The 53230-nt window shown below is 31.1% G+C and overlaps 1 protein-coding gene across 1 annotated transcript; it reads left to right on the top strand.

The window, feature by feature from the left end:
* Window positions 1-8565: 8565 nt before the first annotated feature.
* LOC127729311 (uncharacterized) lies at window positions 8566-29557 on the top strand. Its single transcript, XM_052237048.1, has 17 exons — window positions 8566-8831; window positions 12129-12455; window positions 16422-16472; window positions 17242-17300; window positions 17798-17895; window positions 20252-20320; window positions 22683-22743; window positions 23236-23332; window positions 24024-24067; window positions 24621-24808; window positions 25173-25407; window positions 25839-26009; window positions 26609-26752; window positions 27335-27442; window positions 27874-28012; window positions 28489-28800; window positions 29334-29557. Exons 1-16 carry the CDS (start codon window positions 8813-8815, stop codon window positions 28674-28676), a joined length of 1998 nt encoding a protein of 665 aa, XP_052093008.1. The 5' UTR covers window positions 8566-8812; the 3' UTR covers window positions 28677-28800; window positions 29334-29557.
* The last annotated feature ends 23673 nt before the right edge of the window (window positions 29558-53230 follow it).

The following is a 53230-nucleotide window of genomic DNA, read 5'->3' as shown; positions in this document are numbered from 1 at the left end:
TCCGGGCGGATCCAGGATTTTTAAAGGGGCGTAAATCCTTGGAACCAAATATATAAAACAATTTTGGACAATCTTATGATAAAAAATCATATAAATGGAGAGAAACATGAGATATTTATTTTTTTGCGATGAATTTCATTGCAAATAAATTATCCACTGTTTGGTTACGTATAGGTTAAATGGTTATTGGATTAAAACGAGAAAGATGTTGATGGATGTTGGTAGCGTTTAGATTAGTTGCTATGTTGTAACTAGTTAGTTTTAACTAGTGCGTTTCAAATATTAGTCAATTAAGATCGGTTGGTTTCGGAGGAAACCGGAGTACCAATGGAGTATAAAGTTGCAATGGGACCTATTCATATTTTTAAAAACTCCAGACATGGTTAATAAATAATTTTATATTTACAAAACTATTTTCATTTACATTTAAAATGAAGTAATATTATCTATAGTTTATGTATTATAAAAGAAAATAAACGTTAATAAATAACAAATATCTATATAATCGATTTTTTACGTTTAAACACAAAAAGTGTTGGAAAAGACTTTTTAAGGGAAACAACTCTACTCAAATAAATTCAACGGAAAAAAGTTTGACTTGCCTCCCTTTGTTTAAAATTGTGTACAATAAAAATAATGTACTGAAAAGAAACGACTTTTAATCTCTAATATCTTTTTCATTTATAATTACAAATCATAATTAAAACAAATGGAAATGATCAAATCGTAATGGGTCTTACAGTCGATGCCATACCTTTAATAATTTGAGAAACTCATATTCAAGATTATTCTTATAGGTTTTTATAGGAAATTCGAGTCTCATCAAGTTACATTAGTGTAGGAAGGGCAAAACTTAGTCCAGATGATCACGATGTCTGTCGAGGGTATTTTTATATTTCTATCTTTTTTGTATTCCTCATCAGAAAGCCGCCAAAGCAAACATTTTTTTTAAAAATCCAAGACTCGTAATCATTTTGACGTGGCTGAACAAGACGCTTACAGGTACCGACTTAACCAATGAGCACACCACTGATGATATACACCATTGTAAACTATAAGAATGTTGGACAGAATGTCACGAAACAAGTGTCGCATGGACAAAAAGTCACAATTTAGTTTTAAAACATGATTTAAATAAAATTAAAAAAGACGCGGGAGGGAAATGAAAAGTAATTCAAAACATCAGACCAGCAGCCTGGCGTATAATAAGCTTATAACATAACACTTAAAACTATTATGGCAGTCGGCAGTTATTGACAACCACTTTCTGTTTCGTATATTGGCCGCCAGATGTCTTTATACGATTTAAGTGTCGTTTGGTTGCTGTCAAATACATTTTTTCTATTCATAAGAAAAAAACACAGTTACAGACATAAACATCTATGTAATACAAGATAGAATAATTTTCGCAGTAAATGAAGTCCTTTATCTATTGATAAACATCATATCATCTTGCATTAAAAAATAGACTGCTGAATCTCCAAGAAAATTTGTAATACACAATCTTGGACAAGCCTTCAAGTTATATAAATTGCAATATAGGGAAGGAATACATGACACGTTTTAAACAAGTGTGGACAAGCCTTTGATAGAAACGGACATAAGAAGCTAAGAAATGTTTATATTTATGATTCCAGTCTGCAATCTCAACATTTCATGCATTGAACGCCAGCCATCTCATGAATATCATTGCAGGCTACCTATTAAATTAATACAAACAAGTCTCAATCTAGTATGCATTTTAGTCGAGTAATAAAACTGTCAAATAAATAAACTAATAGTAAAATCAATTCACCAACCAAAAACCTTTTTATATGTATATGAAAATGTGTATGAAGCAATAAAGGAGGACTGGTACATTTTTTTTAATTGTTTACTTTATTAGTATCATCATCACGAAAAACTCGATATGAAACACGTTTTTTTCTTATTCTGGCAAGAGGAATTTGATTCCTTGAAAAATAGCATTTTAGTATCAGAAATGTCATTAAAACAGGCGCACAAGAACATTCCACTAGAACATTTCTGTGGGAAATTGATAAAAAGGAACAATGCTAATTTTTAAAGTCGAATTTCATGTAAACCAGCATATTATTTGTGTGCATGTATTGTTACATTTGATTTTAGATAAATCAGAGACATATATACATGTGTATATGTCTCTGGTTAAATTCGTATAAATAAAGATAAAAAAAGAGTTCATTCCAGGTTTAATTCAGGAACAATAATTTAGACATACACAATATATTTTACTTCTTTATTCCAACAAAGTGAAATACAAAAAACTCGATCGGTTGATTCTTGTATAAAATAGCATTTCCCGAGTCTACAACCATTTAAGAATAAATCCTAAATAAACTTTGAAAAAGAATATGCCGTACACACCAATTTCCAAATAACAAATGGCATCATATATATATCGACAACCACTGACAAGATTTTTGATAGACAGATGAATATGTTGCCCGGTTTAACAAGTTTTTTAAGTCCCCTACCCAGGCACACAGGCACTTGTCTCTGAAAAAAATCCCTATATACCTTGTTATATTAAGCTATATAGGATTTTTTTTTTCAAAGACAAGTGCCTGTGACCGGGCACCAGCGGGAAGGAGAAGAAAGAGAGCAGTATTTATCCGAAATATAGCATTACCAAAAAAAGAAATATGTCGGTTGCCTATTTTTCAGTTTCCAATACTGATATGAACTTGTGAATATCAAAAGTCACGTTTAGTAATCTTATTTGTTCGAAAGCAAGTAAACCTATAACATAATGATTATACTTACTAACATCTTTCACAAGCACACCCAAATCTTTCATAACAACGAGAACTAGTATTTTAAAAACATATACTGTAATTAAATGAGAGACTCACACAGCATGTGTCGGTAATGTCCCTTTTACTTGTTCCTATCTGTTGATCCTACCCCTAGGTTTGAATGAAAAACTACATTTTCTTTGTAAATGGCATTCAAATATATGTCTTATCCTTCTTATCACAAATATTTATCACATTTTAATGATGATGAAAATATGTTTTACACGCGTCATGCTAAGTCAACCTATTATTACTGACGCATCATTAGCTTTAATTAGGTGTCCGTCATTAACTTAAACTATTTTTCATACTGGTCATTTCAACGATATACAAAGCAGCTGCTATATTTTCATAAAATGCATAAGTCTGTAATGAAAGTTCTATTTTTTAAACTGATCAACCTTCTGCTTGATAAATTAAGACATTATTCCAAAACTAAGATCCCAACTCCCTCGTGCAATGCTGACATTAAATGGTAATGACTATTCTTTTTAGGCCCCTTTTTGTCATATAGCTCCCAACGTGTATACGTATTATAAAACCTGGCTTTCAAATGTTCAGGTTTGAGCGTTCTGTTTCTTAAACTTTCTGTCAACTCTCATGCTGATTGGTCTGTTTGTAATTTGTAGACATGCTACACGTTCCTTTCTTTTTAGTGGGTCTACCAACTACAAATTGAAATTAACAAAAGAGCTCAAACAAATGTCTTTGTGATAGCTGCGCCTATCCTAGCCGTCCAATCAAATGTCTGTGTGATAGCTGCGCCTATCCTAGCCGCGCCTATCCTAGCCGTTCAATCTAGAAAATCAACATTTGTCTCATATGCCTATTCCTTACATGATTTATGGATTTACTATGTTTGATAAAGCGCATGTTATCTGGGACGAATGGTTAATTTTCATATATATTTATTTGTAATTGAGGTAAATTATATGGCCTTCCAAATACCGTTTCGTTTCCTAAATCCTGATATGGTGTACCAATTTTTGCACCTCACGTTTGCGGTATACCATCTTTTCCGCAAGTTTATTGTTTTCTAATAATTAAGATCCATGTTGTTACATCTGGTGATCCGTTTATTTGGTAATCGCCATGGCAGTCAGCAGGGTTTAAGAACATCCGTTGTTCGACCTGCTAGTCAAATGCGTTTTGTTAAAATATACCTTTTCACTTTTTTGGTCTTTTGGAAAATGTTGTTTGTGCTGTAATTAGACCCCTCTACCAAGAATTTTTTTTGCATGCACACGTATAAAAATTGCGGTTTTTATCCAACGCAATCATAGGTTTGAATGTTATTTTCAATTTAGACTTGTTTATATTTTTTCGTTTGGGCTTGTATTATGTTGGCCTTCGGATTAATATAATCTGCAGTAAGCACCAAGAGTCGATGCTTAAAGGGAAGTCCCTACTTGTACTTAATGCAGATGAGTCAAACTCCTAAATTATTAAAAAAAATAATTTTAAATATACTTTTAAGATTATAGATTCTGTGTCTAGCCAGCAAAGATCATCCAGGGACGGTGCCAGAGAATACGAATATAATTTTATCGGTTCGATCATTTTGTTTTGAGATATTATGGTCAATGCGATCATCCGAATATCCTTTCCATGAACGAATATAAAACATTGTCCATAACGATTATGTTGTAAATAATAATAAAAACGTATGCTTTACACTTGTTTCAAGATAAATTATAATGATACGATAAACCATACTCTTTCCCTCAAGATTATAATTACAAATATGCTTTTAATGGTGTAATGTTAACGATTTTATAGCTTTTTTATGTCCATTTAGGTTTTAAACAAGCAATAAAATTAAAATTCTATTATGCCACAGGCAGAACACTAAGCATGCATGCAGATAAAAAGATATCGAGTACAAACATTATGGTAGAGGGTTCCTAAAAGACAAAATTATGGCATCAATTCTAAATAAGAAAATCGGTAGTGATATTTGAAGACGTATCTAGGCAAACATTGCTATGAAAACTTACGTAATTAAAACTTTTTGTAATTTTGAAACCTTTTGATTTGTTTACTGTGTAAATATTTGATAGTTGGTAATTGTGTTTATTTGTTTGTTATTTTTCTTACGTTGTCACGATTGTTTGTAAATGAGAGGATATTACATGTAAACATTGCAGAGAAAGCAAAGTTTGTCCACTAAGATCTGTATACTTTTCTTTTCCGTTATCTTTGAAATAACTAATAAAGAAAGGATTAACACTATATAACAGAAAATCCTTTGTTTTGAATTCACTTTGTTTGTCAACAAATTTTCCGAAAGCAGAATCAACAATGATAAATTCTTGTAATTTGTAATGTTTGAATTCTTCCAAAATGTGGCTTCTGTTTAATTTCACACACACATGCATGTTAAGCTACATTGTTAATAGAAAAACAAAGGATATGGGGTATCCATCTATGACACAAAATCAGTACATGCACAGAAAATAATACACAAAAAGCAAAGGGGCAGAAAATTTAAAATTCAAAAGACAGGGGAGAAAGTAGCGAAATTCCCTTTCAGTGTCAGACTAAGTATGAGTTATAATGGTATTAAGTTTTTACCCATGTGAAAATGTGTCTATCATTCACATCAACTTATTCGAAGGACCACTGACCACAAACTTAATATGATGCCCAAATGTTTTAATATTCATTGATTATGCGATATATGTTGTATAGAACATTGGTCAGTTTGAATGATCAACCTTAGATTTTGGATGATATATCAATTTCGAGTCTTTTGAATTGTGATATCAATCAATCAATTAAATACGGACCAAGAAAGAAAAGGTGAAAGGTCATGTAACAACTCTTAATTTTTGGATAAAATATATAAGACAGTCAGAAGACAGACAGAAGACAGACACTATTGTTTATAAATATTGCCTACTGTTATAATATATTCAATCTATTCAAACTTTCAATGTTTAGCATACGATATTCTGAGAAATATTTCTCGGTAAGCAAGACTGGTCAAATGAGATCACATCTTCACACAATATCGAAGGGTCAATGTAGTTGTCAAACTAGTTGTTTAGGTTAAATTATGAATTGATCATGAAGAAAAATACAAATCCAGAAATTATTTATCAGTTCATCTTGATCTTGTTTCGCGTGTCAGATTTCAACTTTGACACAAAATGGCCTCTAAACTTGTATTGTTCCTGCTCAATACACACTTAGTGATCGGTCAGGTCTTCGGGTCACAAAAAGGACTGGTGCCAGTCAAATAGTTTTATCTTGCACAGGAATGTGTACATATGTTTTATCATACAGTAGCGGATATCAATTTTTGGCATAAAAAAAATGTTTTAAAAATAGTCTCACTACGCTAGGCGAAATTATTAGGTATACACCATGTACTTCAAATCCTTTGACTACGTCTGTTATATATACATTATATGGAATTTATATCACATTATTGCCAATCGTTATTTTTACCATGGTACAAATCCTAGTTAATGATAGGCAACTCCACAAACAACAAGAAAACAGCATTGTTTAATTCATACCAAAAACATAGTATCTTTTTATCACTGTTAGCTTTTATGTGACATTAGGGTCGATCGATCGATTGAGAGAGAGAGAGAGAGAGAGGGGAGCAAACTGTCGGAGGTTTAAAGAATTTTCTTCGTATTATTTTTTTGTAATTTCCAGAAGAAGACCAACAGACTGCTTAAACCACTTAAGTGTCAACTTTAAAACTTTTATTTAAAATGTTGGACAGCATCCGTATGTGTCAAGAAATGTTAATATTTCCATCATATTTTAGTTTCGGGAGTAAAGTTTCCGGTTTTGGTTTCGGTTTATGAAAACAATAGATAACAATACTTATTTACTTTCCACTTTCCATTTGTTTACCTCTTTTCCATACTGTTTGTATTTGGCTGATAATAATTCTAAGTAAAATCTAAGGCGATTGTTTTGGTATTTCTATTAGTGACATTTTGGGCTTAAGGTAGATGATTTGTAATGGCTACCTGGTGATTAACGGAATGACAGCTTAAAAATAATTCTACCAAATAATATAGGTTTCCCAAGATTTGTTTCAATCTGTGCATCCTGTTGTAGAACCCCTTATCGCTTACAAAGTTATAGAAGCTCACTAGCGAGAAATTAAATTTTATAAAAAAACTCCATCTGCGTAAAAAAAAATCGCCTTTTTATACGTAAGTTGTTTTGCATTTTTATGCAGAATTATCAGTGTATATTTATGGGTCTTTGTTTCTTGAAATGGTATTTGTTCTCTGGTGTGAGAATAGCAGTTAAAAAGATGTTTGACACATAAAAAGATTTTGAATTTTTTTTTGTACGATATGAATAAACACTTTTTGTCAACTTAAATCGTTTTAACTTAGCAGTGATTGCTATACATAGCATGTCGGGTTTGGTTTTTAATGGTGGATTCAAGTGTGCACAGCTTGCGCGCACCCCTAAGATCGGAATATATATATCTATTTTGGCATCAAAAATGTACAAAAATACCGATCCGCTTGGTGATATTCTACAGGTTGCGTTACCGCTAACCTATCCGCACTGATCGATTGATGTCTATCCTACATTGATATTGATACAGAATGTCATTGAAATTTCTTAAAATAAAAACTGTGTTTCACCTTGGACTTATATACTGACTATTCTATTGTTTCATATAATTGAATATTTTGCTCAAACAAATTTAAGGTGCAAGAAGTTGTTGGTATTTTTTCTTCTATTTTCTCCTTATCAGATAAAACGATAATCTAAATATACTACTGGTTCTAATTCTGACACCAGTGAGCTCTATTTCAATTAAAATGCATAATATTTAATTTAGATTTGTTTAGATACGTTTGTATTTAATAATCCTTTCTATGTCAAATCATTTAGATAATAAAATGACACAAAATGCCTTAAGTCTTACAAATGACTATGTCCAGTATAGTTTAATAAGCGTGCCAGAGTCGCTCGCTTTCGCTCGTTTGCCTTCGGGGTACACTCGATTTCACCTGCTCGCAATTGACTTTCGATCGATACATGATAATATCTGAAAGCATTGTTAAAACCATTAAAACCTGATTTTTATCGTTAATGGCTTTATGGGATAATTTTATTATCAGTTTTGCAAATCAAAATTATCAAAGAATTTCTAGGAAGTTCATTTGTGAAACTTTTGTTGAGGTGAAAGGACATATTTTCTGCTCAAATGTAAAACGGCTATCAACAAAATTTAATTAAATTCAGCTTCGTATGGGGAATACGGAGTCTGCTGGAAAATAATATAAACAGTATAACTACCTGTTTAGGTAAGCACAATTAAATATGTATTTAAAAAATATATACATTACTGTGGCATTAGTATTGCAATTTATTCTTTAATTCGATTATGTTTTTGTTTCAACTTTATGTTTTTTTAATTTTGAAGAAATTTACTATAAAAAGTCTTCAAATTAACTATATCAATCAATAAACATTAAACCCGTCTCTAAAACTCCCTGGACTTTTGAAAGTATTTAATTCAAATTTCTTTTCAATTTTCCCCATAAAATTTGTCACAATCTAAACTTCTTTATTATTTATTCTGGATATTGAAGAGGTCACTGTTGTATTGATTGCCTCTATGATAGCACATTAAAGGGACGCGAGTATTCACGTGCTCAAAAGAATCATCAATATCGCTGTCAATCCGATAACGGGCAAAATAACGCCCACCGTCAGTTGTAAAATCGGAGTCGTACAGGGATAAACCAGAAACTATTTAGTGACAATTTTCTCACGTGTTTTTGTTTTGCATTAAGTGATTTATATTTAAGCGGATTAGACCATAAACTAACTAAAATAAGATATACAGAAAATAATGGAAACATTTCTGTGTCTCCTTCCGAAACATTGTCTGGATAAACTACAAGTTGTTCGGTGATTTATTCTGAAAGTATTGAGTGAAAATATTTATTTATATTTATTTACTGACTTAAAAGTTTGTGGTAATGACATATTCTTAGAAAATGTTATCAGCGGAGAAAGGTTAGTATTTTTTTTTATCTATTTATTAACATGTTTTACTCCTCAAAGATAGAGTTAAACCCTAGGAACAGTTTCAGTACCTTTTACCAGATTATACACATATATCTGTTCGTTTAAGTCTCTTTTTCTTTTCATTTACTAAACCTTATTATTACCATTTTTATTCATTATAAAAAAGATATGTAAAAAAAATTCAAAAGGTATCAACTTCTCAAAAAGTAAACAACTGTTAGGTTTAATATGAAGTGGTAAACATCAGGTGGAATGAATTACTTAAACATCTGCATAAAACGGTTAGAAAAAAAAGCGAAACTAATCAAACTGCAAAGAAAATTTATAAAGGTTAAAAGGTTGTAACCAAATTAAAAGTTCGCTACACAATTTTGAGAACAGTTTAGTATAAAGGAGTTATAGTTATATTTGATCGATTATATTCGGTAACATGAACACACCGTAACATGTGTTGTATGGTTGAATAAATTTAAAAGCTGATGAAAAATTTACATCATTTGAGTGCAAGACAAAAAGCTAACTTTTGGTCACAGATGTTGTGGAACTTACACAGGGTTTATATTTTAGTTTTGAAAGGATTAATAAATTATAATATTCAGTAAGTTCAGCGTAAATGATTATGGATTTTAATCATAAGTTTTTTGGGGGATAAACTAACAAATTACACACACACACTTTCCCCTAAGGGAGGTTTCTATCGTGTTCGTTGTAGACAGAGTCCAGACACTTCTAGCTGAGAATATCGTTTGTACGTTTACCGATAGCATTGATTTTTATTACCTGAACACTATGAATGGTAATAAAATGACCAGAAGAAACGTTATATCGCTACGGACAATACAGATAGTGTGTGTCCACTAATAATAACATCACATTTTCCACCTGACTTTTGCCTGAAAACCCCAGAAAATCCTAATAAAAACGGCCTATTAATTAAAGATATTATGCATTATTCTCTTTCTTTAATTTTCTTTCTCTTTTGAATCTGTTCTTTTTCTTAAGACTTCCATTTTAAAATGTACGTCGATCCTGAATCAGTTGTCAACAATATAATTTAGAGAAAACATGAACAGAAACTTGGCGAAGATTGAAAATTTAAAACTGTACGTTTGAATTGACACGAAAAAAATTCTTATTTTAAACTTTTGCAAAAAGTGTGCCACTCCTGATCTCATTTAGAATCACAATATCGACAAGAATAATAATAATAAAATATTTGTTTCTTCTTTCCTCCTTTGTTATTAGTTTTCATACATTCATTTGATGATAAAAAGCCTGTCGGATTTTACCCACTATGTTTTAAGATTCGGCGTTTATCAAAGAGTTGTGTTTAGTGTTGTTCTGCATTTTTATTACAAATAGCAAATGAAAGAAATCCATATTAAAGGGTAAACTCAAACGAGATTAAGGATTTGATCTCTCTGAATAATTTACATTTATTCGGGTCAAATTAAGCAAAAGGCGAACACGACCCAAAATGCTTCACGTAAATATTTATTAATCTTAAAAGGGATTTGAATAGCAACGAAAAAATCACGAAGTACCTAGAATTTTACATGTCCATGGATTGCAGTAACAAATCGTGTGTATAAACTGCACTTTATATCTTGGAAGTTTTTTTTCTTTTTCGGAAAGTAATTAGCTATCCGATATCGATTCTAGTATCTATTCATTTCCGCCAGAGGGGTGCACTTGATTGATAAGTGTGAACATTTACACCTTAAATATCCTTTGATCTTTTATAATCAAACAGGAGTAGAACATGCAGTCTTGTTTTAATTGAAAAAAAGGAAGTTATACTCCTAAACTGTATACACAGTGTTGTCATTTTCTTAGTGTCTGTTTATATAAAAGTCGAAATAATGTAATCTTGCACACTGTTGCACACACTAGTATGGGTGGTGTTATAACATAAACGGTACCAACAATATTCCGGCTTGTAAAATGTCACTTTTTATTCCTGAACACAAGCTCATATTTGTTCATTTTCTTATGCATAATGCAATGGTCAATGAACCTTCTGCAATTTCTCACGAAGTCCTCTTAATAAAACCACGGTCTGTATAAAAAAGTATGTGTGTGAAATTTTTGCACCCAAAATGTAATAGTATCATTTTTGATTAGAGAACCTATGCATATTTTTTCCATCAGAATGGTTAAATCAAATGCAGTATGAGTCAAAAATGCATGGCATCCCTAAAGTGGTAAAATGATATTTTTTCAAATGGTTTGGACCACTAGTTCCTGTGAATGAGTATTAATGTACTTGTCTGTCAATGCTTGACCTCGCCTGTATTTCAACCCAATAGGTATACATGTTTTTCTAAATTTTTTCGAGATCAACTATTCCAATTTGTTGCAAAACAATTTATTCAGCCTTCTGAATGAATACCCTTGAAATGTATGTATGTTATTATGAAAGCATTAAAATTAACACCCTTGACCATACACTTCTGTTCACTCCTTAAGACCTCACAGTCACCATTCATATTCTTTAATTATATACTTCAGACACTTATCACAAATTCACCAGATTTCATGCTCAATAATTCTAAATTTATTTCTGATTTGCAGGCAAATGATTGCACTTTGTACTTTATTAAATACCAATATCAATTTCAATTGAAGTTTAAACAGTTGGGCCATTAATTTCATTTCTGACATTTCAACCCAATCCTTTCATTAGTAAATACCATACTTCTTGAAAAATGACCCCATGTAAGTGAACGTTCCTTGAAGTTGAAAGTTCATTAATCAATTTTAGAAATCAAACTAATTATTAGAGTACATGTGCTTAAGGCAAATAAACAAAATGTTTCCTGCTTCATTTTAAAAACTGACAAATCTATCCATAATTTTTATGGTAATAAATGAGCAAACATACTGAAAAAACCCCATTAGAAGTGTACATTTCTTTCAGCAATACTAACATTGACTCTCTTGATACATTTTTAAAATACTAAAGCAGTCTCAGTAACATACATTCCCCATTAAATCTGCTCAGATAAATTAGAATATATTCAATAGGGCTTATTATAGGGTTCTATAAGCAGCCACATCAGGAAATCACTTCTCACTCAGAATCCAAAAAAGGATTACTAAAGTGCATGTACCAATTGTTTTCAATAAAGACAAAATCAAAAATTTTAATTTGCTAGAAAGTGTTTTAGGTTTTGGATAAAAAGCAATTTATATCTGTCTTATGAAACTTGTCCTGGATTTTTTATTTTTACAATTACATTATTTATTACTTATATTTTTTGATGTTTAATTTTCTATTTTTAGATGTGGGTCATATATATAGAACCAGCATACGTAAGAAAATGGATCATGTTTATGAGGAAATTATTGCAGGGTCCTGCAAAAAGATGAAATTTGTTCGCCACACCAAAGACAATGATGAAACCAAGCCAACTCCATGCAAACGTAATAAGAACATGGTGTTTACCCCATGTATGGATGCTTCTAATTGTCATGCAGTTGGTGGAACCACAACACCTAAGATGCCGTTTACATCAACCTCTGTCCTCAATAACAGAATCAGTTTAAGGAATGACGACACATACCTCTGTCCTGCTCCTAGTACCACAGTGAAACATTTGAAAGCTCAGGGTATGAAAAATAAAATATATTTAATCGCTTATTATATTATGTGCCAAAGATTACATTTTACAGAGAAATTTCTAAAAAAAACTCTTGATTATAAATCATGTTATCATGTTCATTGATTAATTTTTTACATAAATCTAAATGAAAAAAAATTATCCTTGAAAAATCAGTTAAAAGTCTAGACTAAAAACAATAAATTGTCTAAACTTCTGGGCATATGGTGACAAGCCTAAACTGAGAATTACACCATGTAGACAATCCCCTGCAGTTTAGATATATGTTATGATGGACATAGCAATAGGAAATGATAGCCTCATCCATGACAATCTCACCTGTGCACCTGACACAGATATGAAGTAGGGTCAATATCAATTTTCTACCTATATGTCAAGACTGATTGATCTTTGTTAAATTTAATTTATGTCCCAATGTTAAATGTGTCATTTGTATGCAAAATTTATTTACAACCAAAACATGTAAACATTTAATTTGACAAGGATAAATGTGTAAACAATGCGATACATGTATAAGGCAGTAAATCAACCTCATTTAATTCAGACTCAGGGTCAACAATATGTTAATATTACAAATTGAACATTTTGTGAGAATCTACTGATATTTAATATTGTGGGATAATTTTAGGTCTCTTAACTTCAGTATTTGTTAACACTTTATCATTTTGAAATGTTAATACTTCATTAGCATGCTGAAATTAATAATATTTTATGAGAGAATTTAGAGGAAGTGGTTTCAATTCAAAATTTGCCTTTAGCATTTTAAGAGAATTGTTCTCAACAATTCTGAAAGGTTTAAAATTCAAGAAACAATGAAAATCTTTTTTGTATCTGGAAGGAATCTCTGTTTTTGTTTCAGGTTTATTATAAAGAGTGAGATTTTTTATCATGTACCTTAAATTTGATAAAATATAGCAATAAATTCAGTACACCATTGTTAATAATTGAAAGAATTGTATGATGTATTATATGTCTTGATTATATTAATGTCATTTTTAGCCGATCTTAATTTAATTGAGGGTAGCTTCAGTTTTAATAATTGAAGTACATGGAACAAGTCATCTTTATATTTTTTCTTATTACTGCACTCAATTTATTATGATTCATATATACCTTATACAATTATGTAATATTATTTTACCACATGATAAATTGTTGAGGTTTTATAACATTTGTAAATCATTTATGATTTTAGAGGCTTTATTGGGAAATAATACAAATACTACTGTGAAAATAAAAGTTTACATAAAAACTTTATTACATAATTGTAGCTCCTGTTGTTAAAATCCATTAAATCATAAAACTCGAAAAATATTTTATATTATAGAACTGCTGTGAGATTCTATAAATGAGGAAATTAAGTTATGTAATAAACTTCAGTAAATAGTAAATTTCTTAAAATCCATTAATTCTAATCACAAATGATAATAAATGGATAATAATTTTATTGGGGGCTATTTGTAAATCCTAATATAGCACAGCAGTATTAACCACCATTTAATATAACCAGCTGAGTAATAGTAGAGTGCTGGCCTGCCATTAGCATATTCCTGGCCTTTTTTATTGGCACAAGACAAATCTCATTTTATACAATTAAAGACTATATGGTTGCCAATTAAATTAAACTGAAATGCAACTGTGAAATCAACATCCTGCTGTTAATTTTATTCTCTCACAAATTGAGACAAATTTAGGATGGGAATCTGCTTAAAATGTTGAAATAGTCATTGAAATCCCCAATGATTATGCAATTAAACAAGGTTCTAACTTGTTTATGAGTATTCTGAGTGGCAGCCATGAAGCTTCTGTGATGTATCACTGAAAGAAGGAATCAATTGTTGGTCTAATTGGTCTGTATTTGCCTTCCTGGTTAGAGATTTCAATAGATCCCCTGTGGTTACTAAATTGTTTGTACATGAAACACTTGGAACCATGATTTCTATCTTGTTAATTTAGTGATTGGCAGGTCTTCGTGTTTCTAGCAATGGTAATTCTTTTACCAGACCACACCACAGACTTGCTATCTGAACTTCTATATTGACTCTGGGATGTTTTATAAAAAAAAACATTTAATCCAGACCAGTTTTTCATTCTTTTATTCCCATATTGAATGCTTAAAGACAAATGTCACAATAATTATACATCTAATTTTGAAGACCATTTTTAGCATGTTTAGTACATTATCATGTCCCTTTAGAACAAAATAATAATTAATATTAGTGTTATAACCTTTGTTCTTCCAATTACAACAACAATGCATTACCAAAATAGACATTATAGAGGTCCTCATACAGACAACAACATAAGTCATTAAATATCAAACCAGAAAAAAAAATATATCGGGACTACATTTAGTCATTCAGGAAATTTAGATTAAAACTATTGATATGGCATTAATTCTCCTTGGAAGCATATCAGTGCCTAGATCAATTTTTATGTCTTCTTCAAAGAAAGGTAACAAAATAGTAAAAGTATTTCAAAATACTGATAAATGTATATATTATACATGAGAGAAGAGGCATCATCTTATTTCAATATAAAAATTACTGTTCCCATTTACTCTCAGTAACATTTTTTATCCAGATTAATTATCAAAACTCAATTTACTTTAACGGTGAATGTCCAAACATAAACTTTTGGAGGTGTAAATTTATAAGAAAATATTTTAAAAGTATTTGTAATAAGAACATTATATTGTTCGTAAAATTTAAGAGTATTATTTCCAAATGTATCAATTATTTACAATATTTTTTATCCCTACTCAATGTAACAAGAAATTACATATTAATGCCAAAGTTGACATTTATTGCAGAAATTATTTCTAGAAACTAAAGCTCAGACAAATGTCTATAGTTTGCAATATACAAGTGCTACCTGAAATTAAATTTAACACCATAAATGTGTCTTTAAATAAACATACTTCAAGTTTTCTCACCTTTTCTATAAAATAGCCTGTCAATTATTTATTAATGAAGAATAAGATTCTATTATTAGTTGTTTATTTGGGAGGAAATTATTGTCAAAACAAAGTGTCAGTATCAAGCTAACTGTAAAGTACTTGATAATTTTAACACCTATGGCTACCTGTTGTATATTTCTTAAGACATGTTTGTATATTCAAGACCCTACACCCACTTCACCTTAATCAGGTAATAATGTGTCAGGTAGATTATCTTTCACATTGACCAATCAGAAGCCTGGATTAATCAGGTAGCACCTAATTGATAAAAATAATATGATGTTGAATTAATTTATTGAATTATTAAGAAAAAAATACTTGCTGCATCAACATCCTTACTTCTGAATATTTACTGTGTTATGTGTTTGGATTTTCATCATGGTTATTAGTTCATCTGTTCCAACTTTCGTTAGAGGTGAGACAAAACATAGTTAAATATGAAGAGATGTTAACAAACCTGTAATTGATTATATTTTTTTATTATCATTTAACAGAAAAATAATATTAATGATGTATTATATGTCTCTGAAGTTATAAAGTGCATTAAAAAGTCTTATTATTGTTAAACTTTTCTTAAATAGTAATTTTTAAACTCTTCTAAGATAGTAATTTTTAAACTCTTCTAAGATAGTAATTTTTGAACTTTTCTAATGCTTCTTTTAAACTTTCTACAAAATATTTTGTAATATTCTTACAGTATTTATTAGGACTATGAACAAACAAAAATCATATCCACTGTTTTTGACATATTTTTGTATTGCATAATCTTATTTTACACTTTTTATTTTGATTCTATTTGCACTTTAGTGATTTAAAATGTTATCAACTTCAAATTTGTGGACAATATTTTTAAGAATCCTTCAATTTTTAAAAATAGACAATGAAGCTAAGAGTTGAATTCAGACTAGGACCCATAGATCATTTATAAGTCCCAGATTCAGATTATTAATTTGTATATAAATTGATTTATATATTTTTATTTTTTTTGATTTTCAGGTCAGCTGAAGTTGTCAGCTTCTATCAGCCAAGGTGTTCTTCAAGTTAATGGTAAGCTTCATATATATAGTTTTTATTTTTTATATCTTCTTGCTTCAATATTGTACACCATTTAATGTAGATATGAGCAGAAATCTCAGGATACCTCCAACTGTTAGGAGACTTAATTAATTAATAATAATTATGATTTGTAAATATTAATTATATTTTGTCACCTTAATTCAATAAATAAAATGAGATCTAAGTGTCAAACAAGTCATGTATATAAGTAATGTTCAGAGAAATGACAACTATAACTTAGTATGAAGAGCATGGAATAGTAAGTCAAATTGTTAGTAATTTCAAATTGTTTCAAGTGTACATTCAGAATATATAAGTACAGTTTAGATTTTTTATTATTGGAAAATTCTTTTCTTAACAAAAGCTCTTTTTCTGAAACCTTTAATCTCACTGTTAGGTTGAAACCATTTGATTGTTTCCTTAACAAAATACTCAAAATATGATATATTAAATTTTCATTTTGAAAAGATATTTCAATGCAATACAAGTTCCTTGCAAATTTGTAATCTAAACCTTCAAGAGAATGGAAATACTCACTTTTCATTCAAACTTTAAAAGCTTGAGTTTGTTTTTTAAAAAATGTAAACAAACTTTCTTTTAAACATTTCAGAAACTTTTTAAATGTAGGAGCAAAACTGCTCAACAATTGATCATTACAGTCTTTTATGCTGCTTTGTAATTTTTTATCAAGGCAGCACAAAGATACATCTTATATTGTTTATCAATGTTTTATCTAATCAATTTTTTTATTAAATTGTAGTTATACAAGGTCGCCAATTGTCTACCAGACAGAAGACAACTTCAATCACCTTTGTAAAGGTATGGTATCTATTTGTTCAAAAACTTTATAATCAGAAAATTCTTTAAATATAAATCCAAGTTAGACAACTCATCATAGAAATTCTTTCAGAGGGAATATGAAACCATATGCAGTTTGATTTCAGTAAACTTTGATTTTCATACATAATCCTTCACTAGACTATTTTCTTGTTCTCTTCCAAAAATTCTAAACATACAAAAGATTAAAGGATATTTTGAAGATTTTTTTAATTGATTGAATGATTGATTGTTGCTTATTTAATGTCCAGTAGCAAATATATTAATTTGAAGATTTCACTCGGCTAATTTAAAGTGATAACTATCAATGAAATTTGTACATGTGAATGACATTAAATGAGACAATATTTAAGTATCTTTTATCCCTGTAGAAAAACCTAGAAAAATTTCAATTCTGTACATATGTTTTAACAGATAGTTTCCCTGATGAAAATAACAAATCAATTGTGCACATATTTAATAAGAGTTTATGATTGTAGGTGTCCATAATTCCAGACGGTGATAGCAGAAGGTGTAGTAGTAAGACATCCATTGTGACCGACTCCAACAACCCTCTCTACGACCAGCAGTTCTCATTGTAAGTAAAATTTCTCATTTTAGTTAGATTAGAATCAAGATTTATAAATATTTATTAAAGAAATGCAAATTTATATCTGAGGGGTTGAAGTTTTGGGAAAAATGAAAACATGTAAATCTTTGCAATCTAATAGAAAGTGTTACTCATCATGATAGAAACAGCAAACTAAACTTTTCAATAGTCCAAATTTTGCTGATTTTGCAATTTTATACATTTAATACCAGCTATTTTTTAAAAGACAATGTATTTCTATCATCCAATGAGACATAACACTGAATTGGTAAAAGTTAAGGTCTTTTCACTGATAAAGATGTAAAAAGGGAAGAGGGCCCAGATTTGACAAACATTTGGGATGGGAAATAAAGGGCTCAAATGTTTAAATATCTCCCACACATTATCCCACTTTAATTATAAACTAAATGAAAATAAAATTAATATCTAATAATAATGACCAATAAATCCTATCAATTATCAGATTATCTGATAGGAGATTTGTTTATTATCTTAAGATAAAGATACCTATCCCAGGGGACTATAATATTTATAGTTATTTCATATAAACATAATCTTGTTTGTTTATTTTAATAATAACTAATTTCATGGGAAAATTTAAAGCTTATGAATTTTGAAAATTAAGGAAATGAATAAAATTAAAGAAGATTAGAAATTGCAATTGTTATCTTTCATCATAAACTATTAGGAATAAAATTTAAAAAGTTGACAAAGAAATTATGTGATTAAGAGCTGTGACATTTAAAGGAGATATTTGAAAATTGTTTTTCTTAAGCATCTATTGAAAGAGGATCATGAAAATTATTAAACGAAAGCTGTTGCCTTCATTTGCATAATCAGATGAGAGAAAATTCATAAAAATTATCAATTATTCATTGAATATGAAATCTCTAATTGGTTATAGTAGCATATTGCAAATTTCATATTTTGGTTCTTTAATCTGTCTCAATAGTGTGAGCAGGTGATTTTGCCAAATTATGACAAAAATTTTGAAGAACATTTTAAATTATAATTATAACAGTTACAAAGTGTCAAAATTGATCTAGTTTATATATTAAAAAATTAGCATTTACAGATTAAAATTTTATCCTGTGCTATAAGTATCAGTTGAGAAATAAGATATTTTGTTATAATGAGTACAATCTGGTTGTATTGGCTGCTAAGTGGGTATCCCTGGTGTTAATTGTACAGAAATTTGACATTTAATTAGACAGGTGAAAGGCTGATAGACAAGAAACATACACCTGAAATTTATGTTCTCACCTGTCTCAACACAAATGGACAACTAACCATAGTGTTCTGACAAAATTTATCCTTCTTTATAGGTATAAAATTGTAAGGATTTTATAATGTATACTCAGAATAGTTTTATTTTTGAAAGTCAAACTGAGAGATAGGTCAAATGGATTCAAAGTGAATTTTAGGTGTTTTATGGTTGAAAAAAAATTAAATAAAAAATAATACTGTCTATTTGCATTCATTTATAGTTTTGTGGTGCCCTTTGTTTATGTAAAAATGTAAAATGAGAATCTAAAATAAAATACTATTTAATAGCTGGATCAATGATTTAAACTTTTAATTTAATTTTTTTTTATTATTCTTGAGTTTGGTAATTTCATATATGCACCAGGGGTCACAACCCTTCACCTGGTACAAGTCTCAAGTTTATAGTTGAAAGCATAATGTAATGTTTGGTTGTCACTTAATTATTATTGATCTAATTATGAACAAATCTCCTAAACAACTCCATTGCTTACAGATATATTTGAATGGAATTGATATAGAAATAGATTGTGTATTATCAAATTTTCTGATAAGAAATTGACACATATCTGAGCTGTACATATCTGAAATGATATAAGACATGCAGTTATCATACAAAGTTATCTAATTATAATCATTAATCCTTAATTATTGATCACAAGCAAGTATTTACACAAGAATGACATGTGCTCAGTAAATGCACTTAGAGGAATATGTCAATTTCATAACAACTAGGTTTGGCATATCTCATGTTGTAACTTCTAAAGTTTGATTCAGTTAGTTTGCTTCTCAGAGATTGTAGGACTTTATCTGTGATAATGTGATATTCTAATATCAATTGAAGCAAAAAGAAATAGTAGGAATATGTCAGCAACTAGTAGATTCAGTGTAATTCCATTTCCTTATCTTTTATATTTTCGACTGCGTAACTACTCTATTTCATTTCACAACAAGAACTTTTAAAGAAAAAGGTAAAAGAAAAATTTGAAAAAGTGCAATTCCAAAATGATGCTCAACTATCTAATCAGATCATAGAATGTAATATGACTTCTTGTTGATAATTTTTCTTTCTATTTTTTAGTGTGATTGCTGAAGAAGATTTGAAGAAGAGGTTGCATATCTCTGTGTTTGACAGTGGTAAAGCATCTAGGTATGTATTAAATTATAGTGTATAAGTGCAGATATTTTTAGAAATATGATACAGTGAGAAAAATATATAAATGTTTGCTTTTTGAGAAATAATAAGTCACTTTATCTACTTCATAGATTTTAAGACTTGATAATGTCAAGTCAATGAAAAGAAGACCTGTTAATTAAATTGTTAGAATGTGAAGTAAGAAATCCTTTAAAGTAAACTCCAATGTCATTGGTCCAGAAATCAAATTAGGGAAAATTTCTTAAATATGGTAAATTTTTATTGTTATTTTTAATGAGGCAAAGACATTGATATAAAAGAAATTTAAATGTGTACTGTGACATAAGAAAAATTGAATAAAAAAAAGCTTCAGGAAACATAATGATGATGTTAAGATTTGATTAAAGTTCAAGAAATTTTAATCTTCTTTACATTTTAATCCGATTCAGAAGAAAATCCCTGAAAGCATATATTTTACTCTGTAATAATAATGTGCTTGAACAAAAAGAGAGTGAACTATATGACTAAAGGTCAGGTAAACAAAAACACAGAGAAAGTCTAGGATGGCTGACTGTCCATAAAAATCTTTTCTTCCCCTGCCAGATGACTAAATACGAGTCTGTTAATTGCTGTGCTTAATGGATTGATAAATTTAAAAGTTTGACATAAAGAGCGTGTATAGGAATTTTTACATTCGAAAATTTAACAATCTAACGACTGAACAAACAAAGGACCAAAAAATATGATTACAAATATTGGTGTTGAGTACTGAGTGTAAAGGTATGCTTGTATTGATCACCTGGCCCCGCTGTAATTTATTTATGTTAGCCAGCTGCCTCTCTTGTTTTGTCACTGAATGGCTGAAAATGAAATGATTACATATAGGTCACAAATTTTCAAATTATGTTGTAAAAATGCTGTAAAATTTTCATGAAAAGGTTGGTCATTTACATTTTTATATTTGAAATTCTTTGTTCAGTTTAACTGTAAATATTATTACAATGTGACACATTTGAAAAAAAGTTATTACTTTGTATAGAACTGTTTTTATTCAAAATTTAAAAACTTTAAACAATGATTTGTATCCTCAAAGTTTCAAATTTTAGAAAAATTAACATATTGAAGAGAAAAGATTTTAATCTAAAAAAAAGATATTTTCAAATGATTTGTATGCTAAAAGTTTCAAATTGTATAAGTGATGTGTACTACACCTTAACATCAGTTAATTTTCACCTTTGAAGATCAAGGTGTGAAAACCTTTGAAGTTGTAATTGGATAATTAAGAGTTTAATACAAGAGCTTGGGGTACACAATGTAATTCTTAAATTAGGTTAAAAAGTTTGTTTAGTTTATGTATCATCTTGCTCTAAATTTTGTAAATCAGTAGCCACCCTCCCAAGCTGAGTTCAAGCTTTGCTACTGATTTGAGAAAATAAATTATGAGTGAGAAATTTGTAAAAACATGGTAATTTTGTTATAAACTTTGTAAGTTTCAAACATGGTCATTTGTTATAAACTTGGTGTAAGTTTCAAGTTAGGATTAAATTTCATATTATCGGATCAAGATTCTTAACAAGGTAGAGAATTAAAAGTTTTATATTTCATCTGATAAGATTTACTGTTATTTTGCACGATTCTGTTTTAAAAGTTTGTTATTTTAACTTACTGTCATATTAAAACTGATACTATTTTGTCATATTTAAATGTACTCAAACAGAACTAGGAATTAGTTCATTGGACATTTTAATTACACTTTTCCATATACAGTAAAATAGTCCCAGTAGACCATGATTTTATCATTGTTTGGTAATTCTTTCAATCTTTTTTTTGGACAAAGAACTTGTTTTGAATACAAAATATTGAATTAAGATATATGATTCTGCTTTGAAATAATAAAAAAAAAATCATAGCCATTTAAGGTGACAAGAGTGTTGCATTTTTCTTATTCTATTGCTTATCCCTAGTGTAAATAAGAAAGTTACACAACAAAGAAGTTTATAAGTAGAAGTTGTCCAGATGACAAATTGAACTGGACTATGTATTACCACTTGATTTATTTGACCTGGACAGGGTAATCATTTCATTTCAACAAATCAATCTATTTGTCTATGGATAACCCTTAAAGATCTGTAATGGTTCAAATTTGGTTGAAAATAAACCTATCAATCAACTCAAGGGTTACACTTCATACAGAAAGTAAAAGTTAGGACCATGACAAATGTGATGAAATAAAAGAAAAAGAACTATTATTACCACATCATTAAAATTTGATTTTATTCACATTTAGCACCTGTGATTATGAAATTTAAAGGTTTATTTCAAAAGAGAAATTTGTAGTCGTTAATGAGAATGTAATGTTAATTATTGTCCTTTGTAGTTTATGTGAGTTCCTTGGCGGTATGTCTTTTGGTATTCAACATCTGCTAAATCCACAGAAGGTAAGCCTCTAGTTTTATATGTTTTTTCATTAAAATTAATTTGTAATAAATATTTGAAAGGGAAATTGAATCAGATGTAGAATTTTGTAGAAATGAGACACCAAATATAAAGTATTTATGGAAGAAAGTATTATTTAAAGTATAAAATGTTTACTTTTGCTATATTAACCTTATCACACTTGTTGACCATTGAAATATTTGACTAGAGAGGACTACAAAGCCCCCTCCCCCCCCCCCCCTTTTTTTTTAAAGAAACCTATACACATACTGAGAATAGAATTGCATTGTTAAGACTTTGTAACTTGTTTCAGGTATTAAATTTGTTCTAGAAAGAAAACCAATATTAAAAAGTTGCAATATTAAACAACCTCAACCAAATATTACCTGATTAAACATATATACATGTACTTATATATTATTATCTTGTTATTTTGAATGAGATGTGGAAGGATTAACTTGTAACAAACTTATAATGTATTATTTGTATTATAGGATGTTATGGGTTGGTATCATCTGCTAACAGAAGAGATTAGTCATCACAAGCACCTTAAAGTTTCTACAGTAGCCAGAATGACCCCATACAAGAAAGGTTAGTTCACCAAATTATATTACAACTAAGTAATACAACTATACTATTGAAATAAGGTGTCATAAACTTCAATAATATTAAGGCTTGTTAGGTATAAATCTTCAACTTATATATTAGCTTTTGTTTAGATTTAAGATATAGATACAGAAATAATATTTGAAAATGGGAAGTAACTCTAAGTAGATAAATGTCCTAATGTAGATAATAAAAGCTTTTGTCATGTAATAATTATATAAGAAAATGGTATGTTTTTGTAAATATTTCAATTGTTTAATAATGAAATAACACAGAAGACCTTTTTGTTTTTGTGCAAGTTTGATATGAGTTATATTACAAAGATAAAAATAAAAATATAAACAATATCAATATATATATATACTGATTAATTTTTGGGAAAGTCTTTCAAAGATCTTCATTTGAACAATCATCAATTGACTGTTTTTACATGACTGTATTTATATACATGTTACAGATGAAGGTGGTGGGCAGAATCAGGGTTCATAGTTCATAACATATTAGTTACTGGTTAAGGTTGTAACATTTAATGACAAATATTTCATGCATATTCAGCATGAATAAATACATGTAAAACAAAAATCAACATTGTGAGAGTGAAATTAATGAAGAATTATGCTTTAAAAGTTAAATGATTATTATATAGAAATTTGACAAACTGTTTATCAACTTGTAGGTAGTCTAACAGACAAGAAAACAGCAGACAATGACATCATTACAGTAAGTTACTTCCCTTTGTAAAACAACAACTCAATATATATATTTTCCATTTTATATTTTTTGGTTTGAATATAAACTAATGCACAGTGTATACATAATTGATTTCTTTGAATATGATAATAGTTCAAATTTTGAAAAATTGAGGATTTCAATATTATAAAGATAAAAAATGTCTTGAGCAATAAGATTTCTGTTAATATAATAATGTAATATAATCATGCTTCTGGTCATTTTATATAATTGCTAATAGATATGGGTAAGCAACAGTGAGCCACCCATCAACATATGATAACATAAAAACTAACTAAAATGTATATAGTTCAGCATACAATAAGGAGGTGTCCATACAAAAAGTTCACTCAGGTTGTGAATCCATTCGAAATAAACTACAAAGATCTGCTATCAACACAAAAGTCTTCAGTTTCAATGACACAGAAAACAGATGAAGACAGATGTATATAAATGAAATCTATATTACGCTGTGCCAGTGATAAAAGTTTTACTGTATTTTGTTTTTTTTTAAAGTAATATAATGTATTTATGTTTATTTCAGGTTACCATCTCTCGTAGTACCAGTGGTTATGGTTTTACAGTTGTTGACTCCTGTCCTGTTAAGATTGGTAAAGTAGACCATGGTTCACCAGCTTCTTTAGCAGGTCTATGCCCAGGGGACCACGTCATCTCTGTCAATGGTCACAACGTGTCAAGGTCACAGTCATCTAGAGTAGCAAAGATTGTCAAGTAAGCACGTAATAAATAAAAAAAATGTGGTATGTTAGCCAATGAGACAACAACCCACCAAACAACCAGAGAATAATAATTTGAACATTTACATGTCGCAATGAGCAAAGATATGATATTCCTATGTTGAGTCAGCATTGTACCCTGAAATGTTAAATGAAAATATAATAATCTGTTATAACGAAATACATATACAATTCAAATGTATGAAGTTTATATTTTTTCCTTTTTGAAATTATCTATTTTTCATATTTATACTATTTCATGTTGTGAAACCAGGAATGGTGAAAAGTTTTCCATTGGACAATTTTTAAAGAATAAAGTTTTTACTTGACATTATCTAATGATGATTTTTGTTTTGTAGGAATGGTGGTCAGTCACTTGTCATCGAGATTCAACGTGCTAGTCAGTTGTCCCTCCTTAACCAGTCGCTATGGCAACCAGAACCCACCCTGCTGTTAGACCCAACAGACATGAGACGCTGCAGCCACGATAAGGGTTACACCTCCGAGTCAGACCTGTCCGACACAGATGAGGGTATCTACTCCTGGCCAAGCAACAACACCAGTACACCTGTAAAGAAAGACAAGAAATCAGAGGTATGTCATTTATGTGGATAGAATAGAGTTGAAATTTATAGGTAATCATAAAATCAAAAGATATTTGATGGAAAAGCATTTCAATTTATTGATATACAAGGGAAATATAAAAGAAAAAATCAATTATTACAAAAAACCTAGTAAATGTCACTGTTTGTCTATAAAACATAAGTATAGAATCACATTTGGTAGAATTCTGCATTAGAAGTGTATAAACAGCTGCACATGTATAGTCTAAAAATAAAAGTAAAAATCTTAGTATATATATACCAATACTCACCCTTGTAAATACATTTTTATTAGGATTGATGTTTTCCAAAAAAGAATTTTGAAAGTAGAATCTTTAAAGTATTACCAAAAATATGAATTACTGTGTAAATGCATCAGATGTGTAATGAATTTTGAGTAATAAATTTCTGTTTGAATTTCAGTCAACAGCAGCTTCAGAGAAGACAATCTCCACACTGATTCACCAACTCCTGACTGCAGAGTCCAACTTCATTGATGTAATGCATGCAGGTATGCAGCTGTACTCACGACCACTACGACACAGCATATTGACTCCACAACAACACTCCTCCCTCTTCCAGAATATTGAAAAGGTATGATCACTATTAATATGGATTCAAATTGTATTGATATAAAAATGTGGTTTGATTGCCAATGAGACGACTCTTCACAAGACATTAAATGAGGTAGTAGTAAGCAACTATATGTCACTGTTCTGTTTTCAACAATGAGCAAAATCCATACCACAAAACAAGCCATAAAAGGCCCTGAAATGACAAATGTAATACTATTCAAACAAAAACCAAGGCCTGATTTATATAAAAACAATTAACAAAAACAAATGTGTATTAAGTCTGTTTAGCTCTTTTTTGATTTGTTGATAATATATTGTGTATTAATTTTACTTTGAAACTAGTTGGTTGACATAAACTTTATTTTATGGGATTAATTTTTCTCTTGAAAGTCATTTCTTTATAATGCAAGCATATATACTAGTATATATAATGAGATTTCAAAATCTGAAGGTTGAATTCTAGTAACTTTCAAATTTAAACAATAAGGAAACATTATTTTTTTTCATCATATTAAAATACTTTAAAATTTCGCTAAAAAAAAGTACTAAAATGAAATATGTATTGATGTTAGTTTCTAAAGTTTGAAATATTTAATAATGAATGTTTTTTTATTTCAGTTGGTTATGATCTCCCAGTTTCAAGTAAAACAGATCCAGAACAACATCCCAGCCTCCGAGTCATCGTCAGACTCAGACTCCAGTACCACATCTTCATCTGCTACAGAGACAGCTCAACACATTGGCAAGATCTATCAGTCGAAGGTAAATATTAATACGAGATTTTGAACTATCAAATAAAGAGGGTGGTAAAGGGTTATTTTAGTGCAACGTGATTTGCCATTTTTATTTCACGTCCAGCCGTGAAAAAGGTTTGTTATTCACCGTGTTTCGTGAAATCGGTAAAAAGATCAACATGCAAGAAATTCTTAATTGTTCGTTCATCATGAAATGGCAATTTTATTTCGCGTTCTTCTGTGCAGATACCTCCCCTTTACGCCCCTCAATAAAGAACTGGAACCATGCTTGAAAAAAGGGTGCAAACATTTTATGTTGGATTTGATAAGACACCATCACATTGAAATACTGAACACTCAAAGATTTTTAAGGATCAAATGCAGTACATGCAGCTTTGTGTAAAACTTAAGAAGGAAGAATTTGTAATTAAATAACTTAAGTTATGATGTATATTTGTACACCCATTTCTAATCAAAATATTTCTTTAAGCGTATATAAAGGTTAGCTTACAATACTCTAGATTCAACTGATTCCTGTATGTGTAATGGCTTGAATAATCTGTTAAAAGGTTGCCTTAATGTTCTAACATGATTTTTGTTATTATTTCAGATTGCTATGTTCTGCCAAGCTTATGATTTTTATGCCAAGGGTATCACCTCAGCCAACAAAGTTTTGTCAGATCTCAGCACTTCAGAAGACTTTATCAAGTTTGTTAGGGTAAGTGCTCATTAATTTGTAGGAATAAGGAATTAGCAAATATATAGGCGACATATACAGGAAAATATCAAAAGGGTATTTGAGTGATATTTTTTTTAAAACATGAAGTGGTCACATTATGGACCTCAACAATGCAAGCATGTACAGACTGGCCTTGGAAAGTACTGACAAAATTTTGAAATATTTATTTTGAACTTATAATTTATATGCTTGGAAAATGTGGAGACAGTTGTTAACTTGCTAGAACTTATGACATATTAATAGAAGTTGTGTTGGACAATTGGACAGTAACCCAACAAAACAACTGATATTAAATTTTGAACTACAAACTAAAAAAAGCAGAGAACTGTTAATATATTTATTTATTGAGACAAACTATGAGTTTTGTATTTTGTAAATCAATATTAATGTAGTAATGTTTTGTTTTACAGAATTCCACCTTAGAGGCTGGTGAACCATCCATCAGTAGTTATATTTACCTCCCAGTACAGCACATCGTCCGAGTGTACAACATTCTACAACAGATATTAGTCTTCATTGATGATGCCGGTCTCTCAGCTACCATGCACAGTAAGTATTTGATGGGTTTCTGTCAAGTGTCTATACATCATTTTAATGTTGCTTTCCACCATCAATGATGCTTATTTGTTGTATATATGAATAAAGTATATTTAGCAGTGAGCAACCTGACAAGTTCTTCAACAATAGAGTGGTATTGTTTTACCATGTATCAATCTTCAAATCAGCACAAATTAAATAAATCCTGAATCATCTCTCGTAATCATGTAACACCCAAAAAATAATGTGTGTCTCACTTTAAAATAATATGATATGAAGTTGAATGGTAAATGTACTGTTACTAGTGGATTGTATAAAGAAAATTATAAACATTTCGTATGGACTTACAGATCACTGTTTAACTGCTTTGATGACAACCCGTCAAACTGTGTCCTCAATATCTAATACATGACAAAAACATGTTAATTTGAATCATCACATGATAAGTATAAAATACAATTCATTAAATATTGACTTCTTTATTACAGCTTTTAGAACCTGTATTGACAACATGACCAGCTATCCTAGTGTTTCACAGATCCTCTGTCTAGCCTCACTTTCACCTATCTCATCAACACCAGCAGCAGATAGCCACACATCAAGGTCATCCACTAGCACAGGAAGTAGGGGGTACTGTGATGGTCAGCTATCTCTGCCAACGTTTCAGGAGTATTGACTTGTTTTTAGCCTTTTATTACTGTGATACTGACTATTTTGTTGGAGTGTTACAACAGAGATTCAGCACCAAGCTCTGAGATTCTTCTAATGGTGTAGACCGTCCTTAGATAATGATACTGCTGGTATGTTTTATTTTATGGCTTATAGTTTGCTAAAAACTAAAAAGAATTGTGGTAGATGTTCATGAGACAATTAAAACATAGAAAACAACAGAATTCTAATATATATACACTTTACAAGATTGTAAATTAAGTATGTTGTCAAGGATTACAAATTGTGAAATGAGAAAATAGCCAACTGTTAATGGTGTCATAAATATCTAGCAAACCCAAAAAATAAATGCATCACAGAATGTCAGTTTATATTTATCTGGAATATTACCAAAGAACAAATTTATGGTGACAAATCAGTCACTTCTTTAACCGTTACTATTAGTTTTGATTCAATCTTGTACCACTTGTGGAAGATAACAAGTCTATTTGGGATTGAGGTGCTCAAAAGATATAAAAAAAAAATACAGCTGTTGTTGATATTGATATTTGTATAGCTTCAAATTTCTATTTTATTGGTATAAGACCTATTGATAATTGGAATGACTTATTTGAATATTTCTAAATCAATCTCAAACTTATGTTCTTTCTTATTTCTTTTCCAGGACAAAGCAGGGAATAACAGGTTCTCAGAATTCACCAAAATCCATTGGACAATGAAGATTGATGTATATGAACTTTTAATTTGTTTATAATGTGTATTAATAGGACCTATATAATAGTTCTGTATCTCACAATAGTGCCAATAAGTGCTAATTTATTTGTATATACTGTTTTATTTTTATTGTTATCAATTTGATGTTTATTAAATTGAAAATATGAAATGATATACTTGTGTTTAGTTATTCTATCAAATGAACCTATTGAGGAGTTGTCAGATTCAAGATTATCTAAATATCAAATATAAAAATAAGAAGATGTGGTACCATTGCCAATGAGACAACTCTCCAAAAGATACCTATTAACACAGAAATTAACAACCATTGATCACCATTTGGCCGTCATCAGTAAACAAAGCCTATACCGCATAAAAGCCCCAAAAATGACAAAAAACAAATATGTTACACAGCAACAAACAACTACTACTGAACTACAGACCATCCAAACCATATATTTTTTAATTCATAATGAAATGCTATTAAATGAGGGTAAATCTACATGAAGAAAAAAAATGCAAAGCAAAGAAACAAAGCTGCAATATTCTGACTCTGATGACGATCCAAAAAAAGAGAAATACTTAGATGATCTTCATGTACACTAACTTAATAGCATTTGGTTATGAATGAGCAGCACCATAATAAGGATATGGTTTCCCGTTTTAAATAATATTTCTACGGGGCAGTGTAACTTTCTTACCAAATCTTTCTATCTATGAAAAAATTTAGTAAAAGTTTGAATTATTTGTAGTAACAAAATCCCTGATTTAATAATCCGAAGTTAGATCCCCCATAAGCAAGTGATTTTCTCCTTTTTGTCTCATCTGAAGTAACAATAATGAAGTATGTAAATAAGTTATCACTTTTTCCTTGAAAGCAACATTTTATAGTGTAATGTGGTCAAACTAGGAGAATATCTTTTGAAAGGTCAGCGATAAATTGTATGTTGGTCAATCTGGTTTCATACATCATCTCATCTTCAGTTTACTCCTGTGGTCAGTGATGTTGAAATGTTATTTATATAAATCTGTCATTGTCTTAATCGTATTTGAATATCTTCTCCAATGAAAATTACTTGCTTGATGTGTGCTGCACTAAGCTGCAATCATCATAAAGGGACATATTTGTGTCAATGCGACAGCAACCCAATAATAAAAAATGCCACTTTAGCCATACTGAGGTCAACATAAGATCTACAACAATAAACAGGTACATGCCTTTACAATATGGCTTGGTCCAAATCTGTTATGATTAAATAACCAGAGACTTACAAAGATCTGCCTCAATACCCAATGTTTTTAAGCATAACAATTCCAGGAAAGGCACCCTTTTGTATTAGGGATTAAACTAGGTTTCATCTCAATCACCTGTTCATTTGGGCCATGTGAATTAATTCCATCACTTTGTGATCTTCATGATCATCTGTCTTAGTCATAAATGTATTTGAATATCTTCTCCAATGATTTCCTGGGATGATATGTGCTGCACTTCGCTACAATCATCAAAAAGGGGTATATTTTGACATTTATGTTGGACAATATGATTTTGAAAAAAAAGATGTGGCGTATACTGCAATGAGACAGCAATCTAAATATAAAAAGAACCTATGAAATCTGGAGAGTTAAATATAGACTTTTACAATACACAGGTGCCCATACTATATGTCAAGCTCTGAATTATATAAGTCTATAAACATTTTAAATGACCAGTATTGACAAGGCTGCTAATTTGGGACATGAACATCAATATTGGCTGGACCAAAGGGCCAAGTGTGCTATTCGTATCACTCGGCGTCTGTCATAGTCTTCTGGGCCAAATAATATAACCAGACTACTAGGCCACAATCCTCATTAGGGTATCTAGTTTTTTAAAAATGTGTCCTATGATCCTGCCTGCCAACCAATAACAATGGGGTAAAATGCAAGTTATGAGAAAATCCGTCGGGGAGAAAAAAAGATCTACATGTACTTACTTTCTATTTAAATCAAAACCATTAGACAACTATTTATAGGAGTTATTACACTTAAATGACGAATTTTACCTTTTCTTTTTTTTAGTTTATGTCTTTAATGTTGAAAACTAAAATAGAAAGAAAGAATCTTTTACAACAAAAATGACAAGATAAGATCTACAATTTACTCAAACATGACCAAAACGTCAGACTGCTCCATATAGGTGTTATTGCCCTTAAAGGGTGATTGCCAATTGTTTCGGCTTTTGCCTATTATCTTGAAAGCTACAACGATAGAGGGAAACTGTCATTATAAATATTCACCAAGACAACATCTACAAATAGGTCAACATAGCCGAAATCGTCAATTAACTCCTTTTAGGAAATATTGTCCATATCCAAGGATTTGTATAGTCTCACTATACAAATCCTTGCCTTATCTGACTATTTTTTACGCTATCTATACTACTAAAATAGCGAGGTCAAATTTGTTAGCCGGCATGACGTAAAAACGACGAATTAAAGAATTCAAATTTATATATAACTAATATAAGACAATGGTGTTGTTTAAAAATTACATCATTCCGTTCTATGTTACACTATAGTACACTATTCAACAAGACTGTTTTTTCCACCTCAATACCACTATCAATTTTGGTTACTATGGTGTGTAGTCAAAAATTAAAAAAAAATCAGTTTATAGTAAGTATATTGTAGCAGAGACCCTTTTGGGCCAGGTGAGCTAAACTGATCAGCAATATGAGATCAACAGAAAGATATTTTAATCATAAATTATAATATAATCTACAATATTGTGAATATGTACTTGTATCTAGGTGAGCCATACAACCTTTTCCTTTTAATATTAGTATAGATCAACGAAACATTCATAAAAGAACAAACAATAAAAACCTGTAAACAAAAAGCAACCGTAGAATATCTGTAAACAATGCAAAATAAAAAACAATTGATACTACATTGAAGAATGCTCGCAGATACTGACAACTATCGCAAAGAACAAAGCTATGCCCGTGTCCGTAGTCGCGTTTTATGTTTCAATGAACGCAGTTTATGTATAACTGGTGAATTATTAAGTCTGGGATTTCGTTACTACAAATAATTCAAACTTTCACTTAATTCTTTCATAGATACAAAGATTTGGTAAAAAGGTTACGCTGTCTCGTAGATTCTTATCAAAAACGGGATACCACAATCTAATTGAAATATAGTTCTCTGTTTCGTTATACTATATATATACGAGTACGCGGGATGATATGGGCCAGAATATTAATCAGATTTGGGTTACCATATCCTAATTATGGGGATGTGGTTTAGAGAGCTTGTAATTTGGATACGATCCATGTAAACTCGTAGATCCGTTAAATAAACTTATTCTTAAAATTTACCATTTTTAAACCATACTTAAATCTTAAAATATTGTCTCTATCGATAGTAGCATTGATTTTGTTTTTGAAAAATTAAAACAACTTAATAATTTTATTTATTGTCCTAAATTTACAGTTCTGAGTAATCGTGGTCCTACAACCTATATCGATACTGTTAACTTATGTTTTGGCATTGCATAAGGTCATGCATTTCTCATTCTGTTTATGACGTCTTTTACACTTAATCCGTTGGATATGTACTTACTGAGGAATATATACTATATTAATTCGTTCCAACTGGCTCTGAACAAACATATAGTATAATTGCGAGAACTCTTATATCGGTGGTTTTTTGTTTTAATGTTAGATATTTTTGTGTGCTTTGTATCGATATATTGAGGTAAGGCATTTGCAACTGATTTTTACAGTTTGTTCTTATGTTGTGCTGTTACGCCACTGTGCTCTGTCAGGGGATGGTTTGGCGCTCACAACCAGTTTTAACCCACCCCAATACATGCATTCTTTATATATATGTGTGTGTGTTTCCCAAGTCAGAATCCTGTAATTCAGTGGTTGTCCTTGATTCATGTCTGACATAATCTGTTTTTCGTAAAATGCATTGTTTTGAATTAAGTTGTTAGTCTTCTCGTTTGAATTGTTTCACATATTTTCATGTCGCGGTCTTTTATGGCTGATTGTACAATATAAGCATTTTTCATTGTTAAAGGCTGTATTGCTCATTTGAGCTCTGGTGGAGACTTGCCTCATTGGATGCAATCATACCGTATCTCCTTATTTTTATATTATAAAAATGAGACGATATGGCATGATTGCCAATGAGACAAGTATGTTTGCGGTATACCATCTTTTCCGCAAGTTTATTGTTTTCTGTTTGGTATTAAATTAATAGTTAAGATCCATTTTGTTACATCTGGTGATCCGTTAATTTGGCAATCGCCGATGGCAGTCAGCAGGGTTTAAGAACATCCGTTGTTCGACCTGCTAGTCAAATGCATTTTGTTAAAACATACTTTTTAACTTTTTTGGTCTTTTGGGAAATGTTGTTTGTGCTGTATTTAGACCCCTCTACCAAGAAATTTGTTTTGCATGCACACGTATGAAAATTGCGGTTTTTTATCCAACGCAATCATAGATTTGAACGTTGTTTTCAATTTAGACTTATTTATATTTTTTCGTTTGGCCTTGTATTATATTTGCCTTCGGGTTTATATATGATCCGTTCATCCTATTTCGACTCTTCAAAATTCAAGAGTCTATCCTAAATTGAGGTATTTTATATAGCCTTCCAAATACCGTTTCGATTCCTACCATCACTGAAGAGACACTAATTGTCGAAATCCGGATATGGTGTACTAATTTTTGCACCTTTTGTTTGCAGTATACCATCTTTTCCGCAAGTTTATTGTTTTCTGTTTGGTATTAAATTATACCGTAGTTAAGATCCATTTTGTTACAGCTGATGATCCGTTTATTTGGCAATCGCCAATGGCAGTCAGCAGGGTTTAAGAACATCCGTTGTTCGACCTGCTAGTCAAATGCGTTTTGTTAAAATATACTTTTTCACTTTTTGGTCTTTTGGAAAATGTTGTTTGTGCTGTATTTATATTTAGACTCCTCTACCAAGAAATTTGTTTGGCATGTTTATCCAACGCAATCATAGGTTTGAAAGTTGTTTTCAATTTAGACTTATGTATATATGGAGACTGCTGTCTTTTGAAAATACCTTAAAATTTAGTATACATTTGTTGAACCTTTCTTATCCCAATATTTTTGGCTGCTTTGTCAGCAAATACAAAAACACAAAAAGCTTTTTGAGAGTATCGAACTACTTTTGAATCTAAACATCGCTAAATATTGCACGAATATTGCATAAGATTATAATTACTTTCGAAAATTTGATAGAATATTCTTCCAAACTGCATACAGTTTGTTAAAGAAAGAAGCCAATAAATGTTTATAGTCGCCTCGATCCTTATATGAGTTATTTCCCTAAAAGCACATTTTGTTTATCATTCTTTGTTTTGATATTTTGCATATCTTGATTTGTTTTTTATAGAAAGAGAGTAAACATAATCAGCAAGATATAAGATCTACAAAAAGCTATCTCAGCCGAAATTGTCAGTCGACTCCTGATAGGAGTTATTGCCCTTTAATGGAGATATTTACTTTATTTGAATTTTTGCAAAACTATAGAAAATAAAGAACAACCGTAAACAACAAAAATGACAAGCAAACCAGATCTATAAAACAGTCAACACAGAAGTAATGGTCAGTTGACTCCTTACATGAGTTATTGTCCTTTCTTAATTTTCGGGCAAAAACTATAGAAGATAAAGTGAAAAATGAAAGAAAATTGGTCTACAAAATGAAATTGCCAATAACCTGTTATAGGAGTTATTGGCCTTGGATGATACTTTAACCGATTTTTGTGTAGGGCACAATATTCATAAGACAGAGAGAAACTGCAAACAGAAAAATGATCTACAATACAAGATCAATAAAAGGGATATTTTAGTCATGCATTATATTCTATAAAATAAGAAGATGTGGTATGATTGCCAATGAGACAACTCTCCATCAGACTGACTAAATGACATAGAAATTAAGAATAATAAGCCATCGCACTGTCCTCAACAACGACCAAAACCCACATCGCACAGTCGGCCACAAAAGGCCCCGAAATGACATAAGCAAAACAATTCAAACGAGAAAACTAACATACATGTAATCACTGAATCACAGGCTCTTGACGCGGGACAGGCACATACAGAATGTGGTGGACCAAACATATTAGCGGGTGCCCAACCCTCCCCTAACCTGGAATAATGATGAAACAGCATAAATTAACATATGAATGAACTATAAAAAATACTTGAAAAGGACTTTACTGATCAGATCGATACCAAGCAGAAAAAAAGTAACATAAACACAGACCGGACGTGACAGGGTATTTATACATCCCCACAACAGAAAAGAAACTAACTAAGAACAGATCTGAGGGTATTTACAGTTAGTTACAGCTAGCTAAAAGCCAGTCATACCTTATCTCCTTATTTTTACAATAACAACTAATAAAAATATCATGTATCTAAGACTAAAACATCAATCAGTACACATCTAACATCCAATGGATTTGTGTAAAGACGTCGTTGACAGTCAGAGGAAAACATGACCTTGTGCAATGCCAAAATACAGGTTTCGGCAGATTGCAGAACTGAAAATGAGCGTAATCTGTGTATTACTAGTAAATCATTGAGTCAGGGATTTCGTTTCCACAAATTACTTAAAACCTTTACTAAATTCTTTTATAAATACAAAGATTTGGTCGGCAAGTTTGGCTGTACCTGTGAAAACTTATTTCAAACGGAATAGCACATCCTAAATTTTACGGTGATGTTGTAAACCGAGCCCGGAAATTTAGATACGATCCGGGTAAACCTATCAATCCTTTAAATAAACTTATTGTGACCTATAATGGTTTACTTTTATATATTTTGACTTGGATGGAGAGTTGTCTCATTGGCACTCATACCACATCTTCTTATATCTATCTATTCTAAAAGGTTACCTATTTAACATTGTAATTAAATCTTTGAATATTGTTTTTATTGGTGAAAATATTGATTTTGCTATCAGTAAATTAAAAATATACTAAATTTTACACATATATACTTTCAGATACTACAATCTGTCGATACTTATAGTTTGGCATTGCACAAGGTCATGTTAATGACGTCTTATACTAAATCCATTTGATGTTGGATTTGTACTGATTGATATTTTAGTCTTAGGTACTTGATTTTTTTTCATTAGTTGTTATTGGCTTTGGAACTACCTGTCAGTAACTGCGAGTTCTCTCAGATCTGTACTTAGTGTCTTTTTTTTGTTTTTGAGATGTATAAATACCCGTCCACGTCCACTTTGTGTTTTTGTTAGATGTATTTCTAATTGTATCCATCTGATGAGTTAAGCCTTTTTCAACTGATTTTTATAGTTTGTTCTTATGTTGTACTGTTACATCACTGTCCCAGGTTAGGGGAGGGTTGAGCGCTCACAAACATGTTTAATCCCGCCACATTCAGTGGTTGTCGTTGGTTCATGTCGGTCATATTTATTTTTCGTAAACTGTTTTGTTATAAATTAGGCCGTTAGTTTTCTCAATTGAATTGTTTCATATTTTTCATGTCGGGGCCTTTTATAGCCGACCATACGGTGCGGGGTTTTCTCATTGTTGAAGGCCGTACGGTTGCCTATAATTGCTTACATCCACTTCATTTGAACTTTGGTGGATAGTTGTGTCATTGGCAATCATACCACATCTCCTTATTTATATTTGTATGTATATGTATACTAGGACTATTATAGTTAGTATAATAGTCCCAGATGTATATAACAATAACGATAGTCTACAATGATGGAAAAGTGGCCGTTGTTGAAGATACACATAGATCAAGGTGCACAACACAGACTCTAAATGTAGATCTGAACTGGGGTCAAAAGTCTGTGTTTCTTATTTCTAAATGCAACGTGCTTTTAGAAGAAACAATTGTGAAATCTTAAGTTTGACCCAGCTATTAATCCAACACAAAGGAAGTGGTTATATGGCGGTTTGTAACAAAATTGTCTGTCTGAACTAGACACGATGCCTTTAGTAAGGGCTACGGTAAGAAAAAACACCAACCCAGACGATGTCGACAGTGATAATTTTTTTCTGAATGTGGTAATCCATCGGAAGACACAACCCCCCTTTTTTTTAAAGGAAGTGTGGTTATTATCAAATACTTAATGCCAAGAGGTTGATATATCAGATAGCTGAATGTAAAGAAGGGTATACTTACGATTGTCCATCCAATTTCTATCCGATTTTTTACCTATAGTGTTGGTTCACCGTGTGAACACTAAAATCGGATGTCGTTTGGTTAATTGAATGGAAAATCTATCGTGCCAACAGTACGTTGCACAATTTTCCTGGGCGACTGTATCAAATCGGATGGAAACTCATACCTTGTTAACACACCTGAAAAGAATGGTATTTTCAGCATGTTGTATATCTTTTTGCAATACCCTTAGCTTTGGATTTTCAAAGTTAACCGATTACAGGATTGTTCGATAGGATCAGTTTCCAGTATCAACCGTTTATTATCAGCCATGTTTGATCTCTAAACTTTGTTGTTGTTTTTTTTTTTTAGTTTTGTGAGTGTCGTTTGGTTGCCAATACATTGACACTCACCCACATATGCTTATCTACTAATGATGGTCACCACCGTCAATCATCCTCTCTTTATTTAACTACTCGCTGTTCAACATTTCAGTTGAAATATTGCTCAGCTGGTGATATTAAATGGTAGTAAATACTGCTGTGCTATATTAAGATTAACAAATAACCCCCAATAAAATTATTATCCATATATTAGCATTTATCATTAGAATTTATGGAATTTTAAGAAATTTACTATTTACTGAAGTTTATTACATAACTTAATTTCCTCATATATGGAAAATCACAGCAGTTCTATAATATAAAATAGTTTCGAGTTTTATGATTAAATGAATTTTAACAACAGGAGCTACAATTCTGTAATAAACGTGTTGCGTAATCTTTTATTTTGATAGTAGACTTTTTAATAATTTTCTACTTCAGCTTCTTAAAAATCATAAAAGTTTTAAAACCTCAACAATTTAGAATCTGGTTAAATAATATAACACAATTTGTTGTATCTGACTCAAAATGAATGAGTTTGCATAAGACAATGTATGATAAGATATAGAGATAACTTGGGACACCCCATGTACTTCCAATTATTAACACCAAAACTATCATCAACTAAATTGCGATGGCCTAAAACTGACATTACTACTATTTCAATTCTTAACCATGGTGTACTCTAATGGTAATAGGTGCTGGCTTGATTGGTATGTATTATCAAATTTAAGGTTCATGATAAAAATTCTCACCCTTATCAGAGACATATCATAATACGACTCTGGTTCAATTCGTTGATACCTTGAAAGTTTTATATTGACAGAAATATCTACATCGTCACTTCAAAGGCTTCATCTACGCTACAGAATAAGAATATGAATAAGAATATGAATATGAATATGAATATGAATATGAATATGAAAAGGAATAGCAATAGCAATAGGAGGAATAGGAATAGTAATAGGAATAGGAATAGGAGGAATAGGAGGAATAGGAATAGGAGGAATAGGAATAGTAATAGGAATAGGAATAGGAATAGGAGGAATAGGAATAGTAATAGGAATAGGAATAGGAATAGGAATAGGAGGAATAGGAATAGGAATAGGAATAGGAATAGGAATAGGAGGAATAGGAATAGGAATAGGAATAGGAGGAATAGGAATAGTAATAGAAGCAATAGGAATAGGAGGAATAGGAATAGGAATAGGAGGAATAAGAATAGGAATAGGAATAGGAATAGGAGGAATAGGAATAGGAATAGGAATAGGAGGAATAGGAATAGCAATAGCAATAGGAGGAATAGGAATAGGAGGAATAGGAATAGTAATAGGAATAGGAGGAATAGGAGGAATAGGAATAGGAGGAATAGGAATAGTAATAGGAATAGGAATAGGAATAGGAGGAATAGGAATAGTAATAGGAATAGGAATAGGAATAGGAGGAATAGGAATAGGAATAGGAATAGGAGGAATAGGAATAGGAATAGGAATAGGAGGAATAGGAATAGTAATAGAAGCAATAGGAATAGGAGGAATAGGAATAGGAATAGGAGGAATAGGAATAGGAATAGGAATAGGAATAGGAGGAATAGGAATAGTAATAGGAATAGGAATAGGAATATGAGGAATAGGAATAGGAATAGGAGGAATAGGAATAGGAATAGGAATAGGAATAAGAGGAATAGGAATAGGAATAGGAATAGGAGGAATAGGAATAGGAATAGGAGCAATAGGAATAGGAGGAATAGGAATAGTAATAGGAATAGGAGGAATAGGAATAGGAATAGGAGCAATAGGAATAGGAGGAATAGGAATAGGAATAGGAATAGGAGGAATAGGAATAGGAATAGGAGGAATAGGAATAGTAATAGGAATATGAATAGGAATAGGAGGAATAGGAATAGTAATAGGAATAGGAATAGGAATAGGAATAGGAATAGGAATAGGAATAGTAATAGAAGCAATAGGAATAGGAGGAATAGGAATAGGAATAGGAATAGGAATAGGAATAGGAATAGGAGGAATAGGAATAGGAATAGGAATAGGAATAGGAAGAATAGGAATAGTAATAGGAATAGGAATAGGAATATGAGGAATAGGAATAGGAATAGGAGGAATAGGAATAGGAATAGGAATAGGAATAGGAATAAGAGGAATAGGAATAGGAATAGGAATAGGAGGAATAGGAATAGGAATAGGAGCAATAGGAATAGGAGGAATAGGAATAGGAATAGGAATAAGAGGAATAGGAATAGGAATAGGATTAGGAGGAATAGGAATAGGAATAGGAGCAATAGGAATAGGAGGAATAGGAATAGTAATAGGAATATGAATAGGAATAGGAGGAATAGGAATAGGAATAGGAGCAATAGGAATAGGAGGAATGGGAATAGGAATAGGAATAGGAGGAATAGGAATAGTAATAGGAATAGGAATAGGAGGAATAGGAATAGGAATAGGAGGAATAGGAATAGTAATAGGAATAGGAATAAGAGGAATAGGAATAGGAATAAGAATAAGAATAGGAATAGGAATAGCAATAGGAATAGGAATAAGAGGAATAGGAATAGGAATAGGAATAGGAGGAATAGGAATAGGAATAGGAATAAAAGGAATAGGAATAGGAATAAGAATAGGAATAGGAGGAATAGGAATAGTAATAGGAATAGGAATATGAGGAATAGGAATAGGAATAGGAGGAATAGGAATAGTTATAGGAATAGGAATAAGAGGAATAGGAATAGGAATAAGAATAAGAATAGGAATAGGAATAGCAATAGGAATAGGAATAGGAATAAGAGGAATAGGAATAGGAATAGGAATAGGAGGAATAGGAATAGGAATAGGAATAGGAATAAATGGAATAGGAATAGGAATAAGAATAGGAATAGGAATAGGAATAGGAATAGGAATAAGAGGAATAGGAATAGGAATAGGAGGAATAGGAATAGGAATAGGAATAGGAGGAATAGGAATAGGAGGAATAGGAATAGGAATAGGAATAGGAGGAATAGGAATAGGAATAGCAATAGGAATAGCAATAGGAATAGCAATAGGAATAGGATGAATAGGAATAGGAATAAGAATATGAATAGGAATAGGAATAGGAATAGGAGGAATAGGAATAGGAATAGGAATATGGATATGAGAATAAAAGAATATACAGAATAAAGAATAAAAGCATAAAAAGAATAAAAAGAATAAAGAATAACAGAATAAGAATAAAAGAATACAAATAAGTTTATTGAAATAATGCACAATTATACCCCAATGGGGTTGATGGTATACATGAAAACAAAATAACACATTACATAATACATCACAAAAATAATTTAAAAAAAGACATGAATACATATATGTACATATCATGCAGTTGTTGAATCCACTCTCCTCAGTGATCAGGTCTTTTTAATAAATGGAGCCGCATACCGCATAACTGACAGAATAAGAATAATTCCAATTAAGGGCCCTTGGTGGGCAGCATGAAATTCACATACATAACATTACACTATGATTTCTAAAAAAAACATTTTCACGTTTAAATGAGATATTAATGTTCATGTAATATATAAATCATATACAATTTATTCAAGGCAGGATCAGAGCCAAAAGACTTAGCCTCATTTGAGAGATCTGAAAAGTTGTTGCAAATCTTTGAAAAATATCCTCTCTATCATCATTGTATGCTGGACAACTTATAATAAAATGTTGTTCAAATTAAGAGTACATTTTTTACTAATATTCTGTGATCTCTTTCTATATATGAAATTTTATATCGGTCTCTTTCTATTTTTGAGATCATGGGCACTGATTCTCAATTTATATACCGAAAAGTGTTTAATGATAGATAGTTTTCTTTAGAAAAAACAAGTTTTTACTTTGAAATAAGTATCTACGTTTTGTGTCTGTTCTTCTTGTCCAAAGTTTTATAAAACTTTTACATTTACAAACTTTTTGCTCAACTGACTTGATAAAAAGTAAAATCACAAAAATACTGAACTCCGAGGCCTTGAAAATTCAAAAAGGAAAGTCCCCAATCAAATGGCAAAATCAAAAGTTCAAACACATCAAACGAATGGATAACAACTGTCATATTCCTGACTTGGTACACCGGGCATTTTCTTATGTAGAAAATGGTGGATTGAACCTGGTTTTATAGCTAGCTAAACCTCTCACTTGTATGACAGTCGCATCACATTCCATTATATTGACAACGATGCGTGAACAAAACAAACAGACACAATAGGTAAAAATGTCAAAAATAGGGGTACAGCAGTCAACATTGTGTTATCATCTTAATCACTATAAAAACAAACAAATGTAACGAAGAAGCACAGAAAGGCATACATCAAATTTAACATCCTCATTTTGCTTATATTATACGATTTTATTTATCTATGTAAAATCCACCCAGAATGGAAGGTTTTAAGTACTGTTGTACAATCGCGCGTTTGAAATTCACACAGGTAGACATAAAATAATTTTGTCGTTCAAAGTATGACGGGATACATAAATACAGAGTCACGTAAAATGGATATCACAAAAACCGACTTAACAGTAAAAGTAATATTAATAAATAAAATAACTGTGTGGTTCAAAGTATGACGGGATACATAAGTACTGAGTCACGTCCAATGTATGTCACAAAAAACAGACTTAACAGTAAAAGTAATATTAATAAAAAAAAAATTTTGTCGTTCAAAGTATGACGGGATACATAAGCACAGAGTCACGTCAAATGGATATCTCAAAAACAGACTTAACCTTAAAAGTAATATTAATAAAGACAAATAAAAGAAAACTATAACACGTTATTAAGATGATAAACAACGTCAGTACGCAAAATCTATACTTCAAGACCATCGTGTATTATTTGTGAAGTTGATACGGAATATTTATCAACACGTTCTTGGTAATTTCCGATGAACTTTTTAAGTTACGTTTTACATCTGAATTTTACCGCATATCTTCCAATAACTTGTTAATTGGTTTATGATATGGCATGGTAATTGATTCTCGGCATGTTATCAAGAAAATCACTGACTCTTTCCGGTCATAAACATACGAACCGGGTGTTGTCATACTTCCATATTACTTCCATGGTCATACTAAGCGGAATTGACAATTGCATGTTCAAATGGTCTTAATTTAAGTTATCTCAGTTGAAACACGACAGAACACTATAGTTTGTTAAGATGGGGGACGTTCCCGGTGAAATATTTGATGTTTTTGAAACTAGGGAAAGTGAATCTGAAGTTTATTGCCATTGCAAATCAGATGTGGTAGCTGATTTAATAGAATGTGAGGGCCCAAACTGTAAAATTAAATTTTACCATATACGCTGCGTTGGATTAAATGTTTCAATAGATGACGAACCTTCTGATTGGGTGTGTTATGAGTGTCTTGGACAAGAAAACCCAATTTTGATATCGGGTATGTCTATTTTTCAAATTTTAAAGTGTTTTAACTTGTTTTATTCTTACATATATCTCTCAGAATGTAGGACAGAAAGTCACAGGACAAAAAGTCACGGACAAAAAGTCACGGACAAAAAGTCACAGGACAAAAAGTCACAATTCTATTTTGAGATTATTTTTCTTTTTTGGTTTTTTTCTTAAACTATTATTTATAAAGCAACTTTGTAATTAAAATTTATGCAATAAATATTAATAATGATCAAATAATTGCTATGAAAACAAAATGTCAAAGAGGCTTGATCCTTAAATGGCTTCATGGTGCCAAGAAATATATCCTTTGCACGATTAAAATGTAATAAATTTTCATTTATCAAGGCTTATGAACAATTTCATCAACTTAAAAATGAATATATGTAATAAAAAGAAAATATTACAAGATCTTTCGCTTATATATTCAAACAATTGTCAACAAACTATTTGTGACTTTTTGTCCTGTGACTTTTTGTCCTATCAAATTTGTGACTTTATGTCCTGTGACTTTTTGTCCTGTGACTTTCTGTCCGTTTACCATCTCTCAGGTCATACTTTCCCCTTCAATTTACATATATTTGCATATACTTTATAAGAAAGAAATCAAAAATGTATTTTGTAAAATGTCACAAGTTCAGTCATTGCATACCGTTATAGGACGCGTCACATAAGAAGAGGATTTATATCCATTAAATGGGAGTACAAAGAGCATATTACAATACAAGACATTATTCAAACAACAACTAAAACAATAATCAAGTATACATACAAAAAAAAAGCATACATAGAATTCCGTCTGCTACCCGATCATTTTCAGTTATTTTCCGACGACCATAGATTTAAATTTCAAACATATTAACACATTACGTTTTTTTTTATACATAAATTTTAGGAAAGGAAAATATTGTATTGATATTAAATTTATTAATCCCACAGATATTCTTGAAATATGGAAATTTAGAGCATCGAACATTCTGATCATTTGTGATTCATTTTAAAGTTTTGATTTTGTTTTATATTTTCAGAACAAGAAAAGAAGTCTTCCAAACCATTTAAAACAAAGTCCAGTAATACTGTTAGAGAATATGGTAAGCTGTAATACTATTTAAAAAAAAAGCCACCAAAGGGTCTTCAACACAGCGAGAAAACCCCGCACCCGGAGGCGGGCTTCAGCTGGCCCCTAAACAAAAAAAGTGTACTATGTATATATATGTCCTTTGTGAAGGAAACTGAAAGTATTCGAAAATGAATTCTTTTTTAACTTTTTTCTTTTCGACATTAATTTTGGCTTTTATTTTCCCATGTCTCGGTAGTAAAACCCTTGCAGTACTGGAGATGTACGTTTGGCTATCCTGGGTGTATAAATACCCAGAAATGTCCGGTCTGAATGGGAACATTACATATGATGCCTTGTGTAATAAGAGTTCCGCGCTATCTGCACCGTCAAGAACTCTTTCAAAAACCTTCTGGGGTGTCCGTCGGTTGCCTGTTGCAAAGAAAAGCTTCTGTCGCTATATAACATACCCTCGTTTTTCAGTGGCAGTCCAAATTTCCAGTCCTTCATCCCTTACTACCACTACCACGCAGATCCTTCAAATTGTATTCTTTTTCAATCTGATTAAAATTCAGATTTAACGTAACTTGTGTTCTCTTATGAGAATAACGAAACCAGAGATCTAATGTAACTTGTGTACTCTTATGAGAATAACGAAATCAGAGATCTAATGTAACTTGTGTACTCTTATGAGAATAACGAAATCAGAGATATAATGTAACTTGTGTACTCTTATGAGAATAACGAAACCAAAGATCTAATGTAACTTGTGTGCTCTTATGAGAATAACGAAACCAAAGATCTAATGTAACTTGTGTACTCTGATGAGAATAACGAAACCAAAGATCTAATGTAACTTGTGTACTCTTATGAGAATAACGAAACCAAAGATCTAATGTAACTTGTGTATATTCTTATAGGATAAAGAAATCAGAGATCTATATTTTGATTAGATTGTATTGTTTGTTAATTTGTTCTCGTCCTGAACATGCATAAAATATTTGCCACTGGACTTTAAACAAACATGAACTTTTAAATAACATGATAATTATATATTTGTTATTGATTTAAATGAGATTTTTGGTTTATGTCAATTAGCCAGCAACCCAAAGAAAAAAAAATAACACAAAAAAAAAAATGGCAACATAGTCTTGAACAATAGACAAGTCTCTATCTGCATATTGATCTTATTTCAGCAATTAATACCTTACCGACTTTTTATATTTTATTTACAAGTACTTATTAATAAACATTTTAATTATTCAGCATTCACATTAGAGAAAGCTACAGAAAATGCAAAGAAAGTAATGCTGGATACTTTTCGAAAGCTAAGATCAGAGGGATTTTGTAAACTCAACGTCCAACTTAACGATATGTTGACCTTAACAGTAAGAAAATTGAGAAACAGTAATGCAGCAAATGATAACTGTGAAAAGTTGATTCAACATCTTTGGCCCTCTCTTATTCAAGCTGACAATAACAATCAGTTGATATCAACACGACTTGAAAAGAAGGCTGCATCATTCCATCAAATCAAAGGATCTAAAGATATAGAGATGACATTTAAAAGTTTTATGACCAACTTAGAAATTGAAAATTGTCCAACTCAGATTGGTAGATTTATTTTGCAATTTCTTATTAAAAAAATGTTTGAAGAACTTTTGAAGAGACGATACTCTGTATCTACTACATTAGGAGAAACAGCATCTCCGGTTCATACCATTTCTGCAACTGAAAGACAAGCCTTACGTTTTACAGCAGGATATACATGTAGCAAGTTATCACAAAATTTCTCAAAATATCAAACAAATCCTTCGAATGAACTGTGTTGGAACATTCTTAAAAATTTCAAGATATCTGAATCTGAAGTCGACACTCAAAATATACTCTCCTATACAAAAGAGTGGCTTAACATTGTTAGTAGGGGTGGATTTTTCTCTGTTAGTGATCCTGTCTACATATTGTTTAGAGAAATGGAAACGATTGTTCGGTCCAATTTAGATGAATTTTCTAGTCTGCTTGTCACAAAGGACCAGCTCGTCCAGCAGATTGAGGATAGTGAGTCAGTGAACTATGCTTATATGGAATTGATTAAGGATAAAGATGATGAGAGTGATGACATTGAAGTATATCTTCTAAATAGACTTATCAGATTATGGTTGAATATTAGACTGGACGCGTTTGCAAGTGTATGCAAGTACATAAAGAAAAAACAGGAGAACCAATTATCACCTTCATCACAGAAAAGAATGAAAAGAGAATAAGACAAAGAAAATTGGACAAAATCAAAATAAAGAATTGTACATTTGTATAGTTGTCAATTTGGATAAGCATGTAATTCAAAATGTTTTATGAAATAAAATGAAAAATGAATGTTCCATGAGTTAAGCTTTTAGCATTTTTACGATTTTTTTTTACCAATTTCTTATGTTTCCTTGTGCTCAATGGTGCTTCAATTGGCTGTGTGTTTTGTCTTGTCTGACAATCTTATCTTGCCATTACTGCTGAAGCATTTGTAACTTGCAGCTTTGAATGCATTGTGTTACTTTGTGTTAAAATTGCCTAACGGTAATATTATCACAAACACGCCCTTGACCCTCTGCTTTGAATAGCATCAATTCCTAAAGTGGATCCTGGTTAAACTCAACAGGTATCTTCAACATTTGAAGTATAAATGTTTTCTTATTATTACAAAATCAAGAAACGGTCAAAATTTCCTTAATCTACACACATTCAAGAGTATTCATGCATACTTATATAGGCATAGTTTTGTTTTCTCCTTCAAAGTAGTTTATAAATAAGAAGATGTGGTATGATTGTCAATGAGACAACTCTAAACCAGAGACAAAATGACATATGAGTGAACAAATATGGGCCACCGTACGGCCTTCAACAATGAGCAAAACTCACACCGCATAGTAAGATATAAAATGCCCCATAATGACAAATATAAAATAATTCAATCGAGAAAACTAACAGCCTGATTTATGCACAAAACAATAATCGAAAATCAAATGTGACAGAAACAAACGACAGCCACTGATAACAGGCTCCTGACTTGGGACAGGCACATAAAGAATGTGGCGGGATTAAACATGTTTGAATGCGCCCACTAACCTGGGACAGGGGTGAAACAGTTCAACATAAGAACAAACAATAAAAGTCAGTTGAAAAAGGTCTGCTTGCAATTGGTTTTCTCCTGCTTGCTCACATTTAATTGAAGATAAGGACATCTTCCTCTAACCACTGATGCCAAAAATAGAAACTAAATTATTTTTCTAAGCAAATTATGTTCATTAAAAGAATAGACATGAGGTAAAACTGATCAGACAACATTCCATGATAAACTAACACGAAGTCTATATTAGAACAGGTATTTTTATCTAATAGTATATAGCGAACTATGTGAGTCATATTTGTATTTCGTTTATTGTTTTTTTTCTACTAGTTTGAATTGTTCTACATTTTGTCCTGTCGGGGCTTTTTTAAGCTTTCTACTATAATGTATGAGTTTTGCTCATATACAATGTCTTACCGTTACATATAGGAGGGTCTGTATAATAGAGAATAATGGGTCAAATCTACATAAAAATGGGCCAAGAAAGTAAAGAACAGAAAAAATAGGCAAAAAATATAACGAATAGAGAATAATGGGTAGTTTAAATATCAAAAAAAAGGGAGAAAAATGGGCAAAAAAGAGTCATGAGAAAAAAATTATCTAAAAAAAAAAAATAAAGAACCCCCCCCCCCCCCCCAATTCCAGACCCTCGTATATCTGCTTACATCCACATCCTTTGTTACTTCCATATTGATACCTACAACAACTTCTACTGGAGGAAAATTCGTGTACATGGACACACTGCAACAACGGCTGTACCGAAAACTGCTACGGAACACAATAACACTCCCACTATGTATTTGATCCTTAAATTACGCTAAAACATTATAAACAATTTAAATCTGTATCCAGTTAATGCTCCAGTTCTTCTGACCTGTGGTCTTACAATCGTTACAAAAGGAACTCATTAAAAAAAAACTTGTGACAAAGCTTCAGATCATATTGGTATTTTAAAACTATATCGGTGGGTAAAAACTCTTTGGAAGTCATTATAAGGTACTCTACTTTGAAGGCATGTTTGTCGCCGTTGACAGGTATGATTTACCTACTCCTAGTACTTCACTATACCAAGGAGGTTATATAACCTCCGTGCCTGACTATACCAACAAAAAATGGTCTCTTGATAAAAATGTGCTAATTTTTATCAAATTAAATTTAGTCGTTACAGTTCCTTTCTCAATACCTTACTGATTCCAATGATCGAGGCCAAAAGAGGGAGGCTTGGGCTATCAAACACAAGCATGACACTGTCACGTGTTTCGTGTACCTGAACCATGTCAGGAACCTCATTTATGAATGCTTTTTGTGATATCTTCTGTGTTTTTGTCATTTGGGGGAATATACTGTGTTTACTACTTCTTGTTTAGACATGAAGCGATATAACTTAATTTAAAGACACGTTTTTAATATTATAGACAGCATGTTAACTTCTAGATATATATTGAGTCGTTTTGTTGCTTACTTATAGGGGAGAGAGAGCAACAAGGCTTATATTCCGGTATATGCGTAGGAACTATTTTGTTTTAGATATGTACTACTTTCCGGTATGTTCCTTTTTTACCAGGCCCGATTTGGTGGTCATGGGTTGCATCTTTCAAAATCTTTCCGAAATCATTTTGCAAAAAGTTCCACTGAATCCGGTGCTAGTGGCCATCAAAGGTAAACTTGCAGTGAGGTGAGAGTTTTTTTGTTGTTTTCATTTTTTGCTCCGTGTTGAAGGCCTTACTGTGACTTTGAGATGAAGAACAGCAATAAAAGCGCTATTCCTTTGCTTTTTGTGTTTTTTGCTGTGCATGTACTGATTTTTTTGTCTTGGATGGATACCTTACATCCATTGTTTTTCTATTACATTACTGTCTGCTGCAAACCCTTAGATGACCTTTGGTTTGAATCACCCTTTTATAAATATGCATGCTTACTGTGACTTTGAGATGAAGAACAACAATAAAAGCACTATTCATTTGTCTTTTGTGGCTTTTTTTTTCTGTGCATGTACTGATTTTTTGTCATGGATGGATATACCATATCCTTTCCTTTCTATCAATAGTTAATCCAACCGTTCATAATGCAAATCTGCAAAAGCTCTCAACATATAAAGTATAGGGAACATCTCTCTCGGTTGAGCACAAACTTAATATCAACAAAAATTTATGTTTAAAGTATGGTTCCTGGGTTTAAAACCAAAATTAAAATGATAAAATATTTATACAACGGCACTGCAATAGTAAATTAATACTGTGTAACAAAGGACGGACAGTTTTACGACGGTTCATTAATTTATCAGCCAAGGTACAGATGTTGGGTGACCGATCATTATCCTCTGATGGACATCCTTTAATTAATATTTCGAACAATGAACGCTTATTAAATGATCATGTTTGACAGAATTTAATCGTAAGTTCATATATTGATGGGTTATAATATAAATATCCATAAAACATAAACTTTATCAGATGAAAGTTTATCGCGTCTAACCATGATCACCATCTGCGTCAATCAAAATATTCTTCTTTTAATTATGATTCAGAATTTAATTAAATCAATATGAGGATAACCCTAGGCCACAATATGTGCTATAAAAGAAGCTTTTATTTTAACCTTTGTGAATTTCAAGACTGATTGCAGAATCAAGTTACAACAAATCTGTAGAATCCGGATAGAATCAAATAGATATAAGAAGTTGTGGTACGAGTGCCAATGAGACAACTCTCCATCCAAGTCACAATTTATAAAAGTAAACCATTGTAGGTCAAAGTACGGTCTTCAACACGGAGCCTTGGCTCACACCGCACAGCAGCATATTAATAAAGGAAAGCTGGACTCAGTATGGAAATTAACACAGTCATGGACCTGGCTTCCATTGTCAAGTGTTATCCCTTTTAATGTCACATTTAGAGGGAAAGTACACCAATCTAATTACAATATTTATCTTTGGTTTCGTTATGCTCGACGGAGTTCTGAATTTTAATCAGATTGGAAAAATATACTAAATGGTTGGTGCGGTATACGCTGTACTGTTAATTGTTTGGTAATAATTCCTGGTATCCTCCGTATGTATCATTTTGCAGTTCATTTCCTTCTTCGAAAACATTGCAAGCAACAATGGTATTTTGGTCAACGCTCCGAATTTCATCACATCACTCGAATTGAGACAGGAGAATATATCAAGGTATACTCGCCAAAATAACAGAACGTGTACTTGTTGTTGTAACTCTGTGGAGGATGAATATAATGTTCTTTTATGTATCAATGTTTCAACTTTGATTAAGACCATGTACAATCTCCTATTTCAAATAATAATTAAAAGTTGTAATAAATTTAAAAATCTTAAATCAAGACATAAACTCATTTGTGGCCTATTAATGCAGAAGATAAATCCATTCTCAGTGTTGTTAAATTAGATTTAGGACTCAAAATAGTTAAAAGTGCGTGTGGCTTTCCTTTCTGTTTCAGACACGAGGCGGACCGTGAGATACTATGTTTAGTATTTTAAATCATAAAGTTCCTTAGTGACTGTTATAGTAGGGAAACCTACACTATTCCTAAAACCTCGACTGCAGTATATGCATGTTAATTGCTGTGATCTCTGCATTAGACACGAGGAGGTTTGTGAAAGCTTTTCGGTTCATAAGCCTAGAGAATCGTTCCTTGGTGTCCTTGGCTCTTGTGAGATGACGGACAGCAATAAAAGAGCTGTCTGTTTCTTTATTTTGGATCAAGCGCGTGAAAGGATTTTTATGATTTATTGCAGTAGGGCCAATTTATCTAATATTTGTTTCAATAAAAGGGTCAAAATCTAAAAGTCGTCAAATCCAACTTGAAAAATATATGATATGCCTCATTAAAAAATAGTTTTACAATTTTGAACATTTCCATAAAATAAAACGTTGTCCAGCACTACAGCACTGCATGTTGCTGTTGAGTGTATTCTGAAACATAACTACTAATTGTGCATGTTTTTTTTGCATCGAATGACATCTTCTTCTTCTTCTCTTCTTCTTCATCACTTACCAAAACAAATTAATGTGTGTCCAAAAAAGACAATACCTATAGGTCAGATGAGGGACGACAGCCTAGGTGCTGTGTGCAAAGTTTTGCAGGTCACGTGGTACGATATCATCTTCCGTTTTGGCCATTCTAAATATGAAAAAGGTCGATTTGTTCATGTTTTGATATATCTTCTATTGCATTCATAAAAAATATAGCAAGCTTTTTCATAGAAAGATTTATTGATGATCGAAAATGACTTTTACATAAAATATTTAATAGATATATAAGAAGATGTGGTATGAGTGCCAATGAGACAACTATCCATCCAAGTAACAATTTGTAAAAGTAAACCATTGAAGGTCAAAGTACGGCATTCAACACGGGAGTATTGGCTCACACCGAACAGCAAGCTATAAAGGGCCCCTAAAAAATGTTTTTTGTACTTGTTGGTAAATTATATCATTAAAGATTATGTCCCATAATGGCAGGAACTTTATATTCGATCTCTGTAAATTGTTAATATTTCGTTAGTTCGCAATTAAAAATCATTGAGACTTCTAGCAGTAAAATAATACTGTTTATACAACCTTGAACAAAAAGGTCTCTTTAATTCACAATCCGTTGCTGCATAGTAAGTCAATAAAAAACGATGATTTTCAAATAAAATGTCCAAATATATTCGTCTAATCCGTGAATAAAAACGTAAACATTAGGCAATAAAACCATTGTTTTGTGTATTTAAATTATATGAAAGACAAAAGGAAAACTTTTCACCAGAAAAACCATGTAAAATAGCTTTTTATTTTTTAATTTTGTATTTTTGTGTATCGGTCGGCTTGCGTTGTCTATTGTGTTTTCTCGTTTTTTTGTACTGATAAATAAAGAAATTCCAATATTGATGATTTCGTATTTCATAAATTTTGTCCAGATTAAAACTGAAAATTAATCAAATGAATTCAATAAACGAGTATTCAATAATGTGCATGCCGTACGAAATAAGTCCACGGGAATAAGCATTTTAATAAAGGGATAACTATGTATATTCCCAGCAAATAATGACAATTACCAAATTCGTTTAATATATATATATATATATATATATATATATATATATATATATATATAATTCGTCTCAAATTTAGCCTAACAATGTTAGATCTTCAAATTTGCGTAAGCAAATTTTTGTTTTTTTTCCTCTCTTGCTTCTGTGACAAGGTGGCAACACCGCCTGCACCGTGTCCAGCGCCATAGACCACCTAGGCTACTATATATATATACACACACTTACTTTAAATAAAGCTAATACTAACAATGACCACTGTCCTTTCCTCGATCTTGATATCTATATCATTAACGGGAAGCTTAATACAAAAATTTATGATAAAAGAGATGATTTTTCATTTCCTATCGTTAATCAAGGAGTTGTATACATACAAATCCTTGCGTTAATTATCCATTTTTAGATGGTGACGTTCCCTTGTCACCATCTTATGGTGTTTATATATCTCAACTTGTACGATTCGCTCGTGTATGTAACAACGTATTAGATTTTAGCGAGAGAAATTTATGTATTGCTGAAAAATTATTACACCAGGGTTTTCGATATCATAAACTAGTCAAAACATTTACTAAATTTTATCATCGGTACAAGGACATCATTCGTAAATATAACTCTCAA

Source organism: Mytilus californianus, unplaced genomic scaffold, assembly GCF_021869535.1.
Source record: "Mytilus californianus isolate M0D057914Y unplaced genomic scaffold, xbMytCali1.0.p SCAF_2, whole genome shotgun sequence".
NCBI lineage: Eukaryota > Metazoa > Mollusca > Bivalvia > Mytilida > Mytilidae > Mytilus > Mytilus californianus.
Note: the sequence above shows the minus strand (reverse complement) of the source record. Positions and strands in the feature narration are given on the sequence as shown.

What these genes read in the sequence shown, in the direction of transcription:
- LOC127729311 (XM_052237048.1), top strand. An exon ending in AGAAAGACAAGAAATCAGAG is followed by an intron (nt 25,408 to 25,838) that starts GTATGTCATTTA and finishes TTTGAATTTCAG; the next exon opens with TCAACAGCAGCTTCAGAGAA. An exon ending in ACTTTATCAAGTTTGTTAGG is followed by an intron (nt 27,443 to 27,873) that starts GTAAGTGCTCAT and finishes TTTGTTTTACAG; the next exon opens with AATTCCACCTTAGAGGCTGG.